Source organism: Carcharhinus amblyrhynchos, chromosome 16 (assembly GCF_965287045.1).
Source record: "Carcharhinus amblyrhynchos chromosome 16, sCarAmb.v2.hapA, whole genome shotgun sequence".
NCBI lineage: Eukaryota > Metazoa > Chordata > Chondrichthyes > Carcharhiniformes > Carcharhinidae > Carcharhinus > Carcharhinus amblyrhynchos.
In genome coordinates, this window is record NC_137339.1 from 4330359 (window position 1) to 4402447 (window position 72089).

The 72089-nt window shown below is 43.7% G+C and overlaps 2 protein-coding genes across 3 annotated transcripts; both read right to left on the reverse strand.

The window, feature by feature from the left end:
• Window positions 1–3363: 3363 nt before the first annotated feature.
• On the reverse strand, window positions 3364–35463 carry LOC145353605 (syntenin-1-like). 2 transcript variants are annotated; one of them, XM_080204366.1, is made up of 10 exons: window positions 35329–35463; window positions 30806–30970; window positions 26737–26807; window positions 24033–24102; window positions 21138–21247; window positions 19688–19849; window positions 17704–17879; window positions 15046–15217; window positions 7747–7838; window positions 3364–3779 (listed from the first exon to the last, which is right to left on the reverse strand). In XM_080204366.1, the coding sequence occupies exons 3-10, from the start codon at window positions 26785–26787 to the stop codon at window positions 3728–3730; spliced, it is 885 nt and encodes a 294-aa protein (XP_080060492.1). In that variant the 5' UTR covers window positions 26788–26807; window positions 30806–30970; window positions 35329–35463; the 3' UTR covers window positions 3364–3727. The 2 variants fall into 2 exon arrangements, with proteins under 2 accessions (XP_080060492.1, XP_080060491.1); XM_080204365.1 differs by lacking the exon at window positions 30806–30970 and having other exon boundaries at window positions 35329–35462.
• A 5564-nt stretch (window positions 35464–41027) lies between these two features.
• LOC145353790 (peptidyl-prolyl cis-trans isomerase FKBP1B-like) lies at window positions 41028–52614 on the reverse strand. The gene is made up of 5 exons (XM_080204599.1): window positions 52525–52614; window positions 52314–52361; window positions 45917–46029; window positions 42561–42701; window positions 41028–42443 (listed from the first exon to the last, which is right to left on the reverse strand). The coding sequence occupies exons 1-4, from the start codon at window positions 52559–52561 to the stop codon at window positions 42573–42575; spliced, it is 327 nt and encodes a 108-aa protein (XP_080060725.1). The 5' UTR covers window positions 52562–52614; the 3' UTR covers window positions 41028–42443; window positions 42561–42572.
• Between the last annotated feature and the right edge of the window lie 19475 nt (window positions 52615–72089).

Genomic DNA, 72089 nt, shown 5'->3' on the forward strand with positions numbered 1-72089 from the left:
TGATGTCTGACAGATGATGAAGGGAGTTAATCTGTGTTCTGTTGATCTATTGTACCACTGACACTGTAGCAATCAGGGTGAACTATACTTGAAATAAAACACTCAAAAACTTTGGGCTTGTGTAATCTCTGCAGTGAAAAAGTCAGGGAACCTAAAAATATTGATAAAAAAAAGTGCCTTTCAGCATGTGAGAAGGGAGATTGTCCAATGATTTTAGTTCCTGCTGTTTACCTTTGATGAGTTTATCCACCAGCACTTTCAGCATTCAGGCCAAAAAAATCATCTCCGCTGGGAGTTGGCCTAAAAAAACTTGCATTTTGAAGTACTCTTCGAAATGTGGCAACGAATCTATTTATAACAAGCTCCCGCTAATATAGTATGATAATAACCAGATAATCCATTCTAATGATGTTGCATGAGGAATAACTAGGTCACCAGGGAGAACGCCCCTGCACTTTGAGTAGCATTGTGGTATCGTTTTGTTCACCTGAAACTTTGATTTATTGCTTCTTCTGCATGATTCAGATAGTGCAGCATTCTCTCAGTACTGTACTGCGAGTAACAGCCTGGATTTTCGATTTTGCTATTCTGAGAGTTTAAGCCCTTGCGATGACCAAATGGACCCAAATACTCTTTGTCATCTGGACTCGAAACCTCAGTTCTTTTTCTCTCCTTACAGATGCTGCCAGACCTGCTGAGATTTTCCAGCGTTTTCACTTTTGGTTTCAGCATCTGTAGTAATTTGCTTTTATTAATTATTGTGCTACTTTACTATTTTATTGCTTTATTCCAAATCTTGTCAACTTTAATTCTCTGCTTGTATCATAGCAATTGGAAAAAGCTGTGCCACTTGCGTCTAGGATCTAGACATGGTTTATAACCCTGCAAATTGTTTCCTTTGAAGACAGTGTTTTGTTTAAGGAGGGAAAAGGAGAATATCTGAAGCTATATGTGTCTGCATCTATTTGTTTGTATTGATGTGCACATGCGCATTTCTGTGCAAATGTGTGCACACGTACATGACGGAAGGTCATCCACTTGCAATGTCACGGGTGATTTTCCTGTCCCGTTAGGTACTGGCACAAATCCCGTTATTTGAGGAGAGGCCAAAAGTGGGATTCACTCCAGCAGAAACTCCGATGGTGATTTTCCCATTCCCTTCCGTCTGGCGTGATCAGGTTTCTGCCCAGAAAGAAAGAGAACCTGATTTAAATGTATCTGAATGCATTTCAATCTTATTAATGAGATTGAAGTCTGGCCTTATGGAATCTTCCTGTCCACCTGCAGGATGGCAAGTGGGCACTATTACTTACCATTCATTAGAAACGGGAACTGGGCGACATGTAGGAAGGAAGGATTATCTCTTCCCACTTAGTGCCAGGGTGCACAAGAGCAAAGCATCCTTCAGGCACCTGCACCTCAAGTACCCCACTAATCCTGACCGCAATGTTGATAGAGCCTACCCTGATTGACAGCTTGTGGTTTCGCTGCCTCTTTTGCAAATCAGAATTTTTTGGAGAAATCGCAGGTTGTGAATCACAGTGGGTGGGGGCCTGAGGTGCCCATTCTCTGTGCAGCAAGTCTAGCTGGCGGGTTGCTCGACATGACCTTATCTCCATCTTTGAGATGGGTGAGTCTCACCCGAAAGACACTGCCAACATCAGCAGGAAACACGCTTGTTTTCCCTCTGGCGTGGATACTCATCCTCAAAATGGGAGAATTTGAGCCGTTGTATGCGTTTGAACCCTAGGGAGCTGGGGGGGGCGAGGTCAATGCTTTCTGCTAATCTTGTAAATTGGTCTTATTCCAATTTGCCTCTTGAAAGTCTCCGTTTTCTTCACCCCAACAACGGTCACTGTGTTTTCAGCCTGTGTTCTCCATCCTCTTGAATTCCCACCCTAAACTTCCCTCTCCTTTTTAAAACTTACCCTGTTGATCAAGCATTTGATCAGCTGCCTAATTACCATCTCATGTGGCTCACTGTCAAATTCTGTTGATAGCATTGTTTTGCTGTTGCTTTTGCTGCATCAATATAACTCTCCTTGCATCTGAAGAAAAGGTGAGTTTAGAACTTAATGCCAATGAACCTTGAGTATTAAATATTATGAAACACACAAACACGGCTCTTGATTCACTCAATACCCAGGTCTGCACTTAGCACACCTGTGCCTTGACTTACCCCGCGCACACACAATATAAGCAAATAAAATTGGCACAGCAGTCTTTTGTAAGTGTGGTAGATAGCGTCTTCTTGCTGCAAGACCAGGCGCTAAGTGAGGATATTATCGAAATAGTACAAAGTGCTGTATGGAAGGAGCAATGGGCTTTTACCAACTATGAATCTTGAACTTGCCAGAGGAACCTCTGAGCAAATTAAACCCATCTACTGTCACTACAGATTCTCCAGTCAGCAATTCCAGCAGGAATTTGTTGCCCTCTAATATTTCCACCTGTCCCAAATCAATGGCACCAAAAGAATTTCACCTCAAACTCATGTGGTACTTGCTTGGATCTATTCAAAGCTGACATAGCAGGGGACAGGAGAGGTGGGGCGGGGGGTGGGAGGGGGGTGATTACAGACCATAATTTTAAGTGACCTTCCTTGGCTGGAGACCCACTGGATTGGGTGAAACTCATGGTTTTACACCCTGTCCACTGTCACTTTCCATTGGACAAGTCCAAATGGGGAACATGTTCAGTTCCCTAACATCAGGTTAAACATAAAAACTCATCAACATTAAAATCTCAGAAACTGTCCACAGCGCATTCTCCTCTAGCTTTATATGATTGTGATTTTTCTAGTTCATTCTTTGTTCATTCCCCACAATGGTGATTTGTTCAGAGATTGCTAGAAATGTTTAATGTAGTAAATAAAGCCCTGGTTTTTAAATTTCAATGTTTTTTCTCCCATTGACCAATTGCTGGACTTCAACAATTAACCTGACCAATGGTTGGGTTCTGGCCAGTGCGACCTGACCAATGGCTGGGCACCAGCATTGTAACCTCTGACCAATAGCTGGGCTCTGGCCAGTCTGATCCCTGACCAATAGCTGGGCTCTGGCCAGTCAGACAAATAGCTGGGCTCCAGCCGGTCTGACCAATTGCTAGGCTCTGTCTGGTGTGACTCTGACCAATAGCTGGGCTCCAGCTGGTCTGATCCCTACCAATAGCTCGGCTCCGGCCGGTGTGATGCTGACCAATAGCTCGGCTCTGGTCAGTGTGATGCTGACCAATAGCTGGGATTTCCAGTTAGTGCATCAGTGGTTGGGATATAATTTCTGTGTTCTGATTGGTCAAAGTCACTAGTTACCGATATGCCAAGTCCATCATTGCTACATAGAATTCCAAAAACTCTTTCCAATCTTTAATGGATTTCAATCTATGACTTTATTTGCAAACTAGTGCCCGTGATATTGATATTTTCTGGAAGTTTGAAGGGTGCATTTACAATTACAGCAATTCATAGCGCATTATGAGTTCAGCCCCACAAATATTTAAAAATAGATAGGGTACAAGAGGGGCTAGTGATCGGAAATTATACAATAAACAAAGAGTAAAATATAGATTAACGTAGGCCCCATCGGGAATTGACAAACCCACATAATATACATGCATGAACAGAGCAGAAGTAAAATCCAACTTCTTTATCATGGCAGGATCGCAGACTGGACAGTTCCAATTTGATCACTACCATGAATGACTGGGCAATAAGCCTGTAGAACGTATCTTACACCTCAGGGGTGGAGTGATCCATCCGGGACACAAGGCCTGAGGACATCCTGTAGGAAGAACAAACAAGGGATCAGACTAGGGCAATATCAACAGCGAGGAAAGTCGAGTTAAGGCTACAATCAGATCAGCCATGATCTTATGGAATGTTAGAGCCGGGTTGCTCCAAAGTCCTATGTTCCTAAAAAGAGATACTAAAGCAGGTGACCAAAAGACACACAAGGACTGAGGCAGCTGTTAGACTGCTCCAGGGCTGCTAGGGGGGTTGCTGGCCTCTGTACAAGATTTTCCTTCTTAATTGATACCTTTTATGTTCTTGACAAATTCTGAAGCGTGCACCATTACTTTGGTGATGAGGATATGATGATGGAGCCAACCTGTGAGTATCTGGTTCTAATTAAAGTTGGAACAAAAAAGATACTCCGTGTCTGTTTTTGGGCAGAGATCCAGTGTGTAGTTGAGATGGTGCCAGAATCTGAGGGAAGGAGTGGAACGAGCATGAAATGATTGGTACTGTCGAAAGTTTAGAAACACACACAGAATAGAAAATAGCCATCAGAAGCAAGAGCAATGATTTGGAGTTTAAGTCAAAATGGAACGAAAACAGTTGCTGCAGAGATTTTTTAAAGAACGAGTGGAGAGCATAGAGAACAGTGTTTAAAAAAGAAAAAAATGCCTCAGGGAACTGTGGAACTTGTCCCAAAAGCACAGGAAAGCAAAGAGGCTGAGTTTGCCAAGCTTCAATTTAAGCAGAGCTTGTCGGGGCTCCAGGTAGCGATCCTTGCACTGAGTGACTGCAGACAGAAGGGTTTGGGGGTTCTTGGAAAAGGAGAAGACTCCAACCTGTAAAGAAGATTACAGCACAGGAACAGGCCCTTCAGCCCTCTGAGCCTGCACCGACCATGCTGCCCGACTTAACTAAAACTCCCTACCCTTCCAGGGACCATATCCCTTGATTCCCATCCTATTTGACCAGACATTTAAAACAAGAGTAAAGCCTCATCAGAGATAGGCTTTACCAGCATCTTAAAAGGGGCAGAAGGACTAAAAGGAACATTGATCCTTCAGAGGGAGAGTATCTGGGGAATTAATAAGGAGATGGCAGAAGCATTGAACAGATAGTTCGCGGCTGTCTTCACTGTAGAAAACAAAAAAGATAAATTTGTAAATCAAGAGAGGGAGGGAGGAATTTAAAACAAATTATCAAGGAAATGATTGGAACTAAAAGCTGACAACTTGCCAGGACCTGATGCACTTTATTGTAGGGCTTTTAAAAAAAAGTGTCTGCAGGAATAGTAGGCACATTGATTGCAATTTTCCAAAATTCCCTAAATTCTGGAAAGGTCTCAAGAGATTGGAAAATAGTGAATCAAACTCCTCTATTCAAGAAAGAAGGGAGGCAGAATTCAGGAAACTACAGACCAGTTAACCTAATAACTGCCATGAGGAAATGCTAGAATCTATTTTTAAGGAGGTTAGAGCAGGACACTTTGGCAGAGTGAAAGGGAAATCACGTTTAACTAATTTATTAATGTCCTTTGAGGAGGGTAAAAAGTAACATGGATAAAGGAAAACTGTAGATGTGGTGTTCTTGGACTTCCAAAAGGTGTTTGATAAGGTACCACATGAGGGTACCTACTACTACACAAAATAAAATCTCATGCTGTGGGTGGTAACATTAGCAAGGATAGAGGATTGGTTAGCTACCAGGAATCAGAGAGTCGGCATAACTAAGTCATGTTCAGGGAGAAAGCTGTTTCTAGTAGAGTGACACAAGAATCAGTGTTGGGACCTCAACTACTGAGGCAACTGTTTTAATAACTTGGATGAAGGCACTGAATAAATGTTGCTAAATTAGCACCTGACACAAAGATAGATAGGAAAGTAAAGTGAATTATGATGAGGGCCTAAAGTGTCTTCAAATGGATTTGGATAGGTTAAATAAGGGGGCAGAAATTTGACAATGGAGTATATATAATGTGGGAAAATGTGAACTTGGTCACTTGGGCAGGAAGAATATTGTATTTAGAGATTTCAAACTCTACGTTACAGAGGGACCAAGTGTTCTTGTACATAAATCACATTCCCACCAAGTTGTATGTCATCAGCAACCTTGGATACATTACATTTTGTTCCCTCATTCAAATCATTGATGTATATTGTGAGTAGCTGGGGCTCAAGCACTGAACCTTGCAGGATTCCTCTAATCGCGATCTGCAACTCGTTTATTCCTAAGGCCTGATTTTACCATTGTGTCATGCCTGTTTTTGGCTATTAATGCGATCCGCGTCCCCGTCCGCACAGATGCCCACTTTACCAAGGCCCGAAAATAGCCACAATCCAAACCACACCCGAAACAGGTGTAATGGCGATTTAATCGAATTAATGAACTGCCTGCCCAACTTTACCAGCATTTCCCCCTTTACCAATATGTTCACCCATCCAGATTGGGTGCGAAACAGAGATGCTCAGAGACCTGCTGAAGAGGTGAGTTCAAAGCTTTCTAATTCAGATCAATGGTGAAAGAGTATGGGGGGGGGGGGGGGGGGGGTTAGGGGGGAGGAAGGGAGGTGGGTCAAATCGTTCTATGGTAGGGGGGGAGGGAGGAGGAGGCGGGTCAGATGTATCTCTTGGGGTGGGGGAGGAAGGAGGGGGGTGCAATCATTCTGTGGTGGGGGGTGGGGTGGGGGGGCGGGGAGGAGGGAAGCCCGATTGTTCTGTGGTGGGGTGGAGAAGGGAGGCCAGATTGTTCTCTGGTGGAGGGGAGGGAGGCTAAATCGCTCTCTGGTGGGTGGGTGGGAGGCCAGATGGTTTCTACCCAGGGTGGGGGGGAGGAGGAGGATGGTCAGATGGACCTCTGATAGGAGAGCAGGGGGGACCGCTGCCACTCTGCAGACAATCAGTGGGGTGGAAGCGGGGGGGAAGAGAGTCGTGATTGTCTGGGTAGCGGTGGGGTGGATAAGGGGGACAGTAATGTTCTGGGAGTGGGGCAATCTCTGTGGGGGGCCATCGCTCCCGCTTTTTGCACCTGGGCTGCTTTATCCGCTTTTTGCGGCCTGGGAACGTTGTGACAGGGGCGCGTTTTTCAAATTTTTTTCTCACAGCACATGCGCAGTTCAAAGCTCCAATTGCACTGCAGCATTTCAGATGCGGTAAGCCCTGTCCACAACACGACTCAGACTCATGGTGTTTTTTTCAGGCTAAGTGTGTATGGGGGCACCCGGGAACAGATTTCCAAGTCAGATCCGAATTGTGGCCAGATTCAGCACTTAATGTAAATGGTAAAATTGGACCCCTAGTCTCAGTTTATGTCTGCTAACCAATTCTCAATCCATGCATACCAGGGTCTTCATAGGGTGGATGTGGAGAGGATGTTTCCTCTTCTGGTAGTATCCAGAGGTCACAGTTTAAAAATAAGGGGTCGCCTATCTAAAATGGAGATAAGGCAAAATTGATTCATTGAAGCAGATCATAAGTCTTTGAAACTCTTCCTCAAAAGGTGGTGGAAGATTTTTTGAATATTTTTAAGGCAGTGGTGGATAGATTCTTGGTAGCAAGGGGGTGATAGGTTATTGGGCATGGACAGGATGCAGATTCGAGATTAGTATTGGATTAGCCAATCTTATTATATCTTATTAAATGGTGGAGCAGGCTAGACGGGCTGAAGGATCTTTTCATGCTCCTTGTTCGTATGTTCACAGCAACCAATGTTGGGAACTGAAAACGTAGGATTGATATGACATCAGAATTGGAGGCATGGGAGCATTGTAGGATGTTTAAAGTGATAGGGAGAGGTGAAGGCATGGAGGTATTTGAACACCAAGACAGGAAATTCAACTTTGAGGACTGATGGACCAGGACCCAGTGTAGGTCAGTGAGCAGAGGAATAATCAATGATAATCTTCCTCATGCTATCCACACTGCTGCTCTGTGTGACTCAGAGGTGAGAGTGCTACCACTCAGCCACATTAACACTCAATTGCTTTTGCATTAAATACATTTAATTTGCTTATTTACCTCTTCACCATGTGCTCAAAGATAACAGTTGGCATGATGGTGACAGTGATTGTGGTCCCAGAAGCAGCCAAGATGTCAGCAACTTGTGAGTCCTGTAAATTAAAGAGTAAGAACTGTAAATATTTCAAGGTTATAAGTGTAGTATATATCCAAAACTCACCTTCACTAAAATTGCAAATGAAAAGGATACAATTGGAACGATTATGGGATGAGGAGCAATGATATAAACTGGGAATCTTCTGACTGGAAGAGAGAAGGTTGATACTGAACTTTAGGAGCTGCACTAAACACTGTATTAATGCACAGTGGGGGCAGCATGGTAACACAGTGGTCAGCACTGCTGCTTCACAGCCCAGGGACCCAGACACACTCCCCAAGTCTACTTAGGTTTCCTCCGGGTGCTCTGGGTGTTACAATTTGTAACAAATTGTGATTCATAAAGGTTTGTTGTGGTACCAAAGATTACTGTCAGCTCAGCATTGTTACAAAGAGCAATGGACCAGGTCCTGAGTGGACTAAGTGAGTCCAGTGCTATCGATGACATCTTTGTTACTGGAAAAGACGAAGAGGAACGTCTTTGGAATTTAGATGTCATTCTTCAAAGACTGGAACTAGTTTGCACTAGTTTTAACCTCTGGCATTTTTATCTTTCGACGAGCATCATCATCAGTGGTTGTTTTGACCAGTGTTGACATTGTAACTAGAGGTTGTCTCTGTGCTTGGCCTGAAGGGGAGGTGTTGTCTTCCTCAACACTGTCCATCGGTGGCAGGGTTTCAAGAAGGTTCAGTCAGAACTTTGTACAATTGAATTTGAATTTTCAATAGATTCCATTTCCAGCAGATCAGTTTTCCCAGACAACAGCTGGTTCACGTGCCTCCTCCAGATGATTTCATCTTTAGTCTGGATGGTATATGAGACAGGTCCAGTCTGTGCAAGAATCGTGGCAGGATCTCATTTTTCTCCTGTGGAGTAATTCCTGGCTAACATTCCTTGTCTTTGGTAGGAAGCACAATGTTTTGCTTTACTTTCCCATTGTTTTATCTGCCCCTGTTGTTTCTTTTGAACAACTTCTTTCATTTCTGATGGTTTCACAAGTCGAATGCCAAATGTAGTTGTCTCTTCATCATTAATAATGCAGGAGAGATTTTAGTCTTTTAATGAACACTATTCCTATACATCAGTAGGAACTGATTAAGGCATTTGATCAGTGGATCTTGTTCCCTGGTTGCTCTCATTGTGTGTTTCATGGTTTGAACGAAATGTTCTGCTCATCTATTTGTAACAGGATGGTAAGGTGCAGACCTAATATGTGGAATACCATTCCCTTTCAGGAAATATTTGAATTCTCAGGAGACAAATCAAGGTCCATTGTCACTTACCAATAGCCAGGAGATCTAAACCCACCAAAACCTTCCCATGTTAAAAACAATAAATAATTTCTCTCTCTATACCCAAGTCATTGTAATCCAGCCATCTGTGTCGATGTTAATCTGTGTCGATGATCTGGCACATCTTGCAGACGTTGCTGTGGCAGGGTTGTGTGATATTGCGGTCATTGTTCTTCTGAAGGCTGGGTAGTTTGCTATCAACACGGATGCCATCATCCCATGTGAGAACACCATCCATCAGGCACATGGTACATATTCTTGTAACTCGGCCAATGTTGCCTACCTGATAGACTGCAGGAAAAGATGTCCTGAAACATGGTACATTGCGAAGACCATGCGGACACGACAACGGATGAATGAACATCGCTCGACAATCACCAGGTAAGACTGTTCTCTTCCTGTTGGGGAAACAGTTCAGCAGTCACGGGCATCCGGCCTCTGATCTTCGGGTAAGTGTTCTCCAAGGTGGCCTTCATGACACACGACAATGCAGAGTCGCGGAGCAGAGACTGATAGCCAAGTTCCGCACACATGAGGACAGCCTCAAAATGGGATCTTGGGTTCATGTCCCATAATCTGTAACCCCCACAACTTGCCTGGGCTTGCAAAATCTCACTCATTGTCCTGGCTGAAGACAATAAACATCTCTTTAACCTGTGTTTAACCCTCTTTCCACTCGCATTGTTTGTACCTTTAAGACTGGATTACCTGTAAAGACTCGCACTCCAACCATTATTTTGTAAATTGAGTTTGTGTCTTTATATGCCCTGTTTGTGAACAGAACTCCCAGTTACCTGACGAAGGAGCAGCGCTCCAAAAGCTTGTGCTACCTAATAAACCTGTTGGACTTTAACCTGATGTTGTTAGACTTCTTACTGTGTTTACCCCCGTCCAACGCTGACATCGCCACATCCTGATTACATTCTGTCACTAGATGTCACCCTTAGTACAACTTCTGAATTCTACAATGATCAGATCCTTCTGTTTGCACAGTGACTGCTTCGTAAATCATTCTGTGGACTCAGTCTAGCAGGACATTCCACCTTTCCTGTGCCATAGGAAATGTTATTCAGTAACTGAACAGGATATTTGAGCCATTGGCATACACTGAGTGAAAAAAAAGCAGTAATGTTGGAGCATCACAGCACCATCTGATGACAGATATAGAAAACGTGAGTGCAGTGACCCACTTGCTGTGGTATCCACGGGTGGGGTCACTTATCAGTATGTTCCAAATAGTGATACTGGTTTCCTGTTTCTGTTGCTGCAGACAATGGCTTGGCCAGGGCGAAACTGCAGTAATTACAGACAGTGTAAAACGCAGCCATTATAGAAAAAAATCATAATACTCTAGATGGTGGAAATTTGAACTAAAAAAAATACTGAAAGCAAATTATACTCTGTGTAAATTGATCTTAATATGGATTCTGTCTGCCATGCTGACATTACACATTAATTGGTTCGATTCCATTTAAATTGTAATTGTTAGACTTTTGAATTCTGTGCTTATTGAAATTATTAGTTTTTGCATATTTATGGATGTCAGTGTAAAAGTCCACCTTTGAAAAATCCTTCCAAAAATGGGAGTCAACTTATACACAGGTGTAAAATGTGTCAAGTCAAGCAGCAACAAGGAATAGAAATACTCAGATTCATCTTCATTGAGAGGCATTGAAAAACTACATCATTAACCTGGGAAGGGGGCAAAGGCACATTACTCTTGTTGGGTACACAGAATATTTTCAGCATTTTCATAGAATCCCTACAGTGCAGATGGAGGCCTTTTGGCCCATTGCATCTGCACCAATCACAATCCCACCCAGGCCCCGTAACCCACATATTTACCCAGCTAGTCCCCTGACACTAGGGTCAATTTAGCATGGCCAATCCACCTAACCCGCACATCTTTGGAGTGTGGGAGAAAACTGGAGCACCCAGAGGAAACCCACGCAGACACAGGGAGAAAATGCGAACTCCACACAGACAGCAACCCGAGGCAGGAATTGAACCCAGGTTCCTGGCGCTATGAGGCAGCAGTGCTAACTACTGCGCCACTACACCATCCTAATTCAGCAGCACGATAAGAGTTTGTTCTTGTGCCGACTGCACGTTACAGCAGGTTATCTTGGAGGCAGTGAGCTGGTGTCCCTCAGTGGGATAGGATGGGAGGCTACCTACCCAACCCCTGCTCTGACACTCTGCACATGTGGACCTGGCCTGGGTAGGACAGCTCCTTGGCTTTGACCAGCAGCCAGTTGGACAGAGCATCAGCAGCCAAGCCACCCTCTCTGCAGAGCCAACTTCACATCATTAACTCGCAGGTCATTTCGAATTTCAGGTGAGAATTTGATAGCAGCAACCAACAGGAATTCAAAAATTGAGGGAGGGAGTCAAATCTAAAGTGATGACCGTATTTGAAGGTGGATGAACTGCTTTATTTCGTTTTAAACTGTTATTATTTTATGTTCAATTTTATTCTGCCTTAACGCTGTGCTTCAACTGGCTGGGAACTGGAAAATGCTGCTTTCAAGAAAGGCAAGGCAGACTGAAAAAATTCAAAAGCAGAAAAAGGGGTGGAGTCAATTCATACACTGAATATCAACAAGAACATGATTTTCAGTGAAGAAGAGATGAGGTTGTTTTATAAGCCAGTCAACATATACGCCACAGTTCATGGTAATGCGACTAATGATTCCAGATTCTGGAAATATAGTATCACTGAGATCATTACAGGATGTATTAAAATTAATTTTTTGAAGTTTCTAGGTGAACTAAGATCATCCCAGGTCCCGGATGAACTAAGATTATGGAGATTGATGCAAATGAGCAAAGACCTGCAAAATCAGTCTCTCCGTTGCAACAGCAGTTCTTTAAATACAGGCTTTCTAGTTATTCTTCCACCAAAAACTGTAACAGAATCAAAATGTCTCAAGCTGCCAAAGGCTACAGATCCCTGTCCATGTCAGTAACAGGTTTAGGAGGTAAGTGCAAGTTTTATAAAGAGTCTGGCCTTTTTTTATATTTGTTCACAGGATGAAGGTGTCGTGGTTTGTCCAGCGTTTATTGCCCTTATCCTAATTGGCCTTCAGAAGGCGGTGGTGAGCTGCCTTCTTGAACTGCTGCAGTCCATGTGTTGTAGGAAGACCTACAGTCCTGTTAGGGACAGAGTTCCAGGATTTTAACCCAGCGACGGTGAAGGAATAGTGATGATGTATTTCCATGTCAGGATGGCGTGTGGATTGAAGGGGAATTTGCAGGTGGAGGGGTTCCAATACATTTGCTGCCCATGTCCTTCTAGATGGTAGTGGTCATGGGTTTAGAAGGAGCTTTGGTGAGTTACTGCAATGCATCTTGTAGATGGTACACACTGCTGTCACTGTGTATCAGTGGTTGAGGTTATGAATGTTGAAAGTGGTGAATTATATACCAATCAAGTGATTTGTTTTGGCTTGGATGGTGTTGAACTTAAGCAATGTTGGAAATGCACTCATCCAAATGGAGATTATTCACAATCCTGATTTAGACTTTGTAGATAGTGAATTAGCTTTGGGGAGTCAGGGGTGCGCTATTCTCCACAGAATTCCTAGCCTCTGATCTGTTCTTGTAGCCACGGTACAGTATTTGTATGGCTAGTTCAGTTCCATTTTGGTCAATTGTAAAGTCCAGATGGTTGGAAATGCGGGATTCAGCAATGGTAATGCCATTGAGTGTCAAGGGGTGATGATTAGATCCGATCTTGCGTGGCACTTCTGTGGTGCCAATGTTACTTCCCACATGTCAGCCCAAGCCTGGATATTTTTCAGGTCTTGCCTCATATCTCCTGGACTGTCTCAGTATCTGAGGAGTCATATATGGTTCTGAACACTGTGTAATCATTAATGAACATTCTCACTTCTGATCTTATGATGAAGTCATTGATTAAACAGCTGAAGATGGTTGTGCCAAGGACATTACCCTGAGGAACTCCTACAGCAACGTGTTGTGATTTGGAACGCACTGATTGGAAGACTAGATAGTTCTTCACAACCAGATTCAATTATCCCTGCCCTTCAAATCCACTTTAATCAGAACATTACAGTTGGACTAGACTTCTCATGCGCAACACTGTAGGAGATTGGTTAGTAAGATGATTTGGACAGGTTGTGTGAGTGGGCATGTGCAAGGTAGGTGCAGTATAATGCGGATAAACGTGAGGTTATTCATTTCGGCAACAAAAATAGGAAGGCAGATTATTATTTGAATGGGTGTAACTCGAGAGAGATGGAGACTCAGCGAGACCTTGGTCTCCTCGTGTAACAGTCACTAAAAGTAACTGCACAGGTACAGCAGGCTGTAAAGAAGGCAACTGGTATGTTGGCCTTCATAGCAAGAGGATTTGAGTATAGGGATAGGGATGTTTTGCAGAAATTGTATAGGGCATTGGTGAGGCCACACCTGGAGTATTGTGTGCAGTTTTGGTGTCTTTACTGAGAAAGGATGCCCTTGCTATTGAGGGAGTACAGTGAAGATTTACCAGGCTGATTCCTGGGATGGTAGGTCTGTCATATGAGGAGAGACTAAGTTGGTTAGAATTACATTCACTGGAGTTTAGAAGACTGAGAATGGATCTCATAGAAACGTATAAAATTCTAACATGATTTGACATGACAGATTCAGAAAGAATCTTCCTGATGGCAGGGGAGTCCAGAACTAGGGTTCATAGTTTGAAGATACGTGATAAACCTTTTAAGACTGAGGCGAGATGAAATTTGTTTACCTAAAGAGTGCTGAATGTGTGGAATTCACTGGCACAGAAAGTAGTTGAGGCCAAAACACTGGGCCCGATTTTACCATCGCATTGTGACCTCTTTCAGGTGAAAAAACTTGGTAAAGTCGGACGTGATCCACGCCCACCTCCGCCCTGGTTCACCCTTCACCAAGGCCCAAAAATGGCCACGATTGGGAGCGCACCCGGAACAGGTACAATGGCCATTTGCGTGCATTTAAATTGACTTAATGGGCTGCGCAGCCAACCTTACCGGCACTTCCCCACTCCAGAATTGGTGCAAAACAGACAGGCTCCAAAGAAGTCTGATTCATGTTAGTGAGGAGGTAGGTGTCTAGCGTCCGACAGCTCTCTGCTTGAGATTGGCTGTGTGGGGGGGGGGGGGGGGGGGGGGGGGTGGTGTGTGTGGAGGGGCCCCCAATCAATCAATCTGGGTGGCAGGGGGCGGGGGGGAATAAGGGGGTCAGTAGTGTTGTGGGGATGGCGCAATGTCTGTGGGAGCCAGGGGGAGGCATTATTCAGCCCGGGAGCCATGTGGCAGGGATCTGCATTCTATCATTATTTTTCCGCGCGTGCGTAGTTGGAGCACCAATCAGAGTTGCAGGATTACGGGCCGTTAAGCCCCGCCCACCGGTTTCTGCAGTGCAAATTGGAATTGCTGATATTTCTTCAGGCACAGTGTGTATGGGAGAGCCTAAGAACAGGTCTAAAAGTCAGATCTGAAACAGTCCCAGTTTCAAATCCACCCAGCACTTAAAATCAAAATGGTAAAATAGGCTCGTTGTGCGATTTCAAGAAGAAATCAGATGTAGCTCTTGGGACTAAAGTGATCAAGGGAACTCTATTCGAATGATATGGAGGAGAGTGAGATGAGGATATTGAATTTGGTGATCAGCCGTGATCAAAATGAACGACAGAGCAGACTCGAAGGGCCGAATGGCCTGCTCCTGCTTCTTGTTTCTATGTTGTGTTAGAATGATCACAAATTTGGAAAAATAATTGAGATTCTGGGTATGTTCACTATTATAGATTATATGTAAACTGTATTTGTAGTTCTTGGGTAAACCATGACCACCGAGATTCATACAGGCTGTGGCTAAAGAGAGATTAGTGAATTTGTTCCACTGTTGTAAACTGTCCCTCACCTTCAGTCCAATGATGTTCTGTCCATTGATTTCGCAAATATTATGGCCAGTGAGCAGTCCATTCCTGGCTGCGGAACTATCTTTCACGATGGAAGTGATTTTTCCATGTTTATATATAAACCCGACATGGCCACTGCTGTCCTTATGCATTGTAATCGTTCTCTGGAATGGCCTTGAAGGAGAGAGAGAGAGAGAGAGAGAGAGAAAAATATATATAAAAAGAATAATCTGGATTTACAAACAGTATAGAAAGAATGACAATCATATTGATCAGAAAATATTGCCTGTCAGAAAAAAAAACATTATCTTTCTAATTCACTTTCTACCATCCTGTGTTCCAATCCCAGTTGATGTTATTACCGGATGGGAAGGTTCCAGAATGGAACACTGGCTTTAAAGACCATAGTCATTACTGTTTTATTCACAACCAGGGGTTGAACAATAAAGCCAATTAGCTTCTAACAAAAGAATTATTAAAACATGAATAATTTGACAGTAGTACTGTTTTCCGTCCCTCCCACTTATCTTCACAAATGCATATGGATTTTAAGAATAACAAGGATCACAAAGTATATATTGTGTTGTAATGTTCTCAATGTAAACTAACAGGCTAACTGTGGTCAGATACACCCTATTCTACAACCAAAATGACAGATGCACCCAGCCAGACATCTGCGGATTTCTCCACAAATCAGATGATTAATATGCTCGGAGCCAACTAGCCTCTAGCCTCCACAAGAAGGTTCCGAAATTCTTCAAAGTACATGCCTTAAAATCTTCTTCCACACAATGCTTTCTCTTGGTTCTTTTCAGCAAGGATCCACTTCCAGGATTTCCAACTTCTCTGTCAGTATTCCTCTGCCCTGAATTGTCATGTGCCTTCAAGATTCCACACAATCTCTCAAGTACTCATCTCCAACAGACTACTATTGTTTCACAGACTGTACTTAGGTCACCAACCTTAGGATTGCTTCAGATATCTGGCTTCTCTCTAGCCAACTTCACTAAGTCTGCACTTTTCAGCTCTGTCTTTAACTTTAATGAACAGTACCATTGTTCAGCATTGAATTCATGTGTCCCTTTAACTTCAGTTTTCCTGACATCTCTTTTCATTACCTGGTTTCTTGAACTAGATCTTCTTTAGATTCTGGGACTTGTTTTCTTGTCCATTACTCCATTGTATTGTTTTTCTGCTGACAGAACTATGAGCACTGTTCCTTTGTCACTGCTATGTTTCTTCTGCTCTGGGTTCAGATAAACTACACTTAAAAAATCTGTCTTCTTAAAGGTGCCCCTGGTTGCTGAGCAACAGCTCATTCTTTCTCCAACCTCTTGCTTACTTTTCATGTAATAAACTCTTAAGAACAATAAAGAGATAGTTTGAAATGAAATCAAAAAACCCATACAGGCAAACACCTTTGTTTCAGGTGAATCTAACTAAAGTTTTAACCCTTTCTTACACAGAAACACTGAACTGAATTCACTTAAATCTATATCTTACTCTAATATCCAACAATACCAACATAGATTACTTACAAGTACTGGTAGGTGAGAGTTTATGATTAATCACAACAATTGGTCTTGATCAATTTATCTACAACAGAACCAGACATGAGTGAGGAAATTCCTACTGGTGGTGAGCTTTGTATCTGTAGGTCCAAAGTCACCTGTTTGCCCCAAGCACATTACACTCAGAGAACATGAGATAGGAGTGCACTCAAAAAAAACTTAGGACTGAATTTAAATAACCTGAAACCATGAGCAATAGCAACAGCAAGTGGCTATTCTGTCAACTGGGCCTTTTTCATTTTACAGTTAGATCATGGCTGGTCTGTTCATTAACTTCATTTACCTGCCTGTTCTCCATGTCCTTAGATAACCTTGCCTCAGAAAAGTAAAGAACTGAAAAGATATGGGGAGGGAATTCTGGAACTAAAAACCTAAAACAAACTGAAGGCAAGGCCACCAAGGGTGCATGGAGGTCAAAGGAAGCGGGGGATAGAGGCATCACGTTGTTACAGTACAGCGAGTCAATACAGAAGGAAGCCATTCAGCCCATCAAATCCATAACAGAGCTCTGCACTAGACAAGGAACACAGATGTCTGGGAGGGTTGTAGAACTGGAGATTACAGAAATTGGGGCGGAGGCAAGACCAAGAGGGACTGCTGGACTGAGAGCTGGTGTAGATCAGTGAGCACAAGGGTGGTGGATGAACAGGACTTGGTGTGAATTAGGGCATGGACAGCAGAGTTTTGTATAAGCAGCCCTGAAGGCCAGCCAGGAGAACATTGGAATAGTTAAATCTGAAGATAATGAAAATACGGAATTTAACAACAAATGGATTGAGGAAAGGGTGGAGGATATTCCAGAGGTGGAAGCAGTCTTTTCTTTACGGTGTAAAAGGTTTGGAGTATGATGTTGAGCTCAGAATCATACAAATGCATCAGGAAAGTGCACTGCAGTTGCTTGTTTCACCAATGGATCTAAAACTGTACAAATTTTAAACACAAATTTACGGTGAGAAGCCTCCAAATAAAACCTAGGAAGAGTTCTTACAAATCATAATCATCGAGGATTTGTACTTAATTGAAGGAATTGAACCTCAGCCCTGCCTCCCTCAATATGAAACCAGACCCAGACATGGAATAGATCCTGACCGATCACGGACAATGACTGAGATCCTGTCCTGCGGTGCAAGCTTCAGTGCCTTATGTGCTTTGTCAGTGCTCCAGCCTGCACAGTTCTCCCCGTTCAGTTGGAGGATCTGGTCCCCAAAGCGCAGCCCAACGAGAGAAGAAGGGGAGTTGGCCTGTACGAACTGGACAAATATCCCCTAAAAAGAAAGAATGAGGAGATAATGGGTGAAGAAGAAAGAGAAAGAAAGAAAAAGAGCAAACAAACTTGTATTTACAAGACACCTTTCCTAACTTCAGAACTTCCCTTTACAGCCAATGAAATAGCTTTTGAGGTGTTGCATTGTGGGAAATGCAGCTGCCAATTAGCACATGCCAAGGACACATGACCAACACCATAATTAATCTGTTTTTCAGTGAATTTGCTGGAAATATAGGAACTGGCCAGGACATCCTGGAGGCTGCTTCTTTTTCAGAATCTTTCCCGTCTGCCTGACCGCAGAGGGCCTTAACTCAGTGTCTCATCCGGCAGACATTGGTGGCAATTCTCCCAAAAGTGCTGAATTGGTGAGAAAACCAGTGTAATTCACGATTGTTTTTTCAGTTCAACTTTAGACCCGAATCTCCCCACTCTGTGCAATGCAGAGATCACAATGTGAATATCATTAAAAGTTTTGGGGGCGGGGGGGGGGTGCTATTTATATCAGAGCCTGATGGTTCCAGAACTCTGCGCGTGGGCAGTGGCCCCCATCTGTCAATCTGCACTTTGCTGACCGGCTCGATCGCTGGTCAGCCCGGGACCCCCGCAGTGTTGCCCCTCCTGCCTCCCCCCATGGCCCAATCGAGGCCCGCACAAGCATTCCTGAGCCAGCACCTGGGTAGAGCAGTCTGATCTCCAGTCCCCACGCTCCAGCAGTGGGGATCCCGCCCCACCCCCACACCAGCAGGCTCACCTCCATTGATTCCCCCTCCCGGGAAGACAGACCCCACCTGGCAGACCACCCTCCAGGAGGCAGACCCCCCCTCCCCTGCAGACATCACCCCCCGCCCCCCCCAGCCCATCCCGATCACTGGCTTCCCTCTAACCCCGACCTATCCCCCAGCAGGACCCCCCCCCCACCACCGATCGCCCTAGGCCCCGCCCCAGGCCCCATTCCTTTAGCCCTGTCCCCTTTGCCCCACCCCCTTGCCCCCCAATGTCACACCCCCTTGGCACTGCCAGATGCACAATGGGCAATGCCAAGGTGCACCCTGGGCAGGAGCATTTTGCTCCATGGGCAGTGCCAGGGGGCACTGATTTAAATTCTCATCCGCTGGTTTCCAGCGCAATCCCGGCTGCGCCTGTTCTCCAGCTCTGAGAGATGCACATGCGTCGGGAACACACGCGTGAATCCTGCAAAATGGCCGATACGCAATTCTCCCATTCTGATGTGCCAATAAAATGTGCGCATCGGGATGGGAGAATCCCCCCAGCATTTCTGGCACTGCAGCACTCCCCCAGTACAGCAACAGGAGTCTCAGCCTGGAGTATGTGCCTAAATCTTAGGAGTGAGACTTGAAGCTATGTGTTTGAACACCTCATCAGTCAAACATAAGCTGCAATTTGTTTGGGTCAATTAAAGTGGATCATACAACCTCTCCAGACTGGAACCAAGAGGTGGACAGAACAAGCTAACCTGCTGTCCCATCTACAGAAATTCAGCAACCAAAATGGAAAACCTAAACATGGGGGAATCTTGGCGTGAGGTAAGGTAAAGTACGTGACTGAATGAATTCCAACTCATTCACGTGAATCACCTCCGATGGTGACCTTTAGGAAGAATATGTTTATTCAGAATTGAAGTGAGGAGATTGTTTCAAACTGAAGAAGCAACTTTGCTGGGAAATGGAAAAGAAAATGGCAGTGGTTTTAATTGGATAACTCTTCAAAGAGTTGGCCCAGCTCGATGAATTGAAGGACCTCCTACAGTGCAGTCAATTCTACAACAGGACCTTGTTATTTACTTACCTTGTCAATTGCACGCAGACGCAGTCCAACCTTTCCATCTTGGTCCTTGCAGAGGATCAGTTCACGTATTCCAGTTCTTATCTCTGCTCGGTGAAGTCCCAGATTGTTTCCAGTTATCGGGGCCACCAGGGTGTTCAGGGCTGACTGATTACTGGTGACTGCCTATGGAGTGAAGCACAAAAACAAACTGTGAATAAGAGAGAGTAGGAGACCGAGGATGAGATGGATAGCAGCTATCTGCAAATTGTCTCTGGAGTCTGAAAGGTTCAAAGCTGGTGATGCTGAATTAATGAACACACTGTCAGGAGCAGTTATCTTAATGCGAATATCACCAGTAACACTTGGTATGGCACGAATTATGGGAGCTATTCTAGCAGTAACCAGTATGAAGGATCCTAAGCAAAACAGAGCCATTGGAATTCAGAGAGAAAACTCTCCAATGGTTGGAGTCAGTCCTGGCACAAAGGAAAATGACTATAGTTGTTGGAGGTCAACTATCTTCCCTTGTGCCAGGTCTGACTTGGGCTAGCAGTGGGTTTTCCCCAATTCCCAATGATTCAGGGTCCTCAGTCAAATGCTGCCCTGATGTCAAGGGCAGTCACTCTCACCTCACCTCTTCTGTTCATGTTTGAACCAAAGCTGTAATGAAGTCAGGAGCTGAGTGACCCTGGAGGAACCTAAACTGAGCGTCACTGAGCAGGTTATTGCAAAGCAAGTTCCGCTTAAGAATTAACCACATTGTGTGAGATTATAGTCACGTGTTGGACAATGTGGACTGAGGGTTTAAGAGTTTCCCTTCTCCAGAAGTTATCAGTGCATTGGTTTGGTTTTTGCAATGTAACCACTTTTTCACACCTTTAAGATGGTATTTACACTCAGAATCTATGTACTGTTGGTTTGACATTTTAATCATCTGAAGCGTAGTCACTGTTGCAAAACAGGAAGCACAGCAGCCCACTTGTGCATAGCAGGATCCCATACGCAGCACTGTGATAATAATGAAAGAATCTGTTTCAATGATCTTGGGTGAGTGAAGATATGAGTGAGGGCTCCTGTGCTCAACTTTGAAATTGTGCCACCGGATCTTTCACATCCCCAAGAAGCCAAATGGAGCCTCAGTTTAAAGTTTAGTCTGAAATAGGACCTCCAACTGTGCAGCATTCTCTTTATACTGACTGGGAGAGTAAGTCTGGGTTAAGTGCTCAACTCTCTGGATTGGAGTTTGTGTCTTTAACCACCTGAGCAGCAAGAGTGCCACACTGAGCCCTGGCTGATAACAGATTAAAGACAGATACTTATTATACAGATCAAATGATTTATTATTTTCTACTGGAAGAAAATCTCTCCAGGGAGCCTGTGGGTAAGGGGAGGCTGAGTGAGGGGGAGGGGGAGATGGGGCGGGGGGGCTTGTCGAGTTTATTGCATTCAGTCAATTTCATTGGATGCTTACTCCAGATTCCAACACAGGTACCAGCTCCATGTTTTGCTTCACATCCTCACTGTTCAGGTCCAGGCCCATATAGTCCCCCAGCTCCTTCAGGTCCGGATACAAACCTGAACCTAAAGAAAAACATCTCAGTCAGTTACTTTAAGAAGGATTTAACATCAGCACAGACCCACCCCCTTACAACTAATAACAGACATTGTAAAACCTCAACCAAACCGACTCGTCACAAACAACAAAAGTTTGGTTTGGGACCCTGATTTACAACCCCACTGGATTTTACCCTCCGTTCTTTATAACTGGACACAAGATAGGTGGATATGAACCCTTGGGGTGAGTTTAAATCAGGCTGAAGGGAATAGAAAGGGTGCGTAAATTGATAAGGAGAGGTGTTGAACAGCAGGGAGCTAGTTAGGAACTTGGATGATGAAGAAGCTTTACAATCCTTGGACCTGTTCCAGCATTCAGTTAAGATCATAGTTGAAATACATTTCAAGTTTAATTACCTTTCAAATTCCTCAATACCCTAAGTTTAACAGTTCTCATAAAAGCTCCAGTTGTCCCTCGGTATCCAATGCTTTTGGGGAAAGAAAACTTCAGGATTCCAGAGAAAATAGTTTCTCTGAATCTATGCCACTGGTTCCTGGAACATTATAAACGTCTTGATTTGATCATCTCTCAACTTTCTAAAGACAAGAAGCGCAATCCAGATTCACGAAAGCTGCCATCAAAAGTAAATCATTATCATTCTGCTGAATCTGCACTGTTTCATTTGATTTGATTTATTGTCACATGTACTAGTATACAGTGAAAAGTATTGCTTTTTGCATGCTATACAGAGTGCAGAATGTAGTGTTATAGTCATAGCTAGGGTGTAGAGGAAGATTAACTTAATGCAAGGTAGGTCCATTCAAAAGTCTGATGGCAATAGGGAAGAAGCTGTTTTTGAGAAGGTTGGTATGGGATCTCATACTTTGGTATCTTTTCCTGACAGAAGAAGGTGGAAGAGAGAATGTCCGGGGTGCATGGGGTCCTTGATTATGCCGGTTGCTTTCCCGAGGCAGTGGGAAGTGTAGACAGTGTCAATGGATAGGAGGCTGGTTTGCTGATGGACTGGGTTTCGTTCACAGCCCTTTGTAGTTCCTTGCGGTCTTGGACAGAGCAGGAGCCATACCAAGTTGTGATACAATCAGAAAGTATGCTTTCTACGGTGCATCTGCAGAAGTTGGTGACAGTTGCAGCGGATATATCAAATTTCCTTAGTCTTTTGAGAAAGTAGAGGCATTGGTGGGCTTTCTTAACCATAGTATCGGAATGGGGGAGGGATCAGGACAGGTTGTTGATGATCTGCAAACCTAAAAACTTGAAGCTCTCGACCATCTCCACTTTGTCCCCATTGATGTAAACAGGGGCATGCCCCTCCACTATGCTTCCTGAAGTCAATGACTATCTCCTTTGTTTTGTTGACATTGAGGAAGAGATTATTGTCGTCGCACCAGTTTACCAAGTTCTCTATCTCTTTCCTGTACTGTGTCACATCATTTTTCGTGATCCAACCCACAACAGGGATGTCATCAGCAAGCTTGAAAATCAAGTTGGAATTTGGCCATACAAGCAAAGCTGTATAAGGAGTATAGTAAGAGGCTGACGACACAGCCTTGTGGAGCATGGGTGTTGAGGATGATCATGGGGGAGGTGTTGTTGCCTATCCTTACTGACTGCGGTTTGTGGTTAGGAAGTCTAGAATCCAGTGGGAGGCATCTAGCCTCAGGCCACAACGTTTGGAGATGAGTCTTGTAGGCCTAATGGTTTTGAAGGCTGAGCTGTAATGTATGAATAGGTATCTGACTTGGTGTCTTTGTTACCTAGGTGTCCACAGAGTGTAAGGCCAGGGAGATGGTGTCTGCTGTGGACCTGTTGTGGCGATAGGCAAACTATAGTGGATCCAAGCAGTCTGGTAGACAGGAATTGATTTGTGCCAATGACTAACTTTTCAAAGCACTTCATAATGATGGATGTCAGAGCCAGCAGGTGATAGTCATTAAGGCACGCTGTCTGGCTTTTCCTCCAAGTTTTCTGGTCAAATTGTCGGAGCCATGGAATGATAGCAGGAGTCAGAGAGAGAAAGAGAGACAGAGAAGCAGCGGTTTAGGGGGAATTCCAGATTTTAGGGTCTTGGTAGCTGAAGGCACAGCCACCAATGGTAGATCAAAGGAAATTTGATTTGTGCAGGAGGTCAGAATTGGAATAATACCTAATTTTTAAGTTACATAAAGGTATTCCCTGTCCTTCTGAGGCCCAAACACATACAACAATTTGAAGGAGAGTCTGCCTCTGTTCTCCTTCAAACTGCCCATCTCCCTTCCATTTTAAGTCAGAATACAAAAAAAAGAGGGAGTATTGGAATTGCCATATTTTCTGAAGATAATGCAATTGAAATTCTGTAGATTATGACCCTGGCATTTATATTTTGGTATCTAATAGGTTCCGTTGATAGATGTTAAATACCTCATAGCTTAAGATATTAAGGTTAACAGGTGTTGGGTGCTGATTAGTCAGTTAGACTGAGATGTGTATAAGAAGAGTCAGCTAGCACTGAAGGAGATTGTGTTACGGTGGTGAAGTAAACTCTGTAGTAAACAGTTTCCACCAAAGTAACTTAGTCTCTGTTAGAGAAATTCCCACGCCTGGTGTGAAGGAGACATTTAGTGCTGGGAGTGTGTCCTCTAAGGGTTAAGAGGTCAGAGGAGATAGCTGGAAGATGGTGGAGGGGGCATGGATAAAAGTGGAGATAACGAGGAGAATTCTAAGTTTGTGATTTTGAAAATGGAAGTTTGATGAATAATTGGGGTGTAGACATTAAAATAAGGACAAAATACAGGACAAACTGCAATAACTTACCATTTCCAGCATCTGGGACATCAGCCTCAATTGCTGGCAAGGCCTGGTTGGCTACAATGGTGGCCTGAGCCTATAAACAAACATTAAAATCAACTCATGCACTTACAATAAACAGAATCACTAAGTTATTCTAATTGGAGAATATAGGAATCAGCCCATTCGTCAGCTGGTTTCTGTCTCAGTTTTATTTTAAATTATTTTAAATTAGCTGAGGAGGACACTGGGTTGCAGGGGAGTAGAATTGACAGTGTTACAGTTGATAAGGAGGATGTGCTGGATATTCTGGAGGGTCTGAAAATAGATAAGTCCCCTGGTCCAGATGGGATTTACCCCAGGATTCTCTGGGAGGCAAGAGAAGTGATTGCAGAGCCTCTGGCTCTGATCTTCAGGTCGTCGTTGGCCTCTGGTATAGTATCGGAAGATTGGAGGTTAGCGAATGTTGTCCCATTGTTTAAGAAGGGGAACAGAGACTTCCCCGGGAATTATAGACCGGTGAGTCTCACTTCTGTTGTGGGCAAGGTTTTAGAAAAAATTATTAGGGATAGGATTTATAGTTATTTGGAGAGTGATGAATTGATTGGAGATAGTCAGCATGGTTTTGTGGTGGGTAGGTCGTGCCTTACTAACCTTATTGAGTTTTTTGAGAGAGTGACCAAAGAGGTGGATGGGGGTAAGGCAGTGGACGTGGTGTATATGGATTTCAGTAAGGCGTTTGATAAGGTTCACCATGGTAGGCTTCTGCAGAAAATGCAGATGTATGGGATTGGGGGTGATCTAGGGAATTGGATCAGGAATTGGCTAGCGGATAGGAGACAGAGGGTGGTGGTTGATGGTAAATATTCATCACGGAGTTCGGTTACGAGTGGTGTGCCTCAGGGATCTGTTTTGGGGCCACTGCTGTTTGTAATTTTTATTAATGATCTGGATGAGGGTATAGTTGGGTGGATTAGTAAATTTGCTGATGACACCAAAGTCGGAGGTGTGGTAGATAGTGAGGAAGGGTGTCATAGTTTGCAGGAAGACTTAGACAGGTTGCAGAGCTGGGCCGAGAGGTGGCGGATGGAGTTTAATGCGGAGAAGTGTGAGGTAATTCACTTTGGTAGGAATAACAGATGTGTCGAGTATAGGGCTAACGGGAGGACTTTGAATAGTGTAGATGAGCAGAGGGATCTAGGTGTATGTGTACATAGATCCCTGAAAGTTGGGAATCAAGTAGATAAGGTTGTTAAGAAGGCATACGGTGTCTTGGCGTTTATTGGTAGGGGGATTGAATTTAGGAGTCGCAGCGTTATGTTGCAACTGTACACGACTCTGGTGCGGCTGCACTTGGAGTACTGTGTGCAGTTCTGGTCCCCACATTACAGGAAGGATGTGGAGGCTTTGGAGAGGGTGCAGAGGAGGTTTACCAGGATGTTGCCTGGTATGGAGGGGAGGTCCTATGAGGAGAGGCTGAGGGATTTGGGGTTGTTTTCGCTGGAAAGAAGGCGGCTAAGAGGGGATCTTATTGAAACATATAAGATGATTAGAGGTTTAGATAGGGTGGATAGTGATAGCCTTTTTCCTCTGATGGAGAAATCTAGCACGAGGGGGCATGGCTTTAAATTAAGGGGGGGTAGTTATAGGACGGATGTCAGGGGTAGGTTCTTTACCCAGAGGGTGGTGAGGGATTGGAATGCCCTGCCTGCTGCAGTTGTAAATGCGCCTAGTTTGGGGGCGTTTAAGAGATCCGTGGATAGGTTTATGGACGAAAAGGGATTGGTTTAGGTTAGTGGGTCATTGTTTTGTAACTGGTCGGCGCAACATCGTGGGCCGAAGGGCCTGTTCTGCACTGTAATGTTCTATGTTCTATTCAACCTGCTTACTATATTTCTTTAGCCACCAGTTTTGTTTTCCTTTAGTTCTTTCAATCTTCTATTCTTAATATTATTAATCCCAAAAGGTAATCCAACCCTTTTCTTTGTTAGCTTTCCTGCCCTCATTTCCATATCTATTTTTACCCCAGGAATAGTTGAATCTATTCAAATTATTTCCTTTATAAACCACTGTCTTTACATTTCCCTATTGAATTACTTATTGCAACTATGTCCTACCTTTCTCCATTACTTTCATTGTTTGAACCTCTCTATATTTTGCATTCACTTCAGATAGTGACTAACATTTTTCAAATTAATATTAACCCTCCGTCATTGATATGGGATTTCAATGCCAAAAATTACTCTTTGTTAACACTGAATGACTCACTCATCAATTCACCATGGACGTTAACTAAAATTTGTCAGTAATTCATGATATTCCTTCAAAGGTTCTGTTTTTCAACTTCTGGCTTTAATGTCAGACACTCTGCATTTGGCACATTGTCATATCTCCTCCTTAAGTGCCACACTTCTTCTGTGTTACTTTAAAAATTACAATGTATATTCATGACCTTTTGGTGTAATGCTCAAGAATAAAACGCCCTGTGCTCTGCTGGTCCTGGTGGATTTTATGATTGAGACAGACAGCTTAGTTCAAAAAAATCTTGCACCGTGTCTTAAAAATCAAGTTGCAACTGACCAAAGATTATTTGATTTGCAGCCAGTTGAGAAAAAAATGTTTCTCTCCTATCAAACTGGCCTGAATTTGCCAACAATTAAATGTTTGTCCTCAATCAATCATCAACCTTTTAATCGGTATAGAAACTGTATTAAAAATTATCAGAACCAACCTGAATTGCTTTAGAGACCTGCAGATCCTCCAGAGATGGATACAGAGACATTCTTTCCTTCAACGTTTGCACTAAAATGGACAGAGTTATCAATTATACTTACGGAAAAACTTTGTTTAATTTCAATCATGCATTACCACACGTGAAGCATGAATAGCCATGCATAACCCCATGTAACGTCAGCATGAGAAAAGGCCATTCGACCCATCAAAACCTTTCTCTTGATGCCCAAAATAAAAACATAAAAATGCTTGAAAAATTCAGCGGGTCAGGCGTCCTGAGGAGAAAGTAGGGTTCACATTTCAGTGACCTATTTGGGGAAGATACCTGTAGGTCCTGAGGCCCTTTTGGTATTGTGTTTTAAGATGACCAAGGTGAGATGCTAATAATCAGGAAATAAATAAATCTTATCCAATAAATATTCAGGGAACACTGATGAATATTTTTGAATTCACAGTGTAAATGAAAAGCACAACTTGTTGAAACCATCCCACTCTCTGTCTTGACTTGTCCTGACTAAAAATAACTCCTTGAAAACACTTTTCTTACCAATTTTAAATCAAAAAGGTTGTAATGATCACGTTCCAGCTTGTTTTGAAGTTATTTGGAAAAACAAACTCCTAATTACCCTTGTGGCCTGAGGTAAGGCAAGCTTCTGATTGTGAATTTCTGTGATGTGTGTGGGTGGATCCTCCAGTTACATGTGCGGTGTCAAGCTCAGAGAAACAATTTATATTGGCATCTCTAACTCAACAGTAGGAGAATAACCTTGGTTACCCTTGCCTTGCAGGAGCCTTCAGTGGACAATGGGGATGACATTGTTGGAAAATAACTAAATTTTGGGGCATCGCAGGGTAAATTAGGAGAACAGGTCCCATTAACCTGGCTTGTATTCCAATAATAACAATAACTTATATTTGTATTGTGTCTTTGATAAATAATGACACATCCTCAAGTAAGTCACAGGAATAGTATATAGTAATAGAATCCCTACAGTGCAGAAGGAGGCCACTTGGCCCATCGAACCTACACCAACTCTCTGACACAATATCTTGCCAAGGCCCTTTCCCCCACCCTATCCTTAACCACACACATCTACTATGGCGAGGAAACCCACAGAATGTGCAAACTCCAACATAAAAAATATGAAACAAGATATGATACTGAGTAATAAAGAGAGATATTAGGTCAGATGACCAGCATTTGGTCAAAGAGGTAAGGTTTAAGAAGCATCTTAAAGAATGAAAGAGAGATGGAGGGCCTTCATTCCAGAGTTAGGGTCTAAATTGCTGAAGGCGTGGTCACTAATGGTAGATCAATGAAAATCAGGAATGATTAATACACCTTTGATGAGTGTGATGTTATGCAGGGTTGTGGGGCTGGAGGAGTTTATAGAGATAGAAAAAAACGAGTGAAAGGACATCAGACTTGTGGAAGGTAGAGAATGAGAGACTAACTAGGATTGCACAGGAATCTATACAAGTCTAACGGCAACAAAAGCATGGGTCTGGATGTCAGTGGCAGGTGTGCTGAGGTGGGGCTGAGCTGACCAATATTACAAACAGGAACATTGGCCGTCTTAATGATGATGCAGATATTTGGCTGGTAACTCATTTCAGGGCTAAATGTGAAGCCAAAGCCGCAAATTGTCTGGTTCAGCCTCAGACAGTTCAGAGTGAAAAAGATTTGGTAGTTTGATAACAGAGTGTAGAAGTCTGAGGAATGATCCGATCGCACTGTTTAAAGTGTTCAGAGAATTCAATAGGTTGGCTATAGAAAAACGATGACCTCTGGTGAGGGAAACGAGGACAAGTATATGCAATTTTACATTTTTCTTCTATTCTAGCTAGGTCGACGTTTATACCTATTGTTAATCTAGGTCTTGGTGTGCAGAGGTGGGTGAGACAAACTTCAAAAGAACATAAACAAGTTGGTGAAATGGAGAGACAGTTGGCAGATGAAGTTCAATGTGGAGAAATGTGAAGCGATTCCTGAGATTGAAAACATAGACAATATAAGATCAGGGATACAACTCTATCGAGTGTGCAGGAGCAAAGGGACCTGTGCAGATATGTGTACAAAACACTGAACGTGGCCAGACAAGTTGACTGTGAGGTTATTAAAGAATACTGTACCCTGGGCTTTATTAATAGATTGCAAGAGCAGTGAGGTTAATGCTGAACTTGTAAAACACACTATTTGGACATCAGCTAGAACGTTGTGTACAATTCTAGGCGCCACGTTGTAGGAAGGAGGTGAACATATTTGGAGAGAGTGAAGAAAGGTTTACACGAATGGCTCCAGGGATGAGAATCGTCAGTTATGAGGATAGATTGGAGAGGCTGGGACTATTTTCTTTGGAGAGAAGGCTATGAGATGATTTGATGGAATCACAGAATCCCTACAGTGCAGAAGGGGGCGATTCTGCCCATCGAATATGCACCAATTCTGGGAAGAGAATCTTGATGTGGAGATGACCTGTTGGGTCATCTCCACCTGTCAGGTGACCTGACGAAGGGGCAAACCCCGAAAGCTTGCAAGGTTATTATCAGATAAATCGGTTGAACTTAAACCTGGTGTTGTCTGACTTCTTAAAGAGAATCTTACCTAGGCCCACCCCACCTCCTGCCCTATCCACATAACCTCACACATTTATCATGGCTTATCCACCTAACCTACACATCTTGGGTTATATGTAGGCAATTTATAGAAATCATAGAAACTCTACAGTGTAGAAAGAGGCCATTTGGCCCATCGAGTCTGCACTGACTACAATCCCACCTAGGCCCTAACCCCATATCCCTACATATTTACCCACTAATCCCTCTAACCTATGCATCCCAGGACACTAAGGGGCAATTTTAGCATGGCCAATCAACCTAACCTGAACATCTTTGGACGGTGGAAGGAAACTGGAGCACCCGGAGGAAACCCATGCAGACACGAGGAGAATGTGCAAACTCCACACAGACAGTGACCCAAGCTGGGAATCGAACCCAGGTCCCTGGGGCTATGAAGCAGTACTGCTAACCCACTGTGACCGTGCTGCCCAATTTAGTGTGGCCAATCCATCCAACCTGCATATCTTTGGACTGTGGGAGGAAACCAGAGCAGCCAAGCGAAGCCTACATGGACACAAGGAGAACGTGCAAACTCTGCACAGTTAGACAAGGCCGGCATAATCTCCCTATTTTTGCAATCAATTGCCTTCACAATAAATGGTCCAGCTGATCTTTTGTGCATCATTTTCAGATGGTTTGCAGAATAATGGAACAATTCAGAATGCGATTCCATCTCTCCCTGCATCTGAGGTATAATCCATGAGGAGCTTTTGGCCAAGAAATCAAAGCACCAACTGAATCACATCTTCATAACTGGTTACAACATGGCAGCATCTAACCTCCACCTTCTAAAAATACTTGCAACAACAAAGCTGAGTCTGATTCCTAGCAAAGGATTGAAATTTATGCAATTTGTCATTGCCATCTCCCGAGACAGAAACACCCTCCAGTGAGCAAATTGCAACATAATACCCCAGGGAAACAGCACCTCACCAACTGCACAAACAACTCTTTTTTTTACAGCTAGTTCAATGCTATAGAAGGGATTAACTCTCTGAACATCACAAGAGATATCTGACGCTAAAATGCCACCCCTATTACCTGCCATGGGAATTCATCTCTGTTATCCTGACAGCAGCTTACATCCCACCCCACGAGGACGTGAAGACTGTGCTGGATGAAATATACATCACCACAAATAGCCTTGAGATGAAACATCCGAGGTCGTGCTCATTGTAGCCGAGGCCAAGCTGCCACCAACATGTCTCCTGTTCCACCAGAGGCCCAAACATCTTAGGCCACCACTACACAAATATCAAACATGCCTACCGCTCTAGGCAAATCAGACCACAAGGCTGTGCTCCTGCTCCCAGCTCACAAGCAAAAACTGAAACAAGATAATCTGCCAAAGAAAATCATGCAGTGTTGGTCTGAGGAATCGGACAATCTCCTACGAGACTGCTTAGAATCAGTAAACTGGTCAAGTATTTTAAAACTCAGCAACCAACCTGAATGACTATGCCACTACCGTAACTGACTTCATTAGTCAGTGTGCAGAAGAGTGTGTGCCCAAGAAGCAAATCCTTGTTTCCCAACCCGAAACCATGGATGAACAGGGATATCCACTGTTGCTGAAGTCCAGATCTGAGGCATTCAAGTCAGGCAACACTGGCCTAGACAAAAAAGCCAGATATGATCTAAGGAGATCCATCAAAGATGCCGAACGACAGCACCGAACCAAGCTAGAATCCAGGCTAGCCACATGGACTCGTAGCCTGTTATGTCTTGCAGACCTTGCCATAGCTGGTAGGAGGCAGGTAAAAATCACCGGCTCCAATGCACCCTTCCCCGATGAACTCAATGCATTCTATGTCTGTTTTGAGCAAGAGGGCATGCTCTCCACCCCGGTAGCCTCAGGCGAACCTGTATCCAAGGTCACCATTGCCACTATCAGAGCAGCCTTCTCAAAAGGCAACAAATAGAAAACAATTGTCCCAGATGGGGTACCTGGATGAGCACTCAGATCCTGTGTCAACCAGCTGGTTGGTGTATTTGCAGATAACTTCAGCCTCTCTTTACACCAATCTTGAAGCAGATAGGGACCCCGGGGCCAATCTGAGATCCCTATCTGCTTCAAGAAGATGACCATCATCCCGGTACCAAAGAAAACCAGGCAGCGTGCCTTACTGACTAGCATCCGGTGGCTCGAACATCCAACATGACTAGCTTTGAAAGGCTAGTCATGGCACAAATCAATTCCTGGATCCACTACAGTTTGTCTGTCGCTACAACAGGTCCAGAGCAGACACCATGTCGCTGGTTATACACACAATCTTGGGATACCTAGATACCAATGACACCCATGTCAGACTCCTATCACAGCCTTCAACACCATTATTCCTACAAGACTCATCTCCAAATTCCATGGCCTGGGGCTCGGCTCCACCCTCTGCAACTGGATCCTTGACTTTCTAACACACAGGCCACAATCAGTAAGGATAGGCAACAACATATCCTCCATGATCATCCTCAACACCAATGCTTCACAAGGCTGTGCTCTCAGCCGCCTACTTTACTACTTATGCACCTATGACTGTGTGGCCAAATTCCCCGCCAACTCAATTTTCAAGTTTGCTGATGACACCACTGTTGTAGGTTGGATCTCAAACAATGATGAGATGGAGTGCAGGAAAGAGATAGAGAATCTGGTGAATTGGTGCGACAACAATAATCTCTCCCTCAATGTTAACAAAATAAAGGAGATAGTCATTGGCTTCAGGAAGCGTTGTGGAGGGCATGTCCCTGTCTACATCAATGGGGACAAAGTAGAAATGGTTGAGAGCTTCAGGTTTTAGGTGTCCAGATCACCAACAGCCTATCCTGGTCACCCCATGCAGACAATATAGTTAAGAAAGCCCACCAACTACTAAGGAAATCTGGCATGTCCACTACAACTTCTACAGATGCACCACAGAAAGTATTCTTTCTGGTTGTATCACAGCTTGGTATGGCTCATGCTCTGTCCAAGACCGCAAGAAACTACAAAGGGTTGTGAATGAAGCCTAGTCCATCACGCAAACCAGCCTCCTAATCATTGACACTGTCAACACTTCCCGCTGCCTCAGAAAAGCAGCCAGCATAGTCAAGAATCCCATGCACCTTGGATGGAGTTCTAGAACCATAGAAAATTTGTGGCACCGAAAAAGGCTCTCCAGCCCTTTGAGTCTGTGCTGGCCAAAAAAGAGAAGAAAAATAAATTAACCATTCATTTTAATCACACTTTCCAGCACTTTGTCTGCAGCCTTGCAGATTCCAGCATTTCAGATGCAGATCCAGGTACCTTTTAAATGAGGTGAGCACGTTAGCCTTAACCACCAATTCAGAAGGTGTATTCTAGAACCCACCACCTCTGGGTGAAAAAGAATGTTCTCAAGCCTCTTCCAATCCTTCTACCAATCACCTTAACTCTATTCCCCCTGGTAATTGGCACCCAAAGCTGGGGGAAATAAGTCTTTCCTGTCTACACTATCTAGGCCCCACATAATTTTGTAGACTTCAATTAGGTCACTCCTTAGCTTTTTGATTTGATTTATTATTGTCACATGTATTGGAATACAGTGACAAGTATTGTTTATTGCACACTATACAGAAAAAGCATACCATTCATAGAGTACATGGGGAGAAGGAAAGAATATAGCATTTCAGTTACAGATAGGGTGAACAGAAATATCAGCTTAATGTATAATAGATTCATTCAAAAGTCTGATGGCAGCAGGGAAGAAGCTGTTCTCAGACCTTTATATCTTTTCCCCAATGGAAGAAATTGAAAGACAATATGCTGGGGTACATGGGATCCTTGATTATGGTTGGTACGTGAGTTCAGACTTTTGTATCCTTTTCCTGATAAAAGGTGGAAGAGAGAATGTTTGGGGTGTGTGGGATCCTTGACTATGCTGGCTACTTTACTGAGGCAGTGGGAAGTATAGATGGAGTTAATGGATGGGAGGCTGGTTTGTGTGTTGGACTGGGTTTCGTTCACTACCTTTTATAGTTCCTTTCAGTCTTAGTCAGAGAAGGAGCCATATCAAGCTGTAATACATTAGGAAAGGGTGCATCTGTAAAAATTGGTGAGAGTTGTAGCGGCCATGCCAAACTTCCTTAGCCTCCTGAGAAAGTTGAGATGTTGATGGGCTTTCTTAACTATAGCATTGGTGTAAAGGGACCAGGACTGGTTGTTGGTGATCTAAACACCTAGAAACTTGAAGCTCTTGACCATTTCCATTTCATCAATGTTGATGTAGATAGGGACATGCCCTCCATTACATTTCCTGAAGTAGATGACTATCTCCTTCATTTTACTGACATTGAGAGAGAGACTAATGTCATTGCTCCATTTCACCAGATTCTCTATCTCTTCCTATCAACTCTAGCCTATCCAGTTTTTCCTCATAGTTCTAATTTTCAATCTCTGGCAGCATCCAATAAAGAAAAACATTTCGTATGCTTTCATTACTTCCGTATCCACCTGTCCTGCACCTACAGGGAACTACGGACATGCAGTCCAAGGTTTCTCACTACCTCCATCCCTCTCAATATCTTTCTGTTTATTGAATATTCTCTTGCTTTATTTGCCCTCCCCAAATGCATTACCTCACACTTTTCTGAATTGAATTCCATTTGCCACTTCTCTGTCCACTCATCCAAACCATTGCTATCATTCTGGAGAAAAAGCTACCCTCTTCATTATCAACTACACCAATTTTACATCAACTGCAAATTTCCCAATCATGCCTCCCTCATCAAGTTCAAATCATCAATACATACAACAAGCAGGAACGTCCCCAACACTGAACCCTGTGGAATGCCACTGGAAACTGTTTTCCATTTGCCAAAAACAACCATCAGCCATTACCCTTTGTTTCCTGTCACTGAGCCAATTTTGGATCCAACCTGCCACCTCCCCCTGTATCCCATCAGCTTTGACTTTTCTGACCAGTTTGCATTTGAGGACCTTGTCACATGCCTCAAACAACATCCACTGCAATATCCTCATCAATCCTCCTAGTTACCTGCTCAAAAGAAAATTGAATAAGTTGGTCAGATGATCTCCTGACAAAGCCAGGGTGACTATCCTTGATCTATCCATGCCTTTCTCAGTGACAGTTTAGCTTTCTTTCCAACAATTTGCCCACCACTGAAGTCAGACTGACCCAGTTTATAATTTTCTGGCCTTATGATACAGATAGCCAGGATTTCACAGAAGGAGGTACAGACCCACAGGACCTATGCCTGTTCCTACATTACTATTGGGAATAATTCTATTTATAAACACACAATAACTCATTTGTAAATGCAGTGCCTAAATCAGGAGTATCCTGTTTGATCCTCACCTTGAGGGGGCTAACTGCCCCCACAGTGGTAGAGAGGGCATGCTGCTATTGGCCTCACCACCCACATATTGGGAAAAGGGGAGAGATCAGACTGGCTTCCTCTTCCCACCTTTTTAAATGTCTGACTTTGTCTGTGTTGACAAAGTGAGAGTTGGATAAGAATCAGATTTCCCGCTGCTCTCCATTTCGATGACTGAGTTAGATTTTTGCAGAACTGAAAGGATGTGAAAGGGCCAAGGTTAAAGACTGGGGTTGTTTAAAGAGAGAACAAGAAGGTTGACGAACCAGAAGTGAAGCATTGACAACATTCCCGGTAAAGCGAGTGACGTGAGTCTGATAAACAGTGCACACCCTTAGATGAAAAGGAACCATTTAATTAACTGGGTTTCCGAGTTGGAACTCGGGGGGGCCGAGGGGGTGGGTTGGCTGTTTGTGCAGCTCGATTCCCTGTAGCTGCTCACAAAAATAAACTTCCTACCACAAACTTGTTGTTAAAGTCTCAACTTATTTGTTTAAATATTAGTCAATGTTTAAAGAAAACAGGGTAGCAATGCAAACCCAGAAAGGAGAAGGAAACTAAAATCACGGCCAGTAGGAAACAAAGAGAAACTTGATCAAAGAGATGGGAAAAGTGAACTCACCTCAGAGAATGTAGATGAAATAATGAAGAACACACACACCAGCTCTGGTCTGAGGCACCCACTCTCAGAGTTCAGCAAGAGAGCTGTTTGGAAAATGTCACAGGCGGATTCTCAAAAAAAACTGCGAGGAGGAAGCAGGAAGAGATCGACTGAGAAACAGATCCTGGGATTGGTTAGGGTGGATCCTCGCCCACTCATGCATTCGGAATGTGCCTGCAAGAGTAGAGGAACCTCCAATCCTCAGTGAAATTGGGATCTAGAGAAGAGGGTTCATTTAAAACCCTTCTGTGAATTACAGAAACCATTCCCATCCTGGGTCAGTCAGCTTTGGGCGAGAGTGACATTCACCCCTTCCCTTAGAGATTAAAACAAACAATATCAATAATTGATATTACTAACTTGGAAAGGGTGCAATAAAGACTTACAAGGATGCTACCAGGACTGGAGGGTTTGAATTAAAAAGAGAGGCTGGATAGGCTGGGACTTCTTTCCCTACAGTGTAGGAGGATGAGGCGTGACTTCTAGAGATTTATAAAATCATGAGGGGTACAGATAAGGTGAATAACTAAGGTATTTACCCCAGGATAGGGGAGTTGAAAACTAGATTTAAGGTGAGAGGGGAAAGATTTAAAAGGGGCATAAGGGTTAACTTTTTCATACAAAGGGTAGTGAATGTATGGAGTGGGCTGTCAGAGGAGGCGGGTACAATTATAATATTTAAAAGACATTTGGACAAGTACATGGATAGGAAAGGGATATGGGCTAAATGCAGGCATGTGAGATTAGTCCAGTTTAGGAACCTGTTTGGCATGGATGAGTTGGGCCAAAGGGGCTGTTTCTGTGCTCTATAACTCTGTGACTCAAAGCAGCTACTGGGGGAACATCATGATTGTGGGAGGGGTGGGGGGGAGGGGCAGGGATGGGAGGAACCTGGTGTTGTCAAAAGCCAAGGTGACTGAGTGAGAGAAAGGATTGGGAATGAAGGGGTGTGCGACGGGGTCTAGTGAGAGACCTGTGTGATTCACATACCCTGGCTGAACGAAGATCATTCATCTTCTTCCGACTCTGTTGCCCTCTCCTCTTCTGCAGCGTGTTTGCAGTGACCAGGACTGCTACTGCATTCTTGGAGGGAGTGGTGAACATGCTGAAAGGCCATCTCCTGCAGCCAAGCTACAGTGTTTCCCACCTCGGCTCCCTTCCGTCTAGCATCATGGTAAGGGCCCCCTCTGAAAAGGATTGTGCGGATTTCCTAGCTGCCATCTTCTGCAGTCATTGTGGAACAAGTGCTGGGAAGCTGTGTATATGGAGCTTCCCAGTGACTGCAACAGTTAAGTTGTTGTGAGACAGGTGAATCGGATGGAACATATTCATAGACATAAAGATTATTACTAATAAGATATAAGATTTCTGGAAACACACTGGCAGCATTGGCGGGAAACACTGTTTTTTGCACAGGAACCAATACTTGTCATTTTTTGGGTAGGATTTCACCCCAGTTCATAGAAGTTTACTGTACAAAAGGAGGCCTTTCGGCTCACCGGCTGGTGGGGCTGGAGAGGAACCTGTAGTGGGAAAGGAAGGATACACTTGTGATTCATGTAGGTATGAATAACAGACAAGGTTAGGAAAGAGGTTTTGCATTGTGAGTATGAACAACTAAGAAGCTAAATTAAAAAGCAGAACATCATCATCACACGGTCTTTTAAGAGACTTTTGGATGAGTACATGGGACTTAGTAAGATAGAGGCTTATAGTTAAGCCTAGTAAGTAGGGATATGTTTGGCACAACTTGTAGTTTTTCTATGTTCTATCTGGATTATTACCCCGAGCCAAAATCAAATTACTGGTGGGCTAATGAGATTAGGCAGTTAATTGGTTTGAAAACTGGTATGGGAGAGATGGGTTTTAGTTCATGGGGCACTGCCAACAGTACTGGGAAATGTGGGAGCTGTAGAGATGGAACAGGTTTCACCTGAACCATACTGGGACCAGGGTTCTGGTGAGTCATATAACTAGAGTGCAGAGGGCTTTAAACTAAATAGTAGAGATGAGAGATGACGTGGTAAGTTAAAGGGATAGAACAAGACAAGAGAGTAAAGTAACAATAAGTGTGATGTTAATCAGAGATAGCAGGAATGGATAGAAAATACAAATGTAAGAGTACACCAACAGACAAAGCCAGAGTTTGCAAAAATAGAGAGCATTGGAGGCAGTCATTGAATATATTCAAAGTTGAGTTAGATAGGCTCTTGAATGCCAAAGGAATTAAACATTATGGGGAGTAGGCAGGAAAGTGTAGTTGAGGCCAAAATCAACCCTCTGCGGAGGGATCCTCTCTCTTAACATTGGGGACCTGGGTGTTGCACACAGTATTCCCATACAACCAAGGGTTGCACCAATGCATGGACTCTCTAGAAACCAACCCTTTTTAGTTATTTCCACCCACGCCCCTGATCTACGGGCACCTGGTGCAGAGAACGAAGAGGATCTCGTCGTGAACCTGTTGCTAGGCCTGGCCAAACCATAAACTCACCATCAACAGGTCCAGGCAGCAGGTGATCTAGAGGGTCAAATGGCTTAACTGTCTGCCCCTCTACCATAGATGTGTTTGTGGCTGAGTGTTTATGGGCACCATCAAGGCCTTCCATGCCCCTTGGGCACTGCAGGGACTTGGGTGTGTTCTCGACCCTCTGAACCACATTTTGATTTAATGTTTTAAGTTTCATTTGAAATTTGTTTTTGTTTTGGGTGATCCCTGTTCACGGGGCTGCCCTTCATGCTTTGTCTTTCATTTAATTGTTTTAAACAAAGAGTGAGGCCACAATCAGATCAGCTGGGATCTTATCAAATGGTACAGCAGCTCAGGGCACCGAATGGCCTGTTCCTGCTCCCAATTCTTGTGTTCCTCTGTTCCATTTGTTACGACCAGCCTCAGCTGAGGTTCCCCAAAGGTTGTTGATCTGGGTAAGACCCCTCAACTGGTCACCATCCAGCTGAGATACCCGAAATTGTCACAAATATAGGTGAGGAAGGATGAGTGTCTCCTTTCTTCATTCAACCCACCCTTTGCTGGTAGCAGCAAGGTTGAATCTAACAAGGTTCCCTTCCCTTTATCCAGACAATAATTATGTTTAAAAAGGAGGCAATTCAACTTGGTTTTCTTGAGTTTAGAGTAAGTTCGTTAACAACTAAAAAGGGAAGGAGAAATCATAAAACACATGCATCTACATTCATATATTAGAAATAAGAATGGGGTCCAATAGTATGTAACTGTAAAGCGTTCTGTGGAACAGGCGTTGATTTATGAAGAGTATATGAAGTGTTGCAGCCATTATGAATTGTTTCCAGTATGATTGGCTATGATTAGCTTGAATCAACTGACGAACAGTTGATTCTTCGATTCCGTGGCCTGTGGGTTGGTAGATACTTTAGTTCTTTTTCCAGCTCTAATCCATTTTTGTTGGCTGTGTGACTTCCAGAGTCAGAGAGGGGTCAGATTTTCCCATCTCACCTGCCGTGGGAATCGTAGCGGGCAGGGGGCAGATCATGCAAATGACAGTTGACTTTGGACAGCATTTTCCAGCCTTGGGGTGAGCGCAGCGGGAAAGTCCTGCCCAGAGTTTTTAGATTTCCCTGCAAGGTGTTTATTTCCTTTTTCCAGAGGATCAGCTTCTGGTTCTGAATCACACCTTCAGTGTGTACTTCCAGCCGCTTTACCTCACAGCACACATACTCACTCACACACACATACATACAGGCAAGCTCTTTCCACTGGTTTTTATATATTCCAAGAGGAAACTAGAATACACTAGTCAGTCTCGGCAGTCTCTTTGAGTTGGGATTAAAATTATATTCCTTTGTCTTTACCAGAGATATCACCAGTCTTTGGATGCTTTTAGCAATACCTTGTCTGGAAACACAGGGAAGAGATCCATTCTCCCTCAGAGAAAGATCCTGTAGCCATTCCTGTAAATGGCTAATTGTACATTCTCAACCATCTTTGCAGTTTATATCCATTTAAAAAAAACTCAGGGTTTTTTAAAACAGTACAATAGATCTGTGTACATTTCCATATTGTTTCCCTATCATTTAACACTTGAAGGAGGTATATGCGAACAAGTTCCACTATAAACACAAGGGGTGAGCAATGCATCAGTTTCCACACTTTGTTTTCTCACTCCTGTATGTGCAAGCTTTAAAATCAGGTAACCAAAAGAGAAAATGCGAGAAAATCTCAGCAGGTCTGGCAGCACCTGTAAGGAGAGAAAAAGAGCTGACATTTCAAATCCAGATGACCTTTTGTCACAAAGGGTCAAATGGTTTTGAAATGTCAACTCTTTTCTCTCCTTAAAGATGCTGCCAGATCTGAGATTTTCCACTGTTTTCTCTTTTGGTTTCAGGTTCTAGCATTCACAATAATTTGCTTTTATTTAAAATCAGGTACCTGTAATTGCTACACTTCCATTTCTGTCCTTTTCTCATTCTAATTTTTCCCTGCTTCTTTGTTGTTTACTTTCTGTCTCTTGTTTCATATCCTTTGCACTATGCAGTGCCAGATAACTTACATTTTACAGAATTTTCAAAGATTCACAAGAAACAAAACTGCTTCTCTGGAGACTGAATTCTCACTGGGAATGGAAGAAATCAAACTAGAAATTTAAAACTGTATCAACTCAATCAAAATGCCTCCCATTTTCAGGACTTCCGCACATATCAGTTTGACTTCACTGCAGTATTAAGGAAATGCTGCACTGTTAGTGATACATTCCTAATGAGATATTAAACCAAGCTGGGTCCTCCCTGTTCTTGCAGATGTACAAGGTCCAGTGGCACTACTTGAAAGGTTCGTGTCGCATCACTTAACAAACGACTTGCATTTATATAGTACCTATAATACCGTAAAAGATCTCAAAGAGCATAGTCGAGTAAAAAATGAAACCAAATAAAATGAAGGCTGGTTAAAAGGTAGATTGCAATGAACATCTTGAGGAGAGTGTAGAAGACGAGGTGAGGTTTGGCTAGCTGAAGCCCTAGCTACTGATGGTGAGATAATGAAAGCTGGTCGAACTAACATTGCCAGAACATGATATCTACTTATTTACCTCATTGTTGTTTCTAGTATCTTGCTGTGCACAGAATAGCTATTATGTTCGCCAACAAAATAAACACCGGCATGTTAAAAATGCTGAATCAGTTAAGAATATTTGAGGCTCTGAGGATGTGAAAGATGCTGTATGAATTTAGATGATTTTTATTTTCAGGTACAATCATTTTCATGAAATAATTGTCTTTCTAAATTCATTATTGTGTTCTTTCCACAACCTAAATAAGAGTCTCCATTCAGGAATGAATTCTCTTGTCTCCAAGTTGATTTTCATGTGATAAAGTCCATTTCTCCTATGCTATCATTGTTTGTATGCACAATGATTAGTGTCTTGGCCCATCAGCTCAGATGGTCTCCCAGTCTCTTTAATTGAACATTGTTTTGTCTTTGAAATGGTAATTGGTTCCAGTATCAACACATTTGGAAAATTAATCCCTTACTAATTGCAAAGGCTTGGCCAGTTTGTTTCTAGTGACTATGAAGCTTCTGTGATTTTATATTTAATAATTTAAAGTCCAGTTGGAGGGAATTCCATTTGTGCAGATGGTTTCTGATAAAAGGTCAAGACCAATTTTTTCAAAACAACACACCAAAATTGGTAGAAAGCATTTTATTGTAAAAGCAATGAATTCCAAAGTGAATTGCTGATCACAGGGTGCAATGAAAGGATCATTAACTACACTGAAGAAAATGAGATGGGATGCTTATAAATACATTGCTAGCACCTATTTAACTTGTTGCAAAGGGGCACTGTTGTTCCACCAAAGGAAAATGATTGCGGGAAGGTTAATTTCAAGGGGAGAAGTCACTACCTGAGTACAAAATCTGTAATAACTCAAATAGGTATAGTATCTCCTTCTGAGACACCTAGCTTCATAACAGTATAATTTACACTTCTGCAGTCCCTACATTATTAATCCGTACAATTGAGTTTGCCAGCCCTCATGGTTTCGCTGCCTTTCCTATGACTCATAACATAATATATCACTGGATGTTTCCTACAGATAATGTATGAATAATCATCCATTTGTATTAGGAAATGATAATGTACAAGACATTTGTATTAGGAAATGATAATGTATTAGTGACCTTGCTCCCAAATTTAAAAAAAATCTTGATTTTTACCAAATCTCAAGTTTTAAACCAAAACAGAAAATGCTGGAAAATCTCAGCAGATCTGACAGCATTTGTAAGGAGAGAAAACAGCTGACGTTTTGAATCCAGATGACCCTTTGTCAAGTTTTAAACATTCAGGATGTACCACTTTGTCCCAAGTTAAACAGAACAGAAGGCCATGCTGTACTGAGGATACTAGAACATGTGGAATCAAAAAGTATGGAAGAGGTGTTGGTAAAATCACTACATGCAATGTTTGCCCTGGGCACTGGCAGAGAAAATGTGGTGTGTAAAAATTCAAGCAGGTATTAGCAGAAACTAAACCGATCCCACCTTCCCTCCCAAAATAAATCTCCTGTTTGACCATGGATCAATTTAACTCCACATGCTAAGTTTGCATTGGTAATATTTGGTGTGAGAGTTAAGTTTAGGCAGCACAGGTAGGCCACAATAGTGAACCATTTTGATGCAAAGATGGACATGTTTAAAAAGACTGCAATCTGTATGGTCACATTGTCACTGAGTTTCATTCAGTTAATGGTATCAGGTCAATTCAGAATGATTATCTTATAGCTTTAACAATTTAATATTAAAGTAGCATGTCATAAATGATCAGCTTTCTTTTTTACTTGACAGGCACCTTGATGTTAAAACCTGATCATGCACAACTTTAAAATTATCAAAAGCAAAGTATGAGGTTTTTAAATTAAAAAAAAAGTTCAAGGTTAAGACCATCAGGTTTTAAGTTACAGCCCAAAAGGAACACGAGAAGTGGACTTGTTGCTGATATACAGCTGGTTGTAGATGGAGATGGTAAGTGTAGTGTGATTGTAGCTTATTCAATGCACAATCTTCAAGCTTGCTCACATTTATGTGCCAAAAGCAGGAGACAAACCTGTCAAAAAAAAACAAACTGATTATTCCGCACTCCAATTTTCTGTATTAAAGATAGCAATATTGGACCTAAGAACTGATTTTTGTGCCCCCTCGAGTATATTGCAATGCCACCTACCGAATAATGCTTTCACTCGAGTCGCAAGAGCTCGACATCAAAAATCAGAGTAGCGTTAGGTGGAATGACGCCGGGATGGCCAGCAGCTCCATAAGCATAGTCAGCAGTGCAGGTTAGTTTTGCTCTCTGCCCAACACTCATCTAAAATACAAGATTAGCACATTTAAGCATAACGCTACACAGCCTTTCAAAACAAAACCCTACTGACAAACAAATATAGGAAGAACTTCTGAATAATCCGTGGTCTCAACATTATAATAATGAAAAAGCAAAATGCCATCCCCGGGTTCACTGCAGAGTTTCCTTCTCAAACGCAAGATCCAATTAATTGTATTATTCTAATCCAGTTCAAAATTCTGCAACAAATAGGAGGAGATATTGTTTAAAAGAAAACTAAGGCAGAAAATGTCAGAAAGGAACTAGATTCTTTTCATATGTTTTGACCGTATATTTAAGATTGTTTTCATTTCCTGGAATCCCTACAGTTCAAGAGGAGTTAATTCAGTCCATCGAGTCTGCACCCCCCTGGACCCAATCTCCGTAACCCCATATATTAGTGAGCAGCATAGAGGCACAGCTGCCTCACAGTGCCAGAGACCTGAGTTCAATTCCTAGCTTGGGTCACCTGTCTGTATGGCGTTTGCACGTTTTCCCCATGTCTGCATGGGTTTCCTCTGGGTGCTGTGGTTTCATTCCACAGCCCGAAAGACGTGCTGGTTAGGTGCATTGACCCGAACAGGCACTGGAGCGTAGTAACTAGGGGGATTTCACAGCAACTTCACTGCAATGTTAATGTAAGCTTTACTTGTGATTAATTAATGAACTTTAACTTTTTATCCTGCTAGTTCCCCTAACACGAAGGGGCAATTTACTATTTACCATCAACCTATCCCTTTGGACTGTGGGAGGAAACCCAAGCAGACATGGGAAGAATGTGTAAACTCCACAGACAATTATCCAAGGCCAGAACTGAACTCGGATGTGAGGCTGCAGTACTAACCACAGTGCCGTCCTATAAAATTTAAAATGGTTGTTCATATTTTGTCTCCTTGCAGCCACTAGATTTGTGAGGGAATCTGTAATCACTGGCTGGCATTATTCATCAGAATTCAATTAGATGCTGGCTAATCTGTACCTTAATTGCATTTATCTGTCTTTATTCCAGATCCCTTTATACCCAAATAAAAATATCATACAGATAAGAGCATTTGAAATGACCCAAGAAACATTTCTGGGGAAGAACATTCTAGATTTTCATTACCTTTTGTGTGAAAAATGCTTCCTGATCTCATTCTGAAAAGGCCAAGCTCTAACTTTGAGATTCTCCAAGATTGAAGTAATGGAGAAAGAACAAAGTCTAAATCAGTTCCTCTGCATTTTTTCAAGGCTAGGTTTGGTGTGCATATCTTATATTCAAATGTGCCTATACATGTATCAATAAATAGTGTACACATGTTAACTTTGTTGCTATAAATTATTTGGTAATAATTTCCATAAACTATTTTAACCTGCAGAAAAGTAGTCTTGTGTTCAATACTTCAGGAATCGAACGGAATTTCAAACGCTGAAGACTGATTATCAGATCCAGGGTATGACACCTCTACAAGGTACATTCAGAATTTCATGAGCCATTTTATAGACATTGCCTGTTCAAATATGCAATGGTGGGGGAAATTAATTCTACATTGTTTTTCCTAAAACAATCTTGTAAATTCAGACTGACAGCTAGAAGATGACCAGTCTTGACCCACTTACCACAGCTCACAAGAATGTAATTAAAATATACGGGGACAATATGCACAAATACATTTCACACCTGAAGTACAGCTTCAGGTACAGTTGAAGCCAAGCACTGTAATATATCAGATTCTAGTGCCTAGGGTTAAATAGTTTATTCCACTTTGAATAATAGTTACGAGAACTCCTAAATGTAGGAACCTTCCAAAATGTAGGGCATTTTGAAGAAGATACCAGCATTCCCTATATGTGAAAGAATCCGACAATTCACGCATGTTCTAATCCGCAATGTGGTTAAAAGGCTTTCCCATTTTTGAATCCCCAAGAACAAATCTGGAGACAGATTCTGCTGTGCCTGAATAGTTCTACAGGCAGGCAGCAGCTCACTCTGTATCCAATTCAAGTAACCTGACCATAACCCCAGCAAAAGCAGTGACATCAGCAGTTTACTGTGGTGGGAGAAGGGTAGCCAACCTATAGTCAAGCCCGATTCTGACCCCATTCAATGCCCACATTATACTTTGGTTAACATGGCAACACAGTAACATCCTCTCTCAGCTTCTTCAAAAACTGCAAAAGCAGTTAAAAAGAGTTAAAGGGATGTTGATAGTACTGAGTTAGACTGCTAATCACGTCATATAAGCTGTAAACTTCCAGTTAGACAGTGTGGAGGAAGACCTTTTGTATGAAAGTTGACAATGTAAAGGAGTTTGGTCATGTTCTAATATTTCTATTCACGAATTTTTGCCATAACTGCATAAACTGCTTCCCAGGGGAGTAAAATCACCCCAAAAAGCAACATTTGGCACTTTGTGTACATAATAACTACTTTCAAAAGATAATTCATGACTTATAGGATGCCAAAAATGTGAGAAACTGTTAAATAAACAGAAGTCTGGCACAATTTAGATACAACAAACTTCCTCTACAAACTGGAGAACAATTTGAAACTTAGCTTGTGAGTTCCACAGGAACGCTTCACATAATTAAACATCCCAAGGTGCTTCACAGGAGAATTACAAAACAACATATTTTGCTGCAATATTAATTCAGGTGACGAAAAGCTTGGTGAAAAAGGTAGGCTTCTTCAGCATCTTAAACGTGGAAACGAAGTAGAGAGACAGAAACGTTTAGGGAGGAATTTCCAGAGTTGGGACCTAGGCAACAGGAGATAAAGCTAGATGCTGGAGAAAATAGCATTGGAAATGCACAAGAGGTCAGAATTAGGAGTGTAAATACCTCAATGGGTTGTGGAGTTGAAGGATATTACAGAAATAAGAAGGGGCAAAACTAAGGGATTTAAAAACAAGGACGAGAATTTTAACATAAAGCTGCTGCTTAACAGGGAGTCAACAGGTCGATAAGCACAGGGATGATAGGGGAACGAGACTGGAAACATGGGTTATGATGAATCAGGAACTCTTGCTAGAAAAGAGCACATGTGCACATCTGGTGAAGGCATCAAGAGATTCTGGTGCAATAATCACTGTGTGTTCTCACATGAATCGTCTTTTGGGCAATCCATGCGAAGATGGCCAACATCTTTGGGAATGTAACCCAATAAGAGTCAGGACCTCAGGGCACAGTGGAGAGAAGACAACATTCAAGTTTACTTTTACCTGAACTAATCCTGCTTCCCAGCCCTTGATGACCTGATTTCCACCGATTTTAAATTTAAATGGCTGAGCTCGGTCACGGGAAGAATCAAACTTCGTTCCATCCTTCAGTAACCCTGTTGGGAATGGTAACCAGCAAAATGTTGAGTGAGGCCAGACAGTAACTGGTGAATCAAAATGTCACAGTAACTTAATATAAACTGGCTCAATTCAGAAGACTGCCCTGTTCCACATGTCTCCTTTAGTTCAGCTACCAGCTGTAGCTCTAGACTTATTGCTGAATTAGAACTTATTGTAGCCATAAACTCCGATATTCACACAAATAGTTGGTGAATGCATTCAAATAGGATGTTCAAAATATGCATGTCAAAATTCAATTTTATAAGTAAGTTGTTAAACTATCAAACTGAATCCAGAAGCCAAACATTACTCAATTTACACTCCATTCTTCCCCAGAGCACTGAACTATTGAGCTCACTTACAATTTTGACCAAGTGTATAATGCAGAAGGGAGCTGGATTTTAGACAATTATTTATGATTATCACTGAGGTGGAATGGTATGGTTATTCTCAGGATAGGATTTCCCCCATTCTTTTTTCCATTCATCAAGTGTCTGGTTATTTGAGAGTGGATCTCAACTTACCATCTCCTGCCTCTCTGGAATAACATTCAGCAGTGTTAAAGTTTCTTTGGAAATGAAATCTGGATTTTCCAAACACTATGCAGACTACAACTCCGTGTCCATTTGGACTAAGTTCTTTCATGAAATGGGACATCGTGCCGGAAATGTACAGATTGCTGGATCAAAGTCCATTCTGCTCCTCTGGGAAGAGGAAACTGATGCCATTTATAGGGTGAATTTTGGCACAGTTTTCGTACCCTGATTGATTGACCTTTTTCTTCCCAGTAATGGATTAAGACTTCTAGGTAATATTGTCATATTTAATATCTGAAATCTTGATTTTTTACATTTGACTCAAGGCATTAAATTCCAGCAATGAGAAATACTGTTGATGTGTTTTAGAATCCCTACAGTGCAAGAGACCATTTGGTCCATCAAGCATGTGACAAAGCATCTTACCAGGCCCCGCAATCTCATGTATTTACCCTGCTAATCCCCCTAGTTAACACATCTTGGGACACTAAGGAGCAAATTAGCATGGCCAATCAACTTAAGCTACACAGCTTTGGACTGTAGGAAGAAATCCACAGACATGGAGAGAATGTGCAAACTCCATCCAGTCACTCAAGGTTGGAATTGAACTCAGATCCCTGGCACTGTGAGGCAGCAGTGCTAACCACTGTGCCATCCACATCTGGCTTAGACAGTTTTAGAAACCAGTTCTGGAAATAACCATGTAACCCCAGGTATTTTTTTTTCGGGGAATGGGAAGAGGAGGGGCTGTGATTAGTGAAAATAAGGCAATTCTTCATCTTGAGGCATAGAGGGATCAGCTGCCAACAATGGCCACTGTGTTAGCTGTGAGACACAAACATCCTGCTATACCCTGCACCGACAACAATACTTATAAAGCGCAGTAATAAGTGGAAAAAAAATCAATTACAATGTTTAAAATACTTAAAGAAAGCAATTCCTACTTTTAATTGGATCATAGAATTCTTCCCTTCTTACTGTTGCCTGAACCAATTCATTAGTCACTGCGCTCAGTTAGTACACAGGATTCACTCCTTCTACTAGCCTTCCCCATATTCAATCTCTCAACTATTAAATCAACGCCACACAAGCAATTCCAGGCTAAGTCTTTGAAATGGTCAGTTACCCAAAAGGAAGGGGTCCTGATTCATCTGAAAGCTTCCATATTTTCAGTTCCCAGGGACTATTTTTTGGGGTGTGGATTGCAGGAGCAGAAATAATTAAATCAGGACAGATAGGAAGGAACACAGGAGAGGAAATGAGATACCCCATCCATATGCTGCACATTTAGGGATACACTCCTGAACAACTTTATAATCAACTGCATACACAGGGAACTCACACATGCTGTGAAGGTACAGTCAAAAGGTCTGTTCAAAGAACATTCCAGTTTTACAAAGCCATTCATATAGGTTCTAACCTTAAAGCAAAACTAACAAGAGGACATTCAGTAAGAGCATTATCTCCACCTTGCGGTGTTCGTTCAATACTATTATAAGTACACAGCTCTCCTAAATGGTTGATGCTCTGTAACTACGAAGCTGAAAAAATAACTAAGAGCTTCAATCCCACTGAAGAGACTTCAAGTCAATTTGCATCCAACATCCTACTGTAAAAACTCTGCTCGTACTTTTGACAGCTATCACAAATCGCACCACAGCAGCTGAAACAATCCATGACATTTTAAATAAAACAACCCTAAATTCTAAAATGACAAATTGATTTTGGCCAGAATTCTCTGGCTGCTCATGCCAGCAGGATCTTCTGGTGTCACTGACAGCGCAACCCCACTGCGGTTTCCCTGGCAGTGCAGGATGCAGTCACTGATAAAGCCCATCAACAGCAGCAGGATCAGAAGATCATGCCGCTGGCAAATGATACACTGTCTCCCGCCACAAAAAACACACAGTGGGGAGGCCAAAGAATCTCCCCACGTTGTTAAATAGATTCCTTTAAAAAAATTTCAGGATCCAGCCCTAGAGTACTGGAAAGTTTTGGTCTACATATCTACAGCAAAGATTATGTTTCTGAAATGAAAAGACTGTTATCCTACGAAAGGGTGGGAAAATTGCAGTTGAAAGATTGGAGGACATCTCATTGTAACAAACAAGATTCTGAAGGGCTTGACAGGGCAGACTACTAAGAGCTTGATTATACCCCTCCATAATCTAAAACAAGGGCCTCAAGATAACAATCTAATGAATTAGGATTGAGATGAGAAATTTCTTTATTCAGAAGCTTGTTGAATCTTTGAAACTCTCTAATTCAGAGGTTTTTATTTGTCCCAGTGTAGAGTATGTTCAAAGCTGAAATAAATACTTTGTTTTTCTGTAAATCAAGGGATATGGGAAGTAGATGAAAAAGTGGAGTTGAGGCAGAGAACCAGCCGTAATTGTCTATTTTTTGTTGAATGGTAGAACAGGCTCAAGGGGCTGTTATGGTTGATCCCAACTACTTATGTTTTATTTGTAGTCGCTAGTAAACACAGATTGGGACTCTGCAGAACACTTCCTGAGTTGACCAACTCCAAATCCACAAAACACTTGCCCATCAAATGGATTCTTTTTTATAAATAGACTCAGCATTGACCCCCAATCACACATGAACCAAAACACGATGTTAAACTGAAGGATTCTTGGGATCCCCATAGTCAGGGCAAAGCTCAGCCTCCCCAGTCTGCTGCAGTTCTTCCCAATCTGTGCTCTGCAGTAAGATGCACGAAGGAGCCAAACAAGCACAGGCACTGGCCAGCCCATTCCCCAATACAGAGTGCACTCATACTCTTTGGCTTAACCTCCATGTAAACAATGAACAGTACAGCGCAGGAACAGGCCCTTTGACGCAGGCTTGGTGGACCAATCACATTGTTCTGTCGAGACCCACTGCCTATATCCCTCTATTCCTTGCCCGTTCATGTGTTTATCCAGGTAAGTCTTAAATGTCATTAACGCATCTGCCTCAATCATTTCATTTGGCAGTGCATTCAAGGCTCCTATGACTGTGTAAAAAACATCTCCCCGCACATCTCTACAGAATGCCCCTGCCCCCCCTCTCTGCTTACCTTGAACTTGTGCCCCTTGTAATTGCCATTTCTGCCCTTGGAAAAAGCCTCCAACTGTTCACATTTATTCAATCTTTCTCAGTGCTAATACTCTCCATGCCCAGCAACATCCTGGTAAACTTTTTCTGTACTCCCTCCAAAGCCTCCGTGTCCTTTGGACACAAAATTCCAAATGTGGCCTAACTAATATTTTATATAACTAACATAATTTGCCAAATTTTTATACTCAATGCCCCAACTGATGAAGGCAAGCATGCCATATGCTTTCCACCTGTGCTGGATCTATGGACCTGTACTCCCAGATGTGTGTGTGTGTCTGCTCCTGATGTTCTGCCATTTATTTTATAGCTGCCACCTGAATTGAATCTACCAAAATGCATCACCTCGCATTTGTCCAGTTTAAATTCCACCTGCCATTTCTCCGGCTATCCAGCCCATCAATATCCTGCTGTATTCTCTGCCAGTTGTCATCACCATCCGCAACTCTGTCAATCTTAGTATCATCCACAAACTTGCTAATTAGACCAGTGTTTTCTTCCAAGTCATTTATATACAACAGAGGTCCCAGCACTGATCCCTGCAGAACACTACTAGTTACAGACCTCAATTCAGAAAAACGCCCTTCCACCACTATCCTGTGTCTTCTATCGCCAAACCAGTTCTGATCCTTCTAGCTACTTCACCCTTGACTCCACGTGATTCAACCTTTTGCACCAACCTGCCATGAGGGACCTTGTCAAATGTTTTACTATAGTCAATGTAGACAACATCCATGGCTCTTCCCTTGTCAAGCATTTTTGTCACCTCCTCAAAAAACTCAATCATATTAATGAGACCTCCCCTGTACAAAACCATGCCGTCTGTTGCTAATAAAACCATTCCGTTCCAAATATGTATAGATCGTATCCCTAAGAATCTTCTCCAACGTTTCACTGTCATTGATGTCACTGGCCTTAATTGCCTCTGTTATCCTTGCTACCCTTCTTAAACAGGACTTTGGCTATCCTCCAATGCTCTGTTAGAGGCCCAGCAACTTTATCTCATCTCCCTCAGTAATCTGGGATCTCTGCAAACTCCTTACAGCTCACCCTCCCACCCAACTTTGTATTATCTACAAAGTTGGAGAGAATACATTCAGTTCTCTCTTCCAAATCATTAATATATATGAACAGTTGGGGTCCGAACACAGATTCCTACTGAACCCCACTAGTCACTAATTGCCAATCAGAAAAAAGACCCATTTATCCAACTTTTTGCTTCCTATTTGCTAACCAGATTTCTATCCATCTCAAGACATTATTTGCAATCTCACTTGTTTAACTTTATATAATAGTCTGTTATGCAAGACCTTGTTGAAAGCTTTCTGAAAGTCTAAATAAACCATATCAACTGCTTCTTAAAAGACTCAAGATGTCGATTTACCCTCAAACAGTCTCTCCCAAACAATAACCTCCAAATCCTACCTAGTCTGGTTGTAGTCGGCCTTCCCTCAATTTAACACCTTAAACCCTAGAACACTTGTTCTTTTCAAAAACTATCTGAAAACTTACGGAATTGTACTCTAGGGATCCAACCACTCAACTGCCCCCACTGTCGCTCTGCCCTGCCAGGGAACGACCGACCCCCTCTGCCCTCCCAGGGACCCACTCTCTCCACACAACCTAGTAACACCAGGAACCACACACTTTGCATCCCACTGGATTCCGTCCCTCCACCATCTCCCCCTGGGATCCACTCTCTCCACGCCTCCCCCATATGCTCTCCCCTGGATCCACACTCTCCCCCACCCCTGAGATCTACCCTGTCCGCATCCCCCACATCTACTCTCCCCCCACTCCCGAGATCCACTCTGTCTCCCCCAGGATCCATTTTCCCCACTTTCTCAAGATCCACTACCCCCCAAGATCCACTCTCTCCCCAACTACCCCCCCCGAGATCCACTCTCTCCCCCACTACCCCCCCCGAGATCCACTCTCTCCCCCACTACCCCCCCCGAGATCCACTCTCTCCCCCACTACCCCCCCCCCCCGAGATCCACTCTCTCCCCCACTACCCCCCCGAGATCCACTCTCTCCCCCACTACCCCCCCCGAGATCCACTCTCTCCCCCACTACCCCCCCCCGAGATCCACTCTCTCCCCCACTACCCCCCCCGAGATCCACTCTCTCCCCCACTACCCCCCCCGAGATCCACTCTCTCCCCCACTACCCCCCCCCGAGATCCACTCTCTCCCCCACTACCCCCCCCGAGATCCACTCTCTCCCCCACTACCCCCCCCGAGATCCACTCTCTCCCCCACTACCCCCCAAGATCCACTCTCTCCCCCACTACCCCCCCACTCCCGAGATCCACTCTCTCCCCCACTACCCCCCCACTCCCGAGATCCACTCTCTCCCCCACTACCCCCCCACTCCCGAGATCCACTCTCTCCCCCACTACCGAGATCCACTCTCTCCCCCACTACCCCCCCACTCCCGAGATCCACTCTCTCCCCCACTACCCCCCCACTCCCGAGATCCACTCTCTCCCCCACTACCCCCCCACTCCCGAGATCCACTCTCTCCCCCACTACCCCCCCACTCCCGAGATCCACTCTCTCCCCCACTACCCCCCCCGAGATCCACTCTCTCCCCCACTACCCCCCCCGAGATCCACTACCCCGCTCCCCTAACCCGTTACTCACCGGTATAGTGAACCACACAGAACTGGCCCGCCTTGGGGAAGGTTCGCCCTGTAAGACACAAGCAGACGCGGATTTAGATTCGGCGACGGCAGCCTCACAACTCAGATCGCAGACCCTCTCCCCCCGCAAACGATCCTGAGGTCCAACCCGTCCCGGGGTGAAGTGGAGGTGGTGGGGGGGGGGGGGGGAAGCTGTTCTGTCAAAGCCATACCGTCTCCAGGGGTGATTGTCTCCAGTTCCACTCCCATGGCTCCGCTTCACAACTGAGCCCAACTCGCCCCCTCCCCCCCCTGCCCGGGGAGCCGGGGAGGGCGGGGCTCCAGAACAGACCAATCAGACCTCCGTTACCAACCCACATTCACCAATCAGAACCTAAAGCTGGCCGCGGGGGGCGGGACTAGCCTCAAATTGCCCGGATGTTGAATCGTTGGTCCCGACTTTCGAATCTTATTGGTTGGTGGGCGCAGGCGCGGTGCTGGAACATTCTGGAAGGCGGTCCTGAGGTGATGGCGGAGAGCGGATTGTGGAGGCGTTTGCTGCAACAACAATTGCACCCTGGTGGAGCTGACTCCATCGGTGAGGTTTAGGGTATGAGGCAGGATATATTTCTATTTGGGTGAAATGGAGGTGAAGTACGCGGCAACGGAGGCCATTCGGTCCAGAGTTTGACGGGTGTACAATATCTGACTGCGCTAGTGCAAGTGTCCAGTGCTTGGCCTATAACAGCACAAGTGACTATCTAAATACTTCTTAAATGGCTCAACCGCCCTCAAGCAGCGAATTCCAGACACCTCTGGGTGAAAACGTTTCTCCTCAACTCTGGTGGTTATTGACCCCTTTACTAATGGGAAAAGTGCCTTCCTGTCTATGCACCTCCATCTTCTCCGCTTCTCTCAGGTCCCCTCTCAAACTTTGCTGCTCCAAGGAAAATAGTCCTACACTGTCCAAGCTTTCCTCAGTGCAGACCCTCCAGCCCCGGCAATATCCTGGTAAATCTCTGCGCTGTCCAGTGCAAATCACTTCTTTCCTGTAGCGTGGTGACTGGAACTGTGTACAGTGCTGTTGTGGCTTAACTTTTATTCATGTTCTGTCATGACCTCCCTGCTCTCTGTGGCTCAGCTCCCAAAGGCAAGTATCCCATATTTTAACCACCTTAACTGCCTGTCCTGCCACCTTAAGAGATGTGTGGATATCACAGCAATGTCCCTCCCATCTTCAGTAAATTCCAGGGTCCTACCATTCATAGTGTAATTGTCTTGTTAGATCTCCACTTTTCTTCACTTTGTGTTGAATTCTATTTGCCATTGGTCTGTTCATCTGACTAGTCCATTTGATATCCTCAAGTCTACAGCTGTCCTCACTATTAACCACCGTAACAATTTTTGTCATCCATGATCTTCTTGATCACTCCCCCAACTTTAAGTACAAATTGTTCATGTCCACAAATAGCAAGAACCCCAGCAATGAATCCTGTGGAACCCCACTGGAACAGAACTCCCACTCACCTGATGAAGGAGAGCATCCTGAAAACTTATGCTACCAAATAAACCCATTGGACTTGAACCTGGTGTTGTGAGACTTCTGACTGTGAGAACCCCACTGGAAACAGACTTCTAGTCCCTCTACCATGGCTCTGTTTCCTGCCTGTCAGCCAAAACCGTGCCTTAGATCCTTATACTTGACCAGCCTGCCATAAGGCGCCTTGCTAAAGTCCTTATAGATCACATCGTGCATTATCCTCATTAACATTCTTGGTTACCACCTCAAAAAATCCAATTAAATTTGTTAAACGCTACTTTCCTTAATAAATCCATGCTAACTGTCCATAAATTAATGTACGTCTATCCAAGTGTGGATATATTCTGCCTCTCAATGCCTTTCAGTAACTTTCCCACCATCTAGGTTAAACCGACTACCCTATAATTTCCTGGTCTCTCCCTACATACCATTTTAGGACTGTAGCAAATGGTTTGGCGAATCACCACCACAACATTTTGGCCTCAACTGTTTGCAGTGGTAGCAAATTTCACAGGTTTGTCAAACTTGAGGTGAAGAAATATCTCTTCACCTCAGTCCGAAAAGGTTTATCCTTTATCCTTAGACTATGACCCTGGTTCCCTCACCAAAAGAACATCATCCCTGCATCTACCCAGCCTAGTCCTGTTCAAATTTCATAGGTTAATATGAGATCATTGTTCGAACTCCAGCGAATAGAATCTGAACTGACTCCCTTCATATGCAAGTCCCATCATCTCAGAAACCAGTGTGATAAACCGTCGCAGTACTTCCTCTATCGCAGGAATATCCTTCCTCAGATAAGGAGATTAAAGTTGCACCAATATTCCAGGTGTGTCCTCACCAGGGCCCTCTCGTTGAAGCAAGACATCCCTGCTTCTGTACTCAAGTCCTCTTGCTATGAAGGCCAACATATCATTTGCTGCCTTTACCACTTGCTGCACCTACATGTTTATCTTAAAGGACTTTCAGGTCTTGTTACACACTTGCTCAGTTTATAGCCATTTAGATAAACTGCCTTCCTGCTTCCGCTACCAAAGCAGATAATCTTACATTTATCTACATTGTACTGCATCTGCTAAGCGTTTATCCATTCATTAACCTTGACCAAACATCGGAGACTGGACAGGATAACATCAAAACAGTCAAAATTAGGCTAACAAAGGCCATGATAAGAGTTAGCTGGAATTGGATAATGCAATAGAGGTGGAAGTTTTGGTGGTGCAAGTTATGTGGAGAGAACCTGCTTGTAGGGTCAAGCATACCGCCTTTGGCAGTCCCCAAGTGTCAAGATGACTTGCTTCGACTCCAGGGAGGTTGGTTCTGCGGTGGCTGAATAGTCGAATCCTGGAACTGTAGGCTCTGCCAGAGGCGAGTGGTATTTGATGAGGTGAGTGGGATGCTCTGGATTCTGTGCTCTCTACTGTTCACGCTTGACTTCTGTGTGCCCCATCTTGTGATACTTGGAGTAGTCAGAGCCTTCATGGACCTTTCTCCAGTTTTTGTGTTCTAAGGCAAGCAATTCCCACATGCAGATGGGAATGTTGCATTTATTTAGGGAGGCTTTTGGTGCTCTTGGAGCATTTGCTCTGCCCTCCTACTCATCACTTGCTATTGTTGAGCTTGGAGTAGAGCATTATCTGATCCCCATCTGCCTCAAGATGACCATCATCCCAGTACCAAAGAAAAGCCAGGCAGCATGCCTTAATGACCGTCGTCCTGTGGCTGTGACTTCCATCGTTATGAAGTGCTTCGAAAGGCTAGTTATGGCTCAAATCAATTCCAATCTCCTGGGCTGCCTGAATCCACAACAGATCCACAGCAGATGCCATCTCCCTGGCCCTGCACTCAACCCTGGAACACTTAGTCTGACATAGGTGTCTTTGTTATCTTCTATTTATTGACTATAGCTCAGCTTTCAACACCATTATTCCTCATCTCCAAACTTCGTGGCCTGGGCCTCAGCTCCTCCTTCTGCGACTGGATCCTGAACATCCTAACCCATGGGCCCCAATCAGTAAGGATTGGCAACAATATCTCCATGATCATTCTCAACACCGGTACCCCACAAGCTGAGTTCTAAGCCCCCTACTAATCACCTTATACACCTATGACTGGCCAAATTCCACTCCAACTTGATCTTCAAGTTTGCTGACTAGTGGGTCGGATCTCGATGAGATAGAGAATCTGATGAACTGGTGCTGCGACAGTAATCTCCCCCTCAATGTCAACAAAATGAAGGAGATTGTTATCGACTTCAGGAAGTGTAGAGGAGAACATGTCGCTGCCTACATCAATGGGGTAAAGTAGAAAGACTAGAGCTTCAAGTTTTTAGGTGTCCAGATTGCCAACAACCTGTCCTGGTCCCCCCATGCGGACACAATAGTTAAGAAAGCCCACCAATGCCTCTACTTTCTCAGAACACTAAGGAAATTTGGCATGTCAGCTACGACTCACCAACTTTTACAGATGTACCATATAAAACATTCTTTCTGATTTGTATCATAGCTTGGTATGGCTCCTGCTCTGCCCAAAACAGGAAGAAACTACAAAAGGTTGTGAATGTAGCCCAATCCATCACAAGCCAGCCTCCCATCTATTGATTCTGCCTACATTCCTGCTGCCTCAGCAAAGTAGCTAGCATAATTAAGGACCCAACACACCCTGGACATTCTCTCTTCCACCATCTTCCATCGGGAAAAAGATACAAAAGTTTGAGGTCACGCACCAACCGACACAACAGCTTCTTCCATGTTGCCATCAGACTTTTGAATGAACCTACCTTGCATTGTTGATTTTTCTCTACACCCTAGCTATGACTGTAACACTAACATTCTGCACCCTTATTTCCTTCTCTATGACCAGTAAGCTTTGTACAGCGTGCAAGAAACAATACTTCTCACTTTATGCTGATACATGTGGCAATAAATCAAATCAAATTAAACTTGTTTTGGGAGTCTTGTGTTGGGCATGCCCATTGCAGCTAGTCATATGTGACCAGTGCTTCAATACAATGGATATTGGCCTGGGAGAGGACGGTCATGTTGGTAAGCCTATCCTGTCAATGGATTTGCATGATTTTGCAGAGGCAGTGTTTGTGATAGCCCTCCAGGGGTTTGAAGTGTCTGCTATACGTTGTCCTTGTTTTTGATGCATACAGGAGGGCTCAGACCATGGCTGCCCTGTAATCCATAAACTTGGTGCTGGATCTGAGGCCTTGGTCTTTGAACACTCTGTTCCTCAGGCATCCAAGACTGTGTGGGAACATTGGCGTCTATGCTGGATTTCATCATCTATATCTGTCTGTGCTGAGAGGAGGCTCCCAAGGAATGGGAAATTTATGTTGTTCAGGGGCTCACCATGGATCTTGATGGTCAGCGTCAGTTTTTTTGTGGGAGGAGTGGATGGATGGTAGAGAATCCATCCACTCCTCCCACAAAAAACTGACGCTATGGGCACTCTGCGACTGGTTCGTTGGTCATTGCCAGGTTAGTCGTATGGTGACGACTGAGTGAGTAGGTCTTTCATCTCAGATTCATTGAATCCAGTGACATTGCGTGTCCTGTGGAGTTTTTTCTGCCTCTGATGATTTGGGAGCAGGGAATGGTAGAGTGGATTAGTCGCTGGTCTGTCCAACAGTCGTTTGCTCAAGTTGTACTGTGGGTGATGTGGACTTCTTTACGTTCCCTTGCTTGGATGATGATATAGTCTATTAGGTGCCAGTGCTTGGAGCAGAGGAATCTTGCTATGAGGTCTCCCGCTTGTCCCTCTGGCAAAATGGGGTGTTTGTAATGACCAGCTCATGTTCTAGACATATTGTCAGGAGGACTTGGTTAGCGCTGGTTTTCAGGTCTTTGCTGTTGGGGTTGTCCATTAGAGTCCTGACATTCTAGATCTTTACATTCATTTGGGTTTATTAAAGTTTATTCGTTAGTCACAAGTGGGGCTTGCATTGACACTGAAGTTACTGTGAGATTCCCCAAGTCACCACACTGGCACCCTTTGGATCAATGCACCTGGCCAGTGTGTCTTTCGGGCTGTGGGAGGGAGGCCGAAGTGCCGGTTGTGTGTGTGTGTGTGTGTGTGTGTGTGTGTGTGTGTGTGTGTGTGTGTGTGTGTGTGTGTGGGGGGGGGGGGGGGGGGGTGGTCGTGGAGGCGTGGGGAGAGTGTGCAAACTCAACAGACAGGCCTCTCACATAGGCAGCAGTACTAACCATCGTGCCACCGTGCTGTCCCTCATGGGTGGAGTTGGGTGGAAAATGCCTGAGAGTAGATGAGCTGTACACCAGCCACCACGCAGTCCCAGTGGAATGAGGTCTTGGCCCAATGGCAGAGAAATCCAAGATGACGGGTGACCAGGCTCTACTGTAGGATGGGGACTAACAAACACACCTCAGCCACTAATCATCTGCCTGCCTGTCAGTGATGGCACTTTCCAAGTGTGTCATTTTCCCTCTCCCTCTTGTGCCTTGTAGTCTGTCTCTGCTTGTGCTACTCCCCAAGCATGCCACGGTTTCCGGAAAGAGTGATGATCAGAATCAGAGTTGGGGTGCAGAGAAAGGCATCAGATTTCCTAATATTTATTTTGAGAATAGTTCTGCTTATCCAGTGCTGATGGTAGACAAACAGAATAACAAATTGGATGGTGGATTGGTCAAGAGGGATGGTTGGAGGTAGAGCTTGGTGTCATCAAATGAAACTTGATATGTTTTTGGTTTGTCATTGAATGACAGCATGTAAATAAGCAAAAGCCACAGTTGAGTCATTTGGAACTGTTTCACTTAACATTAACTGTCCAGCTAATTTCCAGTAGATCTTTCAGCTCTATTATTAACTCTCTATTGGTTCAATTAAACTTGTTTCATGGAACATGGCAGCACAGTACAGGCCCTTCAGCCCTCAATGGAGAGGTTTAAATGTCAACAAAGATTGACAAAGAAATTGATAAAGAAGGGTAGGAGAAACTATGAAGCTGGCCTAGCGCTTAATATAAAAAAGGATAGCAAGAGTTTTTATAAGTATATAAAAAGGAAGAGGCTGGCTAGGGTGAACGTTGGACCCTTAGAGGATGAGAAGGGGGACTTAGTGGTAGGGGATGGGGAAATGGCTGAGGTCTTGAATAACTTTTTTGTTTCAGTCTTCACGGAGGGGGACATGAATAATTTGCCGGGTGTTAGAGATGGAAAGGTGGTAGGACTGGAGGGTCTCGATGACATTACTGTTACTAGAGAGGTGGTGCTCGACAGACTGGAAGGGCTGATTGTGGACAAGTCCCCAGGACCGGATGGAATGCATCCGAGGGTTCGGAAAGAAATGGCGGAGGTGATAGTGGATGCCTTGGTGGTTATTTTCCGGACGTCGCTGGATTCCGGGGAAGTGCCGGAAGATTGGAAAGCGGTTAATGGTACGCTGTTGTTTAAGAAGGGTGCCAGGCAAAAGGCGGAGAATTATAGGCCGGTTAGTTTAACGTCTGTTGTAGGTAAAATATTAGAATCCGTCATCAAGGAGGAAATGGCGAGGCATCTTGAGGGGAATTGCTTGATAGAGCAGATGCAGTACGGTTTCGTTAAGGGGAAGTCGTGTCTGACAAATTTACTGGAGTTCTATGAGGATGTGTCTAGGGCAGTGGATAGAGGAGAGCCGGTGGATGTGGTCTTTCTGGATTTTCAGAAGGTGTTTGACAAGGTACCTCGAGGTTATTGCAGAAGGTCAGGGGGCATGGAGTTGGGGGTAGGGTGTTAGCGTGGATAGAGGATTGGTTGTCAAATAGGAGGCAGAGAGTGGGGGTCAATGGGTGCTATTCGGATTGGCGGTTGGTGACTAGTGGAGTGCCTCAGGGGTCGGTGCTGGGGCCTCAGCTATTTACCATTTATATAGATGATCTGGAGGAGGGAACCGAGTGTAGGGTGTCAAAATTTGCTGATGACACCAAGATTGGAGGAACGGCAAATTGTGCGGAGGGTGTGGAGAGTCTGCAGAAGGATCTAGATAGGCTGGGTGAATGGGCCAGGAACTGGCAAATGGAATTTAATGTTGGCAAGTGCGAGGTGGTCCACTTTGGTAGGAATAATGGTAGGAAGGATTATTACTTACGTGGAGAAAAACTGCAGCAGGCGATGGTGCAGAGGGACCTCGGGGTCCTTGTGCATGAGTCGCAAAAACCCAGCTTGCAGGTGCGGCAGGTGGTCAGGAAGGCGAATGGGATGCTGGCCTTCATAGCGAGGGGGAATGAATATAAAAGTAGGGAGGTCTTGCTGCGGCTGTGTAGGGCATTGGTGAGGCCGCAGCTGGAGTACTGTGTGCAGTTTTGGGCGCCGTACTTACGCAAGGATATTTTTGCCTTGGAGGGAGTGCAGAGGAGGTTTACTAGGCTGATGCCGGAGTTGAGGGGGTTGAGCTATGAGGAGAGGCTGAATAAACTAGGTTTGTACTCGTTAGAGTTTAGAAGAATGAGGGGAGATCTCATTGAGACGCATAAGATGATGAATGGGATGGATAGGATAGAGGTGGAAAGACTCTTCCCGCTCAGAAAGGGCAGTAGGACTAGGGGGCACAGCCTCAAGATAAAGGGGGGCGGTTTAGAACGGAGTTGAGGAGGAACTTCTTCACTCAAAGGGTGGAGAATCTCTGGAATTCTCTGCCCGTTGAAGTGGTGGAGGCTACCTCACTAAATATTTTTAAGACGCAGGTTGATGGGTTTCTGATAAGAGAGGGGATTAAGGGTTATGGGGAGAGGGCGGGAATGTGGAACTGAGCCACGACAGATCAGCCATGATCTTATTGAATGGCGGGGCAGGCTCGAAGGGCCAGATGGCCTACTCCTGCTCCTATTTCTTATGTTCTTATGTTGCGCCGACCAATGGAACCAATCTAATGACTCTCTAACCTAAATTATTCCAATATTATCAATATGTCTATCCAATGACCATTTCAATGTCCTTAAAGTTGGCAAGTTCACTACTGCAGGCAGGGCATTCCACGCCCTTACTATCCTCTGAGTTTCATTTAATGTATTTACGTAATAGTTTTTTTTGCCCATGTGTGCTTCACATGTTTGCATTTTTTTAACAGTTGTGAGTATAATATTCAAAGTGCTCCTTGTGGTTTCATGTTTATACCGCAGATCACTGTTGGACTGGCCTTGTCCCACTTTGGTAATGTGTTCCCATCTGCTTGTGCTGGTCTGCTGCCAAATAGTCATAATCTACTTCAATGGACATTAGGCTTGGCTGTGATACCCCAAGTGATAAACAACCATTCATCACCTAGGTTTGCATATCAAAATTAGTCATTTGGAATGAGTTATTGCGATGGGGGATGAGAATTTGCAGAACCATTTCATAGCAAGAATGTCCTTCATGGGAAGGAAGTGAGAGATGATGTGGCGAATGGCTGCGAGGGAAATGAAATGACTTGATATGTCCAGTTAATCTTGTGTTTCTTGCACCTCCTACAGACAGGCACAAGGTGGTGCTCCTTCACTGCATAAAGCAACTCGAAAATCATCAAAGTCCAATAAGACTTTTTAAAAATGATATATAAATTTGAGAATGTTACAACCAGAATGGAGAACTTTTTTTTTGCAGCATGGTTAATTGATTCAATAGGTTACAATATTATCTTACTATTGTTAGATGCACAACTTACAGCACCTTCTACTGCAGCTAAAATGACCCAAGGCACTTCATAGGACCATAATCAAACAGAATTTGACACCAAGCCATGTAAGAATATATTGGAGCAGATGACTGTGAGTTAGGGCAACACTTAAGTTTTATGTAATATCTTGAAGGATGCAAGTGAAGTGGAGAGGTTTAGGACCTAGAAGTCTGAAAGCATAGTCACTAATGGTCATGCAATTACAATCTGCTGGGATTAGATTTATGCAGATATTTTGCCAGATTGTGAGCTTACAATGTTGACAGAGATAGGGTTGAGGCGATTGGAAGATCTGAAAATAAGAATGAGAATTTCACAATTGAAGTGTTCCTAACATGGAGTTAGTGTAGGTCAGTGGGCATAGGACGATGAGATCTACTTGTAGCATTCATGAGGTGGAGGACAGTGGGTGTGATACTGGCTTTTTCACCTGGGCCCTACAGTATTAAAGAATAGATATTGTGAAAAGTGTGTAGGTGGGTATCTGGGAGTTAAGTGGTAAGAAGGAACCAAATAGAATTAGGTAGGTTGACAACAGGTTGGAGGGGAATGAGGTATTAGGGAATAATTATTAAAGATAAGGTTTAACAAGTGGATGGGGGAGGAGGGGTAAGGATGTCACATATATATTTCGGGAATGTAAAAGGAGTATAAGTACGTGTAAGGTGATGGAATGATAATAGAGTTTGGAGTGGGTGGCTACGTAGTGATCTAGAAATATAGAAAATAATTGTGGCAAAATGGAGGAAAAGTAGGGGTTTGAGGGCTATATAGAGGTAAATGGTTAGAGCCAAATGATGTGTGGGGTTAAGGAAAGTGGGGAGTAGGTGAGAGTTCCTTGGGGTTAGGTGAAGGGGAAGTTAGAGGTGTTGATGGAAATAAGGGAGGGATATGGCTATAAGCAAATTACTGCGGATGCTGGAATCTGAAACCAAAAGAGAAAATGCTGGAAAATCTCAGCAGGTTTGGCATTATCCGTAAGGAGAGAGAAGAGCTGATGTTTCAAGTCCAGATGACCATTTGCCAAAGGCTGTGGCAATGTAACAAAGTAGGAGAGTGAGTTTAGACAATACACCATGTGGAGCTTAGAGAATAGGGAGTTATTAACTTGGGTTATATACAGCCTTTTACAACTGATGCATTTCTTCTTGCAATGCAATCACTTAAAAGCAAAGCTGGCAATAAAAAGAGGAAATTAGTGGTGTTGAGAGCTGATTTATTGCCCAGATCTTGTAGAATGGCATGATTAGATCTTTTGTAACCAAAATAAACTAGTTCAAGCCTTAATTTAATATCTCGTCTTTTAGGCACTACATCTGGAAATACAGAGCTCCTTTGGTATTGTATTAAAGTACACGTCTGTATCTTCCAAGTCCTGGATTGAGGTTTGAAACCACAACCTGCTTCAGTTTGACAGCTGAGCTAAACTGATTAGAGCATTCGAAGCACTGTCAGAAAGAAAGAAAGACATTGTTTAAATGGGAATTCCGGACTTGAAAGTGAATTTGGTTTTATAGTTAACTTTTCCTTTGCTGCATCCTTCACTGCCTATCCCAACTACAGTATTTGGGGACAGTGCCTCGCCTTTGGCTTGTCCTTTTGCAATTCTAGGTGACTTGCATGATACATCAGCCAAATTTAACAGTCGGCATGAGCCATAGGGTCTGTTTGCAGTTCAGTTCCTCCCACTTCTTATCTTCACTATTCTGCTTCTTTGTCTCTAATTATGGTCAATCTTACTGTAAAATATTAACTGAATTAGGATTCTGTGCTTTCTTCACTTCCAGTCCATCAAAAGAAAGCCTGCCCTGTCAGTTTCCAAATTTGTTCGGAGTACGAATCAGCTTATATTGCGACCCAAAGGTATAATAAACATGAGAGGAGTTGCTGGGACGAAGAATTTGAGGGTAGAAGGGATCACTTGAGGCCATTCTGTATGAGGTGAAATGCAGAACCAATGCTGAGGAGCATATATCGCTCTTAATATCTGCCTGTAATTGTAACTCTTGACAAAATGTTATTAACACTATCCTGGTTTCTTGAATTGGCACAAGGTGGCGCTCTTACACTGCAAATACCAATCAATCAACTTTTCTCAACTTCACAAAAAGAATTCAACTTTCGTTACTGCATTGGTTTGGACAAGCTACAGTTTGAAAAACCCCAACAATATTTTCATTTTTGGAGTATGTGTTTTAAATAGATATATTCAATCATATATTATTAATTATTGGGTTAGACACCATTGGGAAATTGATGGAACATCCTGAGAAATAGCATAAAAGGAGGTTTCAATTTTTCATTGGAAGACACCATGACAAATCCCAGGTACTGCTGTCTGAATGTGGCCCAATTTGGCATTTATAATATTCTGAAGGCACATACGTTAAATAAGTTTTGATGGTCTCAGTGTATTTGTTAATGGGCATGGTAAACTGTTGCTCACTTAAAACTACTCATGATATGGGGCAACTGATGTGAAAATGTACTTGGTGCTTTTTTGAAATTGGAGTTGAGGCATATTTTCGGGGAGGGTGGAGGAAAGCTGAGATCTTATCTCGGTGCTGCCTCTAGGCATTAATATCAGAATCTGTCCCATGTCCTAGTGCTAATACCTCTTTGGAGTTTTTCTTGATCAAAACAATCCCATTAAAAAAGCGATCCTATTGCATTTTCCAGCGTAACTTGCTTATTATCCGTTCATGGAATGTGGGCAGCCTTGGCTAGGCCAGCATTTATTGCTAATACCTAATTGCCTTCAAGGTGGTTGTGTGCAGCCTTCTTGAACTGCTGTAGTCTGTGTTGTAGCAAAACTGACCACGGCTGTTAGGAAAGAAAGGAGTTTGAGAATTTTGACCCAGTGATACTGAAGAAACGGTGTTATAGTTCCAAATCATGATGGTGTGTAACTTGAAGAGGTGTTTGCAGGTTGAGATGTTTTCACGCATCCGTTGTTCTTGTTCTTCAGGGTGGTAGAGGTTGAGGGTTTGAAAGGTGCTATCTAAGGAGCTTTGATGAATTGCTTCAGTGTATCTTGCAGATAAACGCTTTTGCCACTGTCAGTGGCGGTTTAGAATGGAGTTGAGGAGGAACTTCTTCACTCAAAGGGTGGTGAATCTCTGGAATTCTCTGCCTGTTGAGGTGGTGGAGGCTGCCTCGCTAAATATTTTTAAGACGCGGGTTGATGGGTTTTTGATAAGCGAGGGGATTAAGGGTTATGGGGAGAGGGCGGGAATGTGGAACTGAGCCACGACAGATCAGCCATGATCTTATTGAATGGCAGGGCAGGCTCGAAGGGCTGGATGGCCTACTTCTCCTATTTCTTATGTTCTTAAGTGTGAATGTTTAAGGTAGTGAATGAGGTGCCAATCGGGCAGGTTGCTTTGTCGTGGATGATGTTAATCGTCATCAGTGTTGGAGCTTCATTCATCAAGGCAAGTGGAGGATATCTCATCACTCTTCTGACTTGTGCTTTGTAGATGGTAGTTAGATTTTTAGGAATCAGGAAGTGAAGAATCTGCAGAATTCTCAGCCTCTGACCTCTCTTTGCCACAGTATTTACATGGTTGGCCTGTTCAGTTTCTGGTGAATATTAATCCCCAGGATATTGATAGTGGGGATTCAGTGATGATAATGCCATTGAATGTCAAGGGGAAATAATTGGATTCTCTCTTGTTGGAAATGGTCATTTCCTGGATGGCAATGTAACTTTCCACATGTCAGCCCAAGCCTGAATATTGTCCAGGTCTTTCTTCCTTGAGTGCTTCGGCATTTGAGGAGTGGCTAATGGTGCTGAATATTCTTCATAAACATCTCCCACATCTGACTTCATGACAGAGGAAAGGTCATTAATAAAGTAGCTGAAGATGATAGCGTTTAGGACACTGCCCTGAGAAATCACTGCCCTGAGGAATTACTGCAGTGATGTATTGGGACTGCGATGATTGACCTCCATCAACTGTAACCATCTTCCTTCGTGCTAGATATGAGTCCAATCAATGGAGTTTTCCCCTGGTTCTCTTTGAAATAGGATCCATTTGTCAGAATGACATCACTTTTTTTAAAGCAATCCTTGACCAAAATTAAATCATTAATGGCATCCATCTATATAGAGACATTGGACAGCACCTATGTGCAGGACACTTCTAATTTGATACTTATCTGTTGTGGCTGTGGAGGGCAATTTGAGAGTTGCAGTCCCTTCTGCACCTAGCACAGATTAATAGGATTGCTGAGATTGGCTAATGTTTTTTCTTGCGCATGGACTTTCTTTTGTGCTTTCTAGTCCGTACTTTTATCTTCTGCTTTTTCCACATCCTTTCCTGAATGCTTAGACCATAAGAAATAGTTTCAGGAGTAGGCCTTTCAGCCCTTTGAGCCTACTTTGCCAGTTAATAAGATCATGGCTGATCTAAGACTCACTAAGTTCACTTTCCTGCCTTATCTCCGTAACCTTTAATTTCCTTACTGATTGAAAACATATTAATCTCAGCCATGAAAATTTTCAAGGAGTTGGCCTCCACAGCTCCCTGGGGTAAAGAATTCCAAAGATTCACCACTCTTTGAGAGAAAATTCTTCCTCAAATCCACCTTAAATGAGCACTCCCTTATTTTGCAACAATGCTCTCTGGTCCAATGCTTTCATGAATGATAACATCCTCCCAACATTTACCCTGTCTAACCCCCTAAGAATCTTGTATGTTTTAATCATATCATCTTGTTTCCAGATATTCCAGTCAGGAGCAAGGATTTCCAATACATTAGTTTTAATTGTGGTTAGCTTAGAGTTCTGTAGATGTTCTTTTATTGCAGAAGATCGTAGGGACAAACAATTATTCCTTCCAGGTTGCCCCACAATCAAAATTTAAATTTGCGTCACGTTCTTCAAGATTTATTTTATGAAGTGTACTTTGTCTCTTTAGCAACACTGGATCCTAGGACTCCAGTGCTACAAAGGTTTTATGGTGGCATATATGATGGTGTTCATATGTTCTTCATATTAATGATCCATTCAAGTATAACCAGTTGATACCGTGTAATTGGATAAAACAAACATTTTTGTGAAAAATCCCAAAAGTGGCTGTGGAGACCAGGGAGTTGGCAGAACAGTTTCAGCCTTATATTTCGCACCACAAAGTTCCTCAACTTGTATAAAAGCAGAAACAATCCATCATCTGAGCCTTCATCTCTCTAATGCTGTCTTCAACAATTTTCTTTGTTGTTTCAAGCATTTTGATAGACTGTGACTTTCATGATATTTTATAGATAATTGTGCCAACATACATCAAGGGTCCTGGGCAGCTATCAAATATTCTACTTGTGTGTCACTGTCAGGGTTATTAAGAATGCCAAATGATCCAGAGCATATTTCTGGAGTACTGTGTTTTTTCACAGTTACCCAATTAGATCCACCATTGTTGACAACTGTTTCTAATTATCTGCTTATTTTAACCACTTGAACAGGAATGAAATCTTCACTTTTACTATTAATATGATTTTTCATGTTGGAATTTAGAAAGTACTTTCTGAAAATCAGACATTTAGGACAGACTGATTTCTTAATTATCCTTGGTGATTTGATTCGGATGGACATTATCCTCCTCCAGTGCCCCTCTAATGTCATCCAACTGGATGGGATGTTCTCATCTGGTTCCATTCTCGTTTATCTAATTGGATCCTAGAATTACTTGCAATGACTTCTTCCTGCTCCCACATTGTTACCTTTGGTGTCCTCCAAGGATTTATCCTCACTCGCTCCTCCTCCATTACTTACCTATACACTTCCCTTTTGGCAACTCGCCCAACGATAGTTAGTTTTCACGTGTGCTAATAACATCCAGTTCTATCACATCAGTATCTCCCTTGCTAAAGTATCAGAATGTTTATTGGTACAAATTAGTAGGCTATTCTGCCCTTCAAACCTGCTCCACCATTCAACAAAATCAAGACTGAATCTGATAGTAATCTCAGCTTCACATTCCTGCCTACCTCTGACTTTGGTTAGCACTGCTGCCTCACAGCTTCAGGGGTCCAGGTTCGATTCCCAGCTTGGGTCACTGCCTGTGTGGAGTCTGCACATTCTCACCATGTCTGCACGGGTTTCCTCCTCCAGTCCAAACGATGTGCTGGTTTGGTGCATTGGCTAAGCTAAATTCTTCCTCAGTGTACCAGAATGGGTGCTGGAGTATGGTAACTAAGGGATTTTCACAGTAACTTCATAGCAGTGTTAATGTAAGCCTTACTTTGAAGAAGCCTATACTAATAAAATAAAAGATAAAATTATTTACTTCTAACATTTTTTCTACTCTAACTCCATTTTTTTGGAGCTGGAACAGCAACTGGGGTTACTATGGAGCATCCACAAGGGTAAGAGCTTCGTGGATAGCAAGTGGAGTGAAGTGGTCACAGCAGAATGGAAATGGTGTTCACCAAACAGCAAAAGCCCTAGGCAGGTAGTGCAGGAGTCCCTGGGTCCATCTCCCTCCTCACAGGTTTCCCATTTTGGAAACCTTTGGGGATCTGGTTTCTCGGGATCGCAGCATGAGCTAGGTCAGTAACCATAATGCGAAATCCACATGTAAAAATGTTAAAAAGACAAGTCTAAAGGTACTGGGGGTGATCTTACCAAGAAATTGTGTTCTGAACATGTGTGGAAATGGAAGAGAATCTGCTCATTTTTTTCAGGGAACTTTCAGTCATGATCGTATGCCACTTAGTGCAAATAAAGTGGCAAAGTGGTTCAAGCCAGTAGCAGTGGTGGAGGGAGTCTTTTCGCCAGTAAGCCAGCTGCTCCACAGCTAGATTGTGCCATTTTGTGTAAAGTGTACACCACGCAACCCCCCCCCCCCCCCCCCCCTGTTTTCAGTGTCATTTGGTTTTTATTGTAGAGAGACCCCCTTTAAAGGGCCGTCTCTTACTTTCTTCCTCAGTTTGTTTGATTTAATTTAATTGGTATATACGACAGTTGAAAGTCTAGCCCCCAAGCATTGACCTCCAAGACACAAACGTGTCTCTATGTAACAAGGCAGTGACACAGATATAGCCTCCTAATGAAAGGCATCATGGTGAAGTAGCTCATCAGTCACCACGTTCAAAGGATGTCAGAGACAGTGCCCTGTTCTGTGGAACGCTCTAACTTCCCTAACTCTTCACCCATGTGAGGTTATATGGATTGCTGAGGCGCTGAAAGGTCTAAGTTCTTCACTCAGGTGGAAGGGCACCTGTGGGAAAGTGACTGTTGTGTGACGGGGAGTGAGTGAGACGCAGCACAAAGCTGTTCACGTTGGGGGAAGTGCATGCGTAGTTGTCCTGGATTTTGAGACGGCTGAGGGTCAGTGTACTGTTGCTCACTTTGTTCTCTTCCTTTCAGTTTTTGATTCCGGACAGTCATAGAGCCAGTTGAGCTGGCAATATTTCTTATAGTGAGCAACAGTGATAACGATGTGCCACTGCATGTGAACTGCACCGACGACCTCAGAAGACAAACATGGGGCACATAAGAACGTAAGAAATAGGAGCAGGAGTAGGCCATCTAGCCCTTCGAGCCTGCCCTGCCATTCAGTAAGATCATGGCTGATCTGTCGTGGCTCAGTTCCACATTCCTGCCCTCTCCCCATAACCCTTAATCCCCTTGCTTATCAAAAACCCATCAACCCGCGTCTTAAAAATATTTAGCGAGGCAGCCTCCACTGCCTCAACGGGCAGAGAATTCCAGAGATTCACCACCCTTTGAGTGAAGAGGTTCCTCCTCAACTCTGTTCTAAACCACGCCACCCCCCCCCCCCCCCCCCCCCCAATCTTGAGGCTGTGCCCCCTAGTCCTACTGTCCGTTCTGAGCGGGAAGAGTGTCTCCACCTCTATCCTATCCATCCCATTCATCATCTTATACGTCTCAATGAGATCTCCCCTCGTTCTTCTAAACTCTAACGAGTACAAGCCTAGTTTATTCAGCCTCTCCTCATAGCTCAACCCCCTCAACTCTGGTATCAGCCTAGTAAACCTCCTCTGCACTCCCTCCAAGGCCAAAATATCCTTGCATAAGTATGGCGACCAAAACTGCACACAGTACTCCAGCTGCGGCCTCACCAATGCCCTATACAGCTGCAGCAAGACCTCCCTACTTTTATATTCAATCCCCCTCGCTATGAAGGCCAGCATCCCATTCGTCTTCCTGACCACCTGCTGCACCTGCAGGCTGGGTTTTGCGACTCATGCACAAGGACCCCGAGGTCCCTCTGCACCATCGCCTGCTGCAGTTTTTCGCCATGTAAGTAATAATCCTTCCTACCATTATTCCTACCAAAGTGGACCACCTCGCACTTGCCAACATTAAATTCCATTTGCCAGTTCCTGGCCCATTCACCCAGCCTATCTAGATCCTTCTGCAGACTCTCCACACCCTCCAGATCATCTATATAAATGGTAAATAGCTGAGGGCCCCAGCACCGACCCCTGGGGCACTCCACTAGTCACCGACTGTCAATCCGAATAGCACCCATTGACCCCCACTCTCTGCCTCCTATTTGACAACCAATCCTCTATCCACGCTAACACCCTACCCCCAACTCCATGCCCCCTTACCTTCTGCACGGTGGACAGAGTACTCTTCGTCGTCCAATACTTTCCCGGAGTGGAGAAGCTATGCCATCTTCTCCGGGGTTTTCAACATGTCATTGATGAAGATGAATATCTCGCCAAGGCTATCCCCACACTCCCACTTCTTGCCTTCAAACAACTGCACAACCTCAAACAGACCATTGTCTACAGCAAAACTACCCAGCCTTTAGGAGAACAGTGACCACAACCCTGCCGCAGCAACCTCTGCAAGACATGCTGGATCATTCACAGGGATGCCATCATCTCACATGAGAACACCATCCACCAGGTACACGGCACATACTCTTGCAACTCGGCCAACGTTGGCAACCTGATACGTTGCAGGAAAGGACGTCCTGAGGCATGGTACATTGGGGAGACCAAACAGAAGCTATGACAACGGATGAGTGAACACCGCTTGACAATCACCAGGCAAGACTGTTCCCTTCCTGTTGGCGAACACTTCAGCGATCATGAGCATTGTCATGAGCATTCGGCCTTTGATCTTCGGGTAAATGTTCTCCAAGGTGGCCTTCACAACATACAGCAGCGCAGAGTCGCTGAGCAGAAACTGATAGCCAAGTTCCGCACATGAGGATGGCCTCAACCGGGATCTTAGGTTCATGTCACACTATCTGTAATCCCCATGACTTGCCTGAACTTGCAACATCTGACTTACTGTCCTGTCTGGAGACAATATGCATCTCTTTAACCAATGCTTAATGCTACCTCCACTCACATTGCACCTTTAAGACTTGATTAGTTGTAAAGACTGTCATTCCAATCAGTTTTCTGTAAACTGTGTGTGCCTTTATATGCCTTGTTTGTGATCAGAACTCTCCACTTACCTGACGAAGGAACAGTGTTCTGAAAGCTAGTGGTGTTTATTACTAAATAAACCTGTTGGACTTTAACCTGGTATTGTGAGACTTCTTACTGTGTTTATCCCAGTCCAATGCCAGCATCTGCACATCACTACTGCATGTGTCCAGGGAGAGCATCCTGCAGTGGAGGGGGAGACTGGGCCCGTTAATATTCCTGTAAGAAGGCCCATAGATGGTAGAGCCTCAAAGGAGATTACTAACTTTGGATATTTTAATATAGATCTTCTTGTATCCTGATGTCAGAAGTCCAGTGCTAGAGAAAACTGCACCTTCCTGGGGGCACGATAGACCACTTGTGTTAGGTGATTAAGAATTGATACCACATGGACTGAGGTCACTGTGGCCCTGAAAATTATTGCTGCTCTGAAGTTCTATGCCAGAAGCTCATTTCAGGGCTCCACAGGTGACCAGTGTAGGATCTCCTAGTCAGCAGTGCACAAATGCACGAGGGAGGTCACACATGTTTTCTGCGAAGGCCTGCATGTACATCAACTTAGATTGAGACATCAGGGTCATGGGCTTTGCCTGTATAATAGGTATGCCCTGGGTGCAGGGTGTCATTGACTGCACCCACATGGCCTTAAATTCCCCACAGACCATCTGTGACCATGCTGTGTGTATCATGCAGGTATGTGCCTGTTTCCCAGGGAGCATCCTTAATGGTTACAGCGTGGGGCACTTAGACATTTTTGAGACAGATTAATGGCTGGAGGGATGGCTCAATGGAAACAAAGGGTACTTCCTCAGCTTGTGACTCATGATGTCAGTGCTGATGCCGCAACCACCACTGAGACAAGTTACAACAAAGCTTGAGAGTCATTACCTGCACTGGTCAAGCAGGCGATTCGGCTGCTCAAGACCTTGTTGTAATGCCTGAGCCTGTAGGAGGGAGGCCTACAATACAGCCCCCAGAGCGTATCCTGCATCATAGAAACTAGAAGCAGGGGGAGGCCATTTGGCCCTTTTGAGCCTGTTCTGCCATTCATTTTTGATCATAGCTGATGGTCAAAAAGGACAGTAGGAGGAGAGGTAATAAGCCGTGGATAACGAAGGAGGTGAAGGAAAGTGTTAAATTTAAAGCGGAGGAATTTAGAGTAGCTAAGAGCAGTGGGTGAGAAGAGGA

Coding starts and splice junctions, on each gene's coding strand:
- LOC145353605 (XM_080204366.1), bottom strand. CDS start 26,787: ATGTCTCTGTATCCATCTCTGGAGGATCTGCAGGTCTCTAAAGCAATT. Junction 17,880..19,687: donor GTCTGCGTGCAATTGACAAG/GTAAGTAAATAA, acceptor CTTTCTTTTTAG/GGGATATTTGTCCAGTTCGT. Junction 15,218..17,703: donor TCAGTCATTGTCCGTGATCG/GTCAGGATCTAT, acceptor CTCTCCTTCAAG/GCCATTCCAGAGAACGATTA.
- LOC145353790 (XM_080204599.1), bottom strand. CDS start 52,561: ATGGGAGTGGAACTGGAGACAATCACCCCTGGAGACG. Junction 52,362..52,524: donor GACAATCACCCCTGGAGACG/GTATGGCTTTGA, acceptor TGTGTCTTACAG/GGCGAACCTTCCCCAAGGCG. Junction 46,030..52,313: donor CTGTGTGGTTCACTATACCG/GTGAGTAACGGG, acceptor CATTCCCAACAG/GGTTACTGAAGGATGGAACG.